A 72089-nucleotide genomic window follows, 5' to 3' on the forward strand; every position below is an offset into this window, starting at 1 on the left:
GATGAAAATTTGTATCATGAATGGGTGTATAAACATGTACTCATCATCCCATCCTTGATATTTGATCCAACAACAGCTGACTTGTTAAGAAGCTACTGTTAGATTAAATATCAAGGCTTGTACATCTATCGTACCACATTTATGTGTTTATACACCCATTCATCATACAATTTCTTTTCGTAAATATATATATATATATATATATATATATATATATTTTTTTTTTCTTCTTTAAATTTGCCGGATTACCCGCTGGTATACCCGTACCCGCCCGGGTGGGCTCCGGGTTCATGAAAGGCTACCCGTACCCGCACGGGTTGTACCCGTACCCGCACGGGTTGTACCCGTTAACAGGGGGAAGAGCCAGGAATTTACACATGGGGGGCCAGACTAATTTACACTTGCCTACGTGGATACCCCTGTCATGTTCCACAATATCAAAGTTCTTCCCTTCATAGTGGTAAGAAAAAGGAATAACTGAAATCAATGGCAGGTAGTTACCTTGTAGAGTAGAAGTTGTTGGTGCCAAAATCTGCTTCGGTCAGATATGCTTTGGTAGCCAGAGGCTTGATTTGTGCTCGGCTGCTCGCCTTGCACTCAAAGAACATGCGTAAGAAGGATGGACTTTACAACTAACCGTGGTGAATTAAAATTTAATCTCTGTTTGGTTGCAGGCATTTGCCTCGTAGAGGAGTCGTGTAAAGAGTCAACAGGGAGGAGATAAGCATGGAACTTACTTCATTGAATAGTTGTAAGTAGTGTTTGGTTGTCATCCTGTAGAGTAGCCGTGGGGAGTGTCATTACAAATATGGGATGGGGGGGGGGGGCATTGTTCACAAGAAATCCAAGCAAAATACCATATTTTTGTGGTTTTCGGCTTGGATTTTAGGAGCTTTTATATGGTGTAAGGCCTTACAACAAAACGGTAGAGGTACCAACCTTGATATTTGATCCAACAACAGCTCAATTTTTGAGTAGTTGCTGTTGGATCAAATATCAAGGTGGAGGTATCCACCGTACAAGGGCCTTATTGTCGTAAGGCCTTACACCATATAAATTCTCTGGATTTTATTACGAGACAAGGGTGACACATTGGTAGACAAGCAATGATTAGCCAGAAGACATCTCTAGACTGGATTGCCCAAAATAAGTGATGCAATCTGCATCTTATTCCAATTATGTCCGATTTTAAATTTGGTATATACAAAAAAACATGAATGAATCAGCTGGGAAAATGCCTGAATATTTGTTTCCCACCCCGTGAGGTAGTATTATGATTTCGGCCCAGTTCTACATTTGGTACCAAAAAAAAAAGAAAAAAAAAAGAATGAAATCGGTGGGAAAATGTCCGAATTTGTTTCCCACCCGACAAGGTAGTATTATGATTTCAGCCCAGTTCGGATGAAATTTTTAGTAGAATTTTTTGTTTAAAATTTGTTTTTTAACTTTTTCAATCCATTTACAAAGTAACTAGCAATTAAAATTGGATGCCTAATCCGATTACTTATTAAGACAATCGAAGAGGCACCCTAGGAAAGGCACGATGGATCAAGAGTTTATAATCATCTAGTGTTCTCCAATGGATCCGATCATGTACTCGAGGTAAACGTATCGCCATTCGCCCCCTTTTCTTTTATGAGTCAGTCCCCTCCGGTGTATTTTTTACTCCCTTTTACGCCACAACCGGATGGCCCAAGTAAAAAATGGGATGAGTGTATCATTTCCTGTTATTTTAAACTTTCGAAAATGCAAAATGAGCTTTCATGAAAAGTGAAAGCACGTGCTCGAACCAGAATATGAGATTTTTTTAAGGTTAGTGAGCGTGAAATCCGGCATTTTTTCAGAAAGTAATGGGCCCACTTCATAGGATGATCTGAACCATTCATTTGTTGGGCACAACGTAAATAAGTTGTACGTATCGATTTTCTTCATAGGATGATTCTAACCCTCCGATATGCCGACGGATTGTGTGTTATAGAAACCTCTATTGATCAAAGGGGATCAGCGGTGATGATCCACAGCTACAACCTATTTACGATACGACCCAACAAAGGAACGGTTTTGATCATCCTATGAAGCGGGCCACACTGTACTTTTGAAAAATTGTGGACTTGCGCACTCATGACTATCATATAAAACCTCACCATACCATATCGAGGGCTGTTTAGGTACGAGGATTTTAGAATCTTGGATTTTCTGAAAATCTTGGATGAATGAAGGAGATCGTCATTCGTTTTCTGATTTCTTGCCTTTCTTTCCGCCGAGCAAGAAAGTAGGAGATCGTCGTGTTTAGAAATCTCAGGATGGGAGAGGGATTTCCAAAACCTGGATTTCTTACTTAAAATCCAGGGTTTTAAAGGGAGGTGAAACTAATAGTTCAGAGTAGTGCCGTGGCTTTCATACTGAAACCTGGATTCTAAATCCAGGTATCCAAATAGCCCTAAGTCTTTGAGAATTGATATTTCAGTATCTTTTTTGTTTTTTTGATAAATTGCAAATTATAATTATATACGGAAATGATATTTCCCCCCAGATAAAAATCCATTACCCCCCCCCACCCCGCAAAGGGTTTCTGTGAAAATGGGTCTCTGCCCCCTTAACATTTTTCTTTGCCTTTAAAACTTAGCTAATAACTTTAAGGGGGGATTTTATCCGAGAGTGGGAAAATGCCATTTCCCTTAGATACTGGGTTTGGTTATTTTATAAATTTTCATTTATATTTGGGATTGGCGGATTGCCTGGCAATTTCATAGTTACAAGAAAATTCAAGTATTTAATGATAGATACAAGGGAGCACTTGCATAAAGAGCGGCAAAAGGGCTTTTCATTGGACCCACGTCATTTTCAGTTACATTTTAAAATTGGTTGGAAACGAAAAATCGGTTACATTTGATGACGTGGATCCAATCATGAGCCCTTTTAAGGCTTTTTATGCAGGGGCTCCCTTGTATCTATCATTCCTCTTAATTAATTATAAACATCACTTATTAGAAAAATATAAATTAGGAAATTTGATGCTCTCGCTATCAAGAAAACGACAAGCATAAAAAATCCTAAACATGGGATTTGCTAGGGACCATCGTATGAAGGCATTTGCGGCTGGCTTTGCAAGTGAGAGCAGCCCACTTTAGATGAATTAAATGAATAAGTCAAAATCTGCTGAAAAGCGAGCCTGTGTGGCTGCTCTCACATGCAACAGTCAGGTGCAAATGCGTTTCTGCCATTGTCTCTAGCAAATTCCTTTTATGAAACATAGATTATAATAAATTAAAAAAAAAGGGAAATGATGTCAGCACAACCATGCTTTAATAGTTACACAAAGGCGGCTCGTCTCTTCATTTTTAATTGGTTTATAAGAACTTTTTGGGGGAATTCTAGTAACCCTCGACAGCTCTTTAAATAATAAAAGACAAGATGGGTCAGCCCAATTATCAAAACACGGTTGTGTTAATATCATTTCCCTTCGTCTTATTAAAAGTTTTACCCAAACGACTAGAATTGTTCAACATGGACGATTCAATTACAGGAGAGCAATTGATGGCGACGCTAACTCTCGTCTCTAAATAAAAAACACATAATTCCAATTAAAAACGGAAGTGAAATATTCGTCCTTTCCCCTGGCCAGCCCATCTAGTGTATTTAATAACTATCCTTTTACATTATGAGTGGTGGCCCAAGGAAGAAAAAGGGGGAGAGTATATGAAAAAAAGGCAAAAGCATCCAACCCGCAAGTATAAAAACCCATTTTTGTTAACCAGGACATAAATTAAAATGAGTAAAAGGATTGTAGGCTCGAGCGTACTACGCTCGAGTGCCCAATCACATGGGTCCTACATTTTTTGTGGTGATCAATGCATCATTTGCAAGGTTCTATCATAGATAGGGTGTGTACTAAAAATCAGCTCTATTGAATCATCCTAACCGAGGAAAAAAATGAGCAGATTTGTGGTCTGTCAATTTTGCCCTCTACAAATGGATGGGTTAGAATGATCCTATGGAGCTGATTTTTGGTACACACTCCATCTATGTAAAGGCATTTCAAATGAATGCTTTGGATCATCCTAACAAAGTGGGGTGGGCCCACATGTGATTGGGCACTCGAGCGTACCATAAGTAGGGGTGTAAACGAGCCGAGCCGAGCTTGGCCAGGCTCGGCTCGGGCTCGGCCAGGCTCGCGAGTCTTACTAAGCTCAGGTTATATTATGTTCACACCCCTCATCTTCTCTGGACACCCTACTAATGTAATTTGACTACTTTTTTTACACTATGGGGGTGGTCCTAGTAACAAAAGGGGTTCCAAAAATGAAGTGAGATACTTTGCCCCCCCCTCCCCCCTTTCACTCCATGGACAACCCTTTTAATGTATATATATATATATATATATATATATATATATATATATATATATATATATATATAGAGGAAAATGTTTCTACTCGGTCCCCTAGATAAGCTTATCTACTCCTCCCTTTAAAAAAATACAGTGGGCCCACGCTGTTTGGATGATCCAAAGCATTCATTTGATAGGTCTTAACATAGATAGGGTGTGCCAAAAAAATCAGCACCAAAGGGTCATCCTAGCCCTTCGTTTTGTTGGGCACACCGTGTCCAAAATGGACGCATATAAACGTGGACGTTTATATGTGTCCATTCTGGGCACCACAAGGCACTACAAAACGAAGGGCTAGGATGACCCTTTGGTGCTGATTTTTTGGGCACACCCTATCTATGTTAAGACCTATCAAATGAATGCTTTGGATCATCCAAACAGCGTGGGCCCACTGTATTTTTTTAAAGGGAGGAGTAGATAAGCTTATCTAGGGGACCGAGTAGAAACACTTTCCTCATATATATATATATATATATATATATATATATTTAAATATATTAAATTCTTAACGAGCCTTAACGAGCCAAGCCGAGCTTAAATCGGGCTCGGCTCGTTAAGGATTCGAGCTCGGCTCAAGCCGAGCTTATTTGGAGCCGAGCTTCCGAGCCCGAGCCAAAATTGACACCCTTAACCATAAGAGCGGAAAATCCTTTTCCTCAATTAAACTTGGTGGAAGAAAAATAAACGAAGCGAGACAGCTTCTTCCCTGTTGCAGTGTATTTTCACATGAGCTGTCTCATCCAACTATTGATAGTCAACAATCCCATCTCTCTCCATTTCAATCTCCCATCTTGGTATACTCCACGCAAAAGCAATGGTGGCGTAATTTCACGCCCTTTTTTGCTCCCCTTTCAAGATTTCTGAAATGGGCGTTCCTCTCCCCATGGAAACCCTAACAGAACGAGCAGCCTTCATGAGGGAATCTCTTCAGAAGAGCCAAACTATCACAGACAACATGGTCACAATTCTCGGATCCTTTGATCATCGCCTCTCCGCTCTCGATTCCGCAATGCGCCCCACCCAGGTAAGATCCGAATTCGATCCGAAATTGAAATTAGGGTTTCTCTACTCTTCTCCTTCTCTCCCTATCCTATCCTATCTGAAATTGAAATTACGGTTTCTGCTAGGGTTTGATTATATACATGGCTCATGGAATTTTTTGATTCTATACATGATGCGTTTGCAGAATTCAGTTTTTGTTCTTCTTTTTTCCTCTCCTTTTTTGGTTGAATTTGTGTTTAATCTTTAGGTGAGGACACATTCGATTCGGAAAGCGCACGAGAGTATCGATAAGACATTGAAGTCTGCGGAGGTTATATTGGCTCAATTCGATCTCTCGCGCCAGGTCGGTATTTTCCTATTTTCAATGATATTTGATCTTGGTCTTTCTACCAATTGGCTGTTTTGATTCACTTAGATGGATTTATGGTGTTCTAGTGATGCATCTTTTTCGGAGTAATCACAATTTGAAAGAACTTATACTCACGATACTCTGGTTTTGTAAAGTTACCAACTTATCGAAGGACATGACGCTATCTAATGATGATGAGATAAATGAAATACAGAGCAAACCCTTTGCTTCGACAGTAGGAAGCCTAATGTATGACATTTTGTGTACAAGACCAGATCTAGACTTCTGTTGTAGGTCTTGGTAAGTAGATATCAAAGTAATCTTGGTATTGCTCATTGAATTGCCGTAAAGAGAATCCTAAGATAGAAGAGAGAAGAATGTGCAACAAAATAAGAACCAGAAAAACAAAAACAAAAATACAAGAAATAACTGAGCCCCCAGAGGGAAGAACATATAAAATCTTCAAAGACACCATACCAACCAACGCCTGCACAGGCTAGCCTATCCGCATGACCACATCACTATTGGCCGATCTCTTAATATACTGGAAACGAACATGCGAGTCCGCTGCACAATCCTAACTCTGGTCAATCATATGGGCAAATTTCCAAGGATGTGGCTCCCATCCATCCACCTGATTATATTTAGTGAATCTCCTTCCGCTATCAACCTGGTTAAGTCTCCCGGCTCAGTTATCTTGATTCCTTGCAAAACTACTCTTGACCAACCTTGTTAAAGCTAGCGGCTGACTTGGAGCAATATAACACGGGCACTTCAATTCTTTTCTTCTTTGAATGCCACTCTGCCACGGGTGCGCCTTTGTGCCCTTCAATTGGTTATTTATTGTTGATCGAAAACATGCTATTTGTGCCAGATAATTGATGAGGTGATGCATCACTACTAAGCTAGTGTCTGATTCCGAGCAATGTAACAAGGGCACTTCTATTCTTTTCTTGTTGGGCTGCAACTGTATGGGCAGTGCACCTTTGTGCCCTTTAATTGATTATTATATTTATTGTTGATCAACAAGAATAGTGTTTGTGCCAGATATTAAGAGGTGATGTATTACTCAAGAATCAAGACATGGGCACTACAAATACAATAATATTACTGCCAATATATAGTTTTGTGCGCACACTGTTGCATTTTTTGTGCACGGGGATCCACCTGTGGGACTTATGTTTTTTTTTATAGATAGAAATGCATCAATGGTGGAGGTTGTATCATTCACGTATTGCTGATGCATATCTTTATACATACCTACGCAGGTGGATCATTTGTTACTGTTTGTAGTTAGGTGGTTCTTATTGCTTTATAAATTCACAGTAATCTGGAGTAGTAAGGTAAAATATATGTAAAGGAACTAAGGATTTCTATGAATAATAATGATGCTTTGATTGAATAAGAAGCTGTTAATGCTGGATGGCAACCATAAAGGACATAGATGAACCATTCAACTAGAAGTAAAAATACACTAACTAGTGAGATTTGTTTCCGATGTTCATGTCCGTACTTGTTGTTAAACTTTCCTGGTTATTGTTATCGGAACAATACTGTACAAAGCTCTTTCAGTAGTGGTGATACAATTTTTGTGATGTTGGTATTGATACCTTTCCAAATATGCAGGCAGAAGCCAAAATACTGAAAGGGCCACATGAAGACCTAGAAAGTTATCTAGAGGCAGTTGATCAGTTGAGAAGCAATGCCCGTTTCTTCAGTTCCAACAAAAGCTTCAAGAGTAGTGATGGAGTACTTAGCCATGTCAATGGTTTGCTCTCTAAGGCCATCTTAAAGCTAGAAGAGGAGTTTAGGCAACTCTTATCTTCTTACAGGTTTGTTATTTTATCAATGGCTGATATTATTTTTGCTAGGATTTAGCCTACACTTTGAACTTTTAGCAGACACACGTATCGGCACCTACATGTTTGTCAACACGTATTAACACTCCTTTCGACACTTGTAAATGTATTGCTAGAACTGTTAGACTCAATGTAGGCGTGTCGAGACGTTATTGGACCGTGCAAGTGATATACTATTTATTATTGAATATTGTGTTTACCTCATCTTTTAGTATTAATTCTTATTTTACTTTTTAATTCTTTAACTAATATTAAATAAACACTCTACCAATATTATATTCATTGTATTTTTTTATCTTTATTTCTTGATGCATATTGGAGACTGAAGATGACTACGTTACATTGATGAATGCATTGTTATTTGGTCATCTCATGTGTCATTGAGACTTATAGTTGCTTAATCCAAAGATGTATTAGTTTGTTAAATGAATACAATATTTATTTTGTTGCAAATTATGATAAGTAATCAGTAATTTTATATATAAGCATGCCTACAAGCATGTCCCCATTTCTAGATTTTTGGGAATTGTTGTGTCGGACCCCTCGAATCCATGTCTGACACTCAACGCAAGAATCCGTGTCCTCATACGGACATGCATATATCATGATATCCACATGCCCGTATTTTGCTAGTGGCACTCCTTGTTTTATTTTACACTTTTCTAATTAAGTATTATAGGTCAGTACAATTCCCAAAAAGCTATCAATGCTGTTTAAAAAAGTGTTTGACGAAGTGAGGAATGCTGTAAAACAAGGAAGTGCAGATATCATTTTCCTGTATATATCAGATTCATGTACAATGCTTGTATCAATCATCTAATTATTTGTTTGTCTATCATCTTTTTTCATATATTCAATGCAGAAGTTCTCCTTCATATTGTATATTACAATTGCATTGATTTGGATTTCGCAACTGGCCTCAATTTTATTTATTTTTCAGATTGGTGACAAACCTTTTTCGCACTGTTATGCTGTGACTGACATTATTTTTTTTAAAAATTTAAACATGACTCGTGCTGGCCTGTTTTCTGATTGCTAAATTGATTTCTGCTGGTACTGATTCTCTGCCAAATGCATGCCAAACATGCACCTATGGGAGTTTGTATGCAATCTTACGATAGGAACATTTGTTATGCAAAGATTCAATTACTGTGCCCCCTCAATTAAGCTTTTGTTTGGTTCAGTAAACCTGTGGAACCTGATCGCCTTTTCGATTGCCTCCCCAACAATCTGCGTCCATCAGCCGGATCACCTGGGCACCAAGGTGATGCTAGTGGTAAAAATCCCTCTTCCACCAATCATTCTGATCATCAAGGCAAAAGTTTAGAAAATGCTGTCTACACGCCTCCAACTCTCATTCCCCCAAGAATAATGCCACTCCTGCATGATTTAGCACAACAAATGGTTCAAGCTGGTCACCAGCAGCAGTTGCTAAAAATTTATAGGTAAGATTTCTTATTCTCACTTAAAAGATGTGCAATTGAGCGTGTTTAGAGAAGAATCATTTTTTTATTAGAATCCTCTATGGTGATTACTTTAGAGAAGAATCGTACCCCAGCTATATATTCCTCTTGAAATAGTAATATGGTCCGGTATCTGTTTAATATTGTTTTATCATGCATTTTTATTGCTGGTAATTCCTTTGTCCTTAAATGCCTGAGAATCCCTATTCATAGATAGCTTTATTTTTGGTACTCAGGGACACTCGTGCTTCAGTTTTAGAACAAAGCCTGCGAAAATTGGGTGTGGAAAAACTGGGTAAAGATGATGTACAGAAGATGCAATGGGAGGTTTTGGAGGCCAAAATTGGAAATTGGATTCACTTCATGCGGATTGCTGTAAGGATTTCTGTGGCAACTCAGAAGCTAAGATCCTAAGATTTATGTTGCTTGTTTTTCATCATCCTATTTTGCTTGAAAACAGGTCAAACTGCTATTTGCAGCGGAGGCAAAAGTTTGTGATCAAATTTTTGAAGGCATGGATTCCCTCAAGGATCATTGTTTTGCAGAAGTAACTGGAAACAGTGTGGCAGTGCTCCTTAGTTTTGGAGAGGCTATTGCCAAAAGCAAGAGGTCACCAGAAAAGCTGTTCGTACTTCTAGACATGTATGAAATAATGCGTGAACTCCAGCCAGAGGTACGAGATGGGATTTCAATCTTTCATAACTTATTAGTTTATAGAGTAGCAGAAATAGAATTACATAAAACCATGTGGGAGTTGAAACTTATAATGTACATTTACCTCGATGCATTTTTGATAAGCTAACAGTTATTAGGGCTGTCAAAGTTACCCTATGAATTGTCAAAAGGGCCCCCATTGCCACCAGGAATTTGCACATAGCAATTCCTATGGCTGTCAACTGGCAAAAAAGTATGCAAGCAGCGAGTATCTTGTTGCCCATTGATCACTAATCAGCACATAGTCAGTGCCAGTTGTAATGGTGAAAGCATACCTCCTATTTTTATTTTTATTTTCATTATTTAGAAAAACTACTAAAACTTCTCTTGAACAAAAATTTTCATCCCAAATTCCCCAAAGTTTTGTTAATTAGTTAATTACTAATCTCTTACCATTAAAAAAATTACTAATATCTTCCTTCATAGCTTTTAACATTCTATTGTATCCTTTGCTAATGATAGAAATGATTTCTTGGAAGCAACATGAAAAATTAAACTTATAAAAGAAATTAGTAAGAATATATACATATATCTCTCACTGTCTTCATTTTTCCAAGAGGGATGTAGCTTGAATTCACCACATGAGATTGTTTTGACTTTTTAGATAGTAACTCAAGAAGAGAAGTCCTATTTATGGAGGCAAGAGGGTGCAACGGTAAGGTTGCTCCATTGTGACCTGGTGGTCACGGGCTCGAGTCACAGAAACGGCCTCTCTGCAAAGCAGAGGCTAAGTACATCTAGCCCTCCCGACCTCGCAATGGCTGGAGCGTGCACTGGGCCACCCTTTTTAGTGGTCTTAACCCCCCTACCAAAATAATAGTCTATCTTTAGCTAAGGATAACATAGGTAGAGAAAATGCTGTAAGGTGTTTAAATCAAACGACTAGTAATTTTAGTAAAACTGAAATATGGGGGAATTTGTGCTGAAAATTTTAATCTAGATTTTTTTGGTAATTTTCTTTTATTTTCTTCACTCTTTGCTTACAAAGCTGGAAGGGATAGAGTATCTACAAAAGAGAGAGTATGAGTACTTACCGTTAATTTAGTTTAGACGCGGACCGAATAACAGCTTGTGTTAAGCATGCTTCTTTGACAGAAAACAAATCCTTTTCCACGACAACAGTCACGGTCTAAACATACGGCACACTCTCTTGCGATTCTAAAGGGAGGTCCGATAAGCTATCTATCAAACGGGGGCTGTTCGCCTTTGTCAACTCGAAGGAAGTAGCATAACAGACAAGGCTGTTCTCCTTCGTCAACTACTTGCTTCTGTCGTTGCCAAAGTCAACTAAGCCTAACCAAACTGTTATGATATAATGAAAAGGTTGCCACTGTCGATGCGTTAAAAACAGGGCTGATGTTTTAAGGTCAAGCGGAATTTAGTAGAGGCTCTAAGAGGGGCTTACTAAAAGAGGGGTTTACTAAGCGAAGGGCTGAAGGCGGCTTTGCTATCCATTTGACTATCCCACCAAAAGGCGGAAATCAAATTGCTAGTAATTTTAGTAATTAATAGAAATATGGGGGAATTTCCCAGTGAAAATTTTTAATCAATGTTTGGTAATTCTCTTTTAGTTACTTCAGTCTTTGCTAACAAGGAAATTATAGATTCCTTATTGAACTTCCTTTAGGTTTGATTTAATCTCTATCATCAATTGACTTTGTTGCTTTGGAGAGAGGGAGAAAGAGAGAAGGGCACTATTGAAAGAGGGAGAAAGAGAGTGCATTAGGATTTTAGAAAGAGAGGCTAATATATATATATACCTAATGGCTAAAAAAGAAGTTACGAAGGCAATAAGGGAAGCTAGAGGCAAGGTCTATGAGGATTTGTACCATAGGTTAGGGACGAAAGAGGGTGAAAAAGATGTTTAGAAGCTTGCTAAGATGAGAGAAAGGAAGTGCAGGGACTTGAATCATATAAAATGCATCAAAGACGAGAATCAAAGATTGTTAGTAAAACAAAATAAGGTTAAAGAGAGGTGGAGAAGTTACTTCGATAAGTTGTTTGATGGAGAACTTATAGCGAATTTGGAAGAACTTGATAATGCCTTTGATGATACAAACCGGAGGTTTGTCCGTAGAATTCGAACATCAGAGGTAAGAGTAGCTATGACAAATATGAAATTATGTAAGGCTATGGGGTTTGACGGTATTCCTATGGAGACTTATAGGAGATGCTTGGGTGATGTGGGTTTGGTTTGGTTAACTAGATTATTTAGCAATATTTTGAAGATAAGAAGATGCCTGACGAGTGGACGAAGAGTACATTAGTACCTATTTATAAGAATAAAGGGGATATACAGAGTTGCACCAATTACCGAGGATTAAGCTAATGAGTCACACCATGAAGCTTTGGGAGAGGGTAATTGAGCATAGACTAAGAAAAGAGACTTAGGTGTCAGAGAATCAGTTTGGCTTCATGCCCAGATGATCGACTATGGAAGCTATCTTCTTGATTAGGCGGTTAATGGAGAGATTTAGAGAAAACAAAAGGACCTTCATATGGTTTTCATTGATTTGGAGAAAGTTTATGATAGGGTTCCCAGGAGTGTTATTTGATGGGTCATTGAAAGGAAAAAAAGTGCATACTAAATATGTTGATATGATTAAGGATATGTACGATGGAGCAGTAACTTGTGTCAGAACTACGGATGGTACGTCTAGTGAGTTTCCAATTACAATAAGACTGCACCAAGGATCAGCTCTAAGCCCTTATTTTTTCTCTAGTTATGGATGAACTTACGAAGGGAACCCAGGACGAGGTGCCATGATGTATGTTATTTGCAGATGACATAATTAATTGACGAAACCAAAGCAGGAGTTAATGCTAAGTTAGATTTATGGAGAAATACTTTGGAATCCAAAGATTTTAGACCGAGTTTGACTAAGACAGAGTATATATAGTGCAACTTTAGTAATGTAAGGAGGTGGGGCGACGATGTAGTAAATATGACTGGACAGGAGGTACCTAAGAGGGATATCTTTCGCTATCTCGGTTCAATCTTACATAAGGAAGGAGAGATTGAAGAGAATGTTAACCACATAATAAGAGCAGGTTACTTGAAGTGGAAGCATTTTCAGGAGATACGTGCGATTGTAAAATACCTACCAAGTTTGTGAAAGGTTAGGATGTCGGAGAGCAAATCAAAACATGGCTGCTTTTGCAACTTTCATTTCAAAACATAATATTATTGACCTTCCATTATCTGGAGCTAGGTTTACTTGGAGCAGAGGTGAAAGTCTTAGTAGGATTGATCGATTTCTTATTTGTCCTGGTTGGCTGAATTTGGCTCCTGAGGTTCTCCAAAAGGCTCTCGTTCACTCGGTATCTGATCATTGTCCTATTCTCTTGGATCCTAGAATGGAGTCTTGGGGACCTCCTCCTTTTAGGTTTGAGATTTCGTGGCTTCAAATTCCCCTCATGGAGGAAAGATTGGGTGTTTGGTGGGTAGCGCATAAGTGTGAGGGTCCAGCGGATGTGGTTATTGGGCAGAAGCTTAGGTATGTAAAGAAAAAGTTAAAGGAATGGGTAGCTGAAAGAGGTCAAGCTGATTCGAGTAGAAAAGTTTGGCTAGAAAAAAGAATTGGTGATTTAAATGTGTTGGAAGAATCTGGATTAGGGTCCGTAATTTCGAGGGAGGAATTGGGTAGAGTTAAAGAAGAGCATAAAGGACTGCTGCTCCATGAGGAGATAACGTGGAGGCAGAAGTCGAGAGTGAGATGGTTAAAGGAGGGGGACAAAAATACGGCTTATTTTCATGCTATGGCCAGTGCCAGAAGACGGAGAAATAGGATCGAGTCTTTGGTTGACAATGGAATCAGAGTATCAGGGAAGGATGGGGTTACTAGAGTGATCTTGGATTTTTATACGTCCCTGTACTCGTCTGAGGGTATCATGAGACCACTTCCAGAAGATCTGGAGTTTAGTGGGCTGAGTATGGCTCAGAGGGTTGCATTAGAGAGACCCTTTGAAGAAGAGGAGGTTGAAAAATGTGTTTTCTCTATTAGCAAGGATAAGGCCCCTGGTCCTGATGGTTTTTGTTTAGCTTTTTTCCAATCCTGTTGGTCGTATGTAAAAGGGGATATCCTGAAATTTTTTTAGGAGTTCTATCATGGGTTGGCTTTGGATAAAGGCACTGGGGCTACTTTCATTACCCTTATCCCTAAGGTTCCTGGTGCCTCTAAAATTTCGGAGTACCGTCCAATAAGCTTAGTGGGATGTTTATACAAAGTTTTGGCAAAGGTTCTAGCGGATCGGTTAAAGATGGTACTTCCATCCATTATCTCAGATTGCCAAAGTGCTTTTGTGGCTAATAGGCAGATTCTTGACTGCTCATTAGTTGCGAATGAGGCCATTGACTTTTATCTTAGAAATGGCATGGGAGGTTTTATGTGCAAATTGGATATGGAGAAGGCTTATGATAGGGTGGAATGGGATTGCTTAGATTACTTGCTTGGAAGAATGGGGTTTGGAAGTAAATGGAGAGAATGGATGAGGGGTTGTGTCTCTTCGGCTTGGTTTTCCATTCTGATTAATGGGTCCCCTAAAGGATTTTTTAAGTCATCTCGAGGACTTAGGCAGGGTGACCCCTTATCCCCTTTTCTTTTTGTCATCGTGGCGGAGACTCTTAGCAGATTGATGTTTAAAGGGAGTGGGTTGGGCTTATTCAATGGTTTTAAGATTGGAAGCCAGCAGGTAGAAGTGTCTCATCTTCAATTTGCTGATGATACGCTCCTGTTTTGTGAACCAAATATGATCCAAGCGATGAATTTAAAATCTTCCCTTAGATGTTATGAGTTGATTACGGGGCAGAGATCCAATTTTCATAAATCTAGATTATATACCCTAAACATCCCGCAGGATGAGGCGCTTGAATTGGCTAAGACTCTGGGTTGTCAGCTTGATCAATTGCCTTCCTCATACCTGGGTCTCCCATTGGGGGTGGGGAGACCAAAAAAATCTTTGTGGGATCCTGTTGTAGAGAGAATTGAAAGGAGGTTGGAATCATGGAAAAGAAATCTTGTTTCTAGAGGGGGAAGGCTTGTGTTGGTTAAGGCGGTGTTGGCCAATATTCCCATATATTTTTTGTCTTTGTTTAAATGCCCGGTCAGTGTTGTATCGCGTATTGAACAAATCCAACGTAGATTTTTATGGGGAGGCAATGAAAGGAAAAAGGGTATTTCTTTGGTCAGTTGGAAGAGTGTGTGCTTACCTGTTAAGAATGGTGGTTTGGGTATTAGGAGAGTGAAAGAATTTAATCATGCCTTGTTAGGAAAATGGTTATGGAGGTTCGGGGAGGAAAATTCTCAGTTGTGGGTTAGGGTAATTGGGAGTAAATATGGGTGCAAGCCGGGAAAGTGGGAATCTAAAAACCATTACAAGAAACAAGGTCTGACTGTTTGGCGTGACATTTTGAAAATGTCATTTGCTTTTCTTTTGAGGATTAGATTTAGAGTGTATTCGGGGGATCGAATAAAATTTTGGAGGGATGTGTGGTGTGCTGATGAGCCTCTTATGAGTTTATTCCCAAATTTATATCGTGTAGCCGCTGAGAAAGAGAGTTTTGTTTCTGAATGCTTTGCTCGAGAAGGGGGTAGTTTAGTTTGGTCCCCTAGGTTTAGAAGGAACTTCTTTGATCGGGAGCTAGAGTCGGTTGCCCAATTTCTTAAGCTTTTAGATGGTTGCTACATTAAGAAAAGCGGTTTGGATAAAAGAGTATGGACTGCGGAATCGTCTGGTTTTTTCTCTGTCAAATCTTTCTATTTCAGCTTATTGCCTTGCAGTGTATCCTCCATTTCAGCCGAGGTATGGAAATTTCATTGCCCGCCTAGAGTTGGTTTCTTCGGATGGGCGGTATGTCGTGATCGGATTCAAACGATTAACTTCCTCCGGAAGCGCGGTATGATGCTTGTTGACCATTGCCCCCTCTGCTTGAAAGATGGTGAATCTGTGGATCATCTCTTCATGCATTGCTCCTTTACGCGTCAGGTATGGAGTTTGATATTTCTGAGATTTGGCATATTTTGGATTTTTCCATTTTCTATTCCAGAGTTGATTCTTCTTTGGACCTTTGTGCCATGGAAGAAGAAGGGCAAAGTATTGTGGAATTTGTGTCTTCTTGCAACATGGTGGGTGATATGGAAAGAGAGAAACTCCCGTGTCTTTGAAGGAGTTGCAAAATCTCCGTATTGGATATATATGAAAATTATTGCGCTCACTATTTCATGGGCGAGAAGTTTACCGGCTTTCCGTTTTGTATCAGCCTTTGACTTATGGGAGGGTTGGAGGATTGTTTGCTTTAGTAGGAAGAGCCGACATCCGATTGTTCAGAGATGGGAGGCTCCGCCTAATGAAATGTTCAAAATTAACTTTGATGGGTCGAGTATTGGGAACCCGGGCCCGGCCGGTGTTGGTGGGTTGTGTCGGGATGCTTGTGGTGAAGTTATATGGGCTTTTGCCGGCCCTCTTGGAGTTTGTGATGCCTCGGAGGCCGAGGTGAGGGCGGTTTATCATGGCATAAAAAGGCTTGAGAGAGATAGCATGGATACCACTATTGTGGAGGGAGATTCTTTGAATGTGATTAAATGGTTGAAGGGGTTGGTGTCGCCTCCTTGGAGATTTTCTTCTATTTTTGATGAAATAGATGATTTAATTGCAGGCTCATCTATTGTTTTCAATCATGTTCGGCGATCTGCTAATGGGGAGGCAGACTCCTTAGCTAGAAGTGGGGTTAGGAGGTTGGAGTTGGAGTGGTTTGACTTCCTCCCTCCTTGAGATTTGTCTTTCTTGTTATTGTTGTTTTATTTTTTTGTAATTTTGGTTGAGGCCCACCTCGGTCCCCTTCCTTTTTAATGAATTCATCTTGCCATTTCAAAAAAAAAAAATACCTACCAAGTTGACGGGAAGTTTTATAAGACAGCTCTGAGACTAGCCATGTTGTACGGCTCGGAATGTTGGGCCACCAAGAAGCAGTATGTGCATAAGATGAGTGTAGCGGAGATGCGAATGCTTAGATGGATGTGCTGCCACACAAGGTTGGATCGAATTAAAAATGAAGACATACGTAAAACGGTGGGGGTGGCACCAATTGAGGAGAAGATGAGAGAGTACCGCTTAAGATGGTTTGGGCATATCCAACGCAGGCCTTTGGATGCTCCAGTGAGAAGAAGTGACACATGCCAAGTTGGAGTAAAAAGAGGTAGGGGCAGACCGAAAACAACTTGGGTAGAAACATTGAGGAAAGACTTGAGGGCTAGGAACATATCAGAGAACATGAACAGATACAATAGAATGGAAGAAAGTGGTCCATATAGTTGAACCGAAGTAGTGTCAGGGTTAGACTTGGTCAATTTGAGCCAGGTAGATCTTTTCACCTTCTTCATGAAAATTTTCTAAAGGATTCATTAGCCGACCCCAACTAGTTTGGGACAAAGGCTTAGTTGAGTTGAGTTGAGTTGTATATGCTTACCTAATAATCTGAAACGACAAAACTGCCCTAAGACTAACCGTACACTCTTAATACTCCTCCTCAAGTTGGAGCATAGATATTGGAGCATAGATATTGATCATGCTCAGCTTGATACACAGACTTAAAAAGGCCTACACCCGCAGACATCACCTAGTTGATCCTCTGATTTCGCATGGGGCATTAAAATCTTCTTGGACATAACCAACTCCCTATTAAATTGACAATAATCAACTTTGATGTATTTTGCCTGGCTACCACACATCATATTCATCAGCATATGAATATAAATACCAATTTCATCCTGTAGAGATTTAACCCACATCATCTCACACACCATAGCTTTGTACTCGAGCCTCAACACGCTATCTGTCCACCACATCATGTTTCTTGCTCCTCCAAGTGCTATGGCTCTGAGAGCTGAACTCAACCTCCCCACAACCTCATTCTCAATGTTGGTCATCCACCTATTTCTGTCTTGCCTGAGTCCATCTCCCACTTCCTGACTAATTATTCTTCTACTTATTTGCACTTCTTCATTCCCCATTTTTTTGGCCTTTACGTTAAAAAAGAGTAGCAAATTTGAGGATAGTAGTATCTTTTGGATTAACAAACAGTTTCCATTTTGATGCTTGGTAAGAGAATCATCTCGCTTATGAAACTCCTATAAAGAAACTTCTACATGAATTTATCATGGAATTTGGGTATTCCTACCTATATTCACGTGTATTAAGTCTGTTCTTGAGCTTCAAAAAATTGATCCTCACTACAATTCCCTTAGTCTCGATCATTACAATCTCGTCCTCGAACTCCACATGCCACAGGCCCATGTCGATTAAAAAAGATCGATGTTGTTGTGTCCTCCATCATTCAACTTCTCATCAACATCTTCATTTCTCAGTTTTCCTCCACATGGTGAATCCACAACCGAGTTGAGCAAATCTATCCTTTGTGACACCGTTGGAGAATTTGCAGAAAATAATCAATTATGTGCTGCCCCTACAATCAACTTGGGCATTGTTCCAATGAATGTCTGCAACCAACTCCAGTTCATGGGGTCAGGGCTGAAGATCATAATGACGAAGAGCTAGATGGAGGGGAGGATCTGGGACTGATGTGTGCGGCTTCATCTTCAATGCTTGCATCTGGTACTTACAATGCCAATTGAGATACTATCTAGCAAGATCCAGGTATGCCCATTTTCTTTGGAAGTAAGTGCCAGGCATTCCATTCTAAGTAATATCAACTCAATCTTCCAAAAGGATTGCATTGAAGGGCAAGCTAAAGACAATGACTTGGGCAGTATGCCTTAGTAAATGAAGATTGCCCGGTTCATGCATGTATCTACAAACAAAAGAAGGGTTCCATCTAAATGAATGAATGCCGATTTTCAAAGGATCTAACTCAACTCAACTAAGCCTTTGTCCCAAACTGGTTGGGATCTAAATATGACCCTAAATTTTGCTAGCTTCCTGGTCTTTTCTCTGGTTGTATGACCATTGTACTCTAATTGCCAAGGGATTTTATGTTTGTAGTTAGTCCATATGAAATCATATTCTTGGACATCTCCTAATAACAACTAGCATCCGAGCTGAATACAAAACTTACCAATAACTTAACTGGCGCCCTAGTGGAATCAACTAGAGAGTAAATGAACATGCTTTTAGGTTTTTGGTTTCAGTATACATTTCGGTCGTGATGAAAATGGAAACATGTCAGTTTCGGATGGCACAAATACATACTAAAAACCATCACATAAGCAACCCCCCCCCCCCTCCCCCCCGGCGCCGCCGCCTCAACCACACACACAAAATAATTGTTTAGCGTGTGTTTGATAATATAATACATACTCCATTTCACATATATTTCATATAAATACATATACAAAATACAATTTATATAAATATAATCATGTAACACAGATTGGAATAACATACCACTAATAAACTTACAATTTTGTTTTCGATATGGAAATGGAAACATTTTTGTCATTTCATGTTAGTTTTGGTTGAAATTTAAAGCCATGAAATTAGCAGAGCTTTGATATGCCTTTGCAAACATTGACAACACCTGTTTAGAGAGACCAACCCATCATGATTATAGATGAATTCAGCCACAATGGTCTTACCAATGTACCTTTTTCTATACCACCAAAATCTAAGTGCTTCCATCTTTTGTTGGGGGCTTTTGTATGCCTAGGGGTCTCCTCTGCATGGAATACTTACATCTACTAATGAGTAAATTTCTGAGTTTGAGCTAATCTCTAATACTGATTATGAAACTCAAACCCAAGAAAAATGGTTTCTGCCACTGATCATGGTTTTAATTTCCACTGAAATTGACACGAAATGGTCGAAATGTTTCTGTTTCCATCCCCACCGAAGCCGAAACGACTGAAATGCATAAACCAAAATTTTAAGTGTAATAGTGGTACACTATATCAATATGTATTACATAAATGTATTTATATGAATCGGAAGTGAAATGTGGTGCATGTATTATGTATAAATATTTATATGAATTGCATATGAGATTTGTATGTACTTAATTGTCAAACATGTGCGGCAATGCATGTCAATAGATGTTCAACATTTTAAAACCATTATTCATGGTTGCCTTGCACATATGATGGTTTCTTAGTGTGTATTTGTGTTTTTTCTACCATTTTCTGAAGTTTCATCTTTCAATTATATCTTTTGCATATGTTTTCATACCTTTCCATGATTTTACAGGATTTCCATCAAAATTTCCAACTGAAACTGAAACATTCCCATTTCTGTAGCGATCGAAACCGAAACCAGAACCAAAATTTAAAACCTTGCCACTGATCCTCTTGCTGCAGTGCCATCAAATCAGTGGGGAAATGGCGACTTGCATTATTCATATGTATCTCCAACCGTGTGCTATCCTTTAAGTTTTTTTACGTTATATGGAAAATTGCATGTGTTTCATCTGGTTTATGGTGTGCACGTTCATAAGAAATCAGATCTATCTTAGCTTTCATGTATGTACTTCCATTTCACTATCAAATGACTCCATTGAGTTGGATAATGTGTCGAGTGATTTGGTCTGTTTATCCTGGCCTTGCTTGTCAATGTTGTTAGATGCATCCCCCTTTATTAAACTGACTTAGTGACTTGACACAATAATTGTTCCTAAGAATCCCTGCCACATGAAATTGATCTCACATGAGAAGGAATGCTCTCTGCAAACGTATGTAATTAAAGTGAAAACGATACAATAAGGCATGTAGATAAAAGTTAAGGGTCCATTTGTGATTGTTCAGGAAAAAAAAGTCAGAGAAAAGCATTCCAATAGTTTAATTTTGCAATATCATTCACAGTCTGCAGTAATTCCAGCCATGGCCATTGTCATGGTTATATTATGTATGTTGGCTCTAATATATGGATCTTGGTAGGCTCATTTCAATCAATTTAATCAAAGAAATGGTATTGTTCATTTGTCGATTGTTCTGAGTCTTATTTGGCTTTTCACAGATTATTTGAGCACATGCAGATTTAGTGTTTCTATATTAACTGAACTTGATTTTCTTGGGCAGATTGAAACTATTTTTGAGGGCAAAGCTTGCACTGAAATGCGAGAATCTTCATTGACTTTGACAAAAAGGCTGGCCCAGACTGCCCAAGAAACCTTTGGTGATTTTGAAGAAGCCGTGGAGAAAGATGCCACAAAAACTGCTGTGCAGGATGGAACTGTCCATCCTCTCACTAGCTATGTAATTAATTACGTGAAATTTCTGTTTGAGTAAGTCCATTTAACCATTGATTTTACTTTTTTCTACCACTTCTCTTTTTTATTAAATGCTGTAATTTTTTGAATATTCCATTCTAGTACTACACTGCAGTGATTGGAGCTATTTAACTAAAAATGGTAGTAGTTCCAACATAATCTTGCTCTTTCCAGAAGCTATTCGTTCAAATATTTTCATTCATTCTACATATGACCTATACATGGTTATTTTTGTTTTTTTTATAGTGTCAGTTTTTGTTTTTGATAGTGTTGAATAACATGTAAGGGTAGATTAGGTATTATATGTAGTGTAGAGGGTATTGTAGTCACACTTGTCCTCTCTGTCTTTTCTCGAGGGGGAGTGTTGTCTTGTTTTCTTGTCTTGTTGTCTTAGTGTTATCTTTGGTTGGTGTTCTTCTTTCTCTTATGTCTTGTTGTCTCCGTGCTCATGTAGTCTTGCCGAGGGGGAGTGTAGTTGTGTTTCCTTTGTTCACCCTTCTATGGTTGTTTTGTCTCCTCTTTGCATTGTCATTTCTTCTCTTTGATATATTTCACCATTCTTGGTTATCAGTTCTTCGCATTGTTCTCTCTGGGCGACGATGTCCCCGTCGACCTTGTCTCACCAGACGATGGTTTCCCTATCATTGGTTGGTTCTTTTCATGTGACGATGTTCATCCCGCCGGCCTTGTCACCAGACGATGGTTTCCTCATCGTTGGTTGGTTCTCTTTAGGCGACAATGTTCATGCTGTTGACCTTGTCACTAGACGATGGTTTCCCCATCGTTTGTTGGTTTATTCTTCCTTCTTACCTTCAGGCGACGATGTTCACGCCGTCGACCTTGTCTCTAGACGTTAGTTTGCCCATCGTTGGTTGGTTCCGATCACATTTCCGATGATTGTTCTTCTTCTATTGGTGTTGTGCTGCTTAGCTGATGTTTCCGCTCTTGCTGCTTTGCTGTTACTCATGTGCGCGCCTTTGGTGTGCCCTTTTTTTGTTCGTTGGATCGCTACTATTTCCCTACTGAGGTTTCTCTGTTTGATCCTTTGCGGCCTACATATTTATTTGCCGGGCTCTCATTAATTTGGGGGGAAGGGGGGGCTGATCTGATCACCCTCGCCATAGTACTGCTTGAGGAGGAGTTGTTCCTTTTCGGTGGCTGCTGATCTCGACGATTGTACTCTCATGGTGGCCGGTATCTTTTATTATGCTTTCATTATGTATTCTCCACACCAGCTTGCAGAGTGTTATACCAAGTTGGATGTGTGCATGAGCTTATTGAATGTTTTGTTGTTTTTTGGTTGTTTGTTGTAGTTTCTTTATAGCAAGCTGGAGTTCCATAATATATACACTACAACTTGAGGAGGAGTGCTGAATAACATGTAAGGGTAGATTAGGTATTATATGTATTGTAGAGGGTATTGTAGTTATTGTACACATGTTGCCCTATTTGGGCCTCTATATACATCATTTACATGAGGAGCTCCCTAGTGGAGACTCTCCCATATCTCTACTCTTCTTATTTCTTTCTTTAACCCTAGCTCCATCTCTAACAGATAAGAGTGTCTTTTTCTTCTCTTGCACATTGCATCCCTCCTTTACTTCCAGAATCATTTTGCCAGCGGCTAGACTGTATTTTAATAAGTGTAAATTAAGATGGGTTTTAGGTCATTCTTCCGTGCAAAATAGCACACACATGCATCGATATTTACATTTAGTAGTTCTCAAAACATGACACACGCACACACGTGCGCGCGCGCGCACACACACACATATATGTATATAAATAAAGTATGTGCAGCTGCACATATAAGCTATCTGTTCATGGGATCCAAAGACATCCCTATTGGTTCATTTTTTGGGGGATCCAAAGCATTCATTTGGAAGGCCCTCCCATGGATAGGGTGTGTACCAAAAATCAGCCCTATAGGATCATCCTAACCCAATCAAAGTTGGAGGGGAAAATGGACAGACACTGTATCCATTTTCCCCTCCAAGTGTCTGTCCATTTTCCCCTCCAACTTTGATTAGGTTAGGATGATCCTATAGGGCTGATTTTTGGTACACACCCTATCCATGGGTGGGCCTTCCAAATGAATGCTTTGGATCCCCCAAAAAAATGTGCCCCCCCCCCATGCTTTGGATCCCATGCAACATATAGCTTATCTGTGCAGCTGCACATACTTTATTTTCTCATATATATATATATATATATATATATATATATATATATATAATTTAGCCGACACTTTGAATTTATTGCCGACACACGTGTCCGACATGACACGCGTGTCCACCCGTGTCGACACTCCTTTGGACACTTTAAATGTACTGCTGTAAGTGTTAGACTTAAGTTGGCCGTGTGGACACGTTTTTGTGCTGTGTCAAGTGTGACATTTTATTTTATTATTGCATATTGTGTTTACCTCATTTATTATAAACTCTTGTTAGCTCTTCTCAAACTAATATTTGTTGTTGTATCATATATATACTTTCTATTTTAGCCGTGTCCCCGTTTCTAAATTTTGGGGGTTCGCCGTGTCCGACACTCCGTGTCTGTGTCGACACGACACCTGTGTCTGTGTCCACAAATCATATATATATATATATATATATATATATATATATATATATATATATAGAGAGAGAGAGAGAGAGAGAGAGAGAGAGAGAGAGAGAGAGAGAAAGAGGGGTTCCTACACACTTTTGTAGAGAAGTTATCTACACACAAGCTTAAAATACATGGGGGCCCACATTGTTTGGGTGATCCAAGCCATTCATTTTAAAGGCCCTCACATAGATAGGCTGTCCACAAAAAATCAAATCCATAGGATCATCCCAACCCTACGATTTGTGGAGGTAAAATGGACGTCTTTAAACCTTCACAAATTAGTCCATTTTTTGCCTCCACAGTTCGAATGGTTAGAATGATCCTATGGATCTGATTTTTTGTGGACACCCTATCTATGTGAGGGCCTTAAATATGAATGGTTTGGATCACCCAAACAGTGTGCCCCCCATTGTATTTGAAGCTAGTGTGTAGATAACTTATCTACACAAGTGTGTAGGAACCGTTTTCTCATATCTATATACTATATAGCAGAAGAGAAAATGAGAGAATTATTTGAATTTCTCCCAAAATTCTATGAGAATTAGACATCACTTTTTTTGACTTTTTTTAACAAAGGCACGCATTCAACCCACATATTTTCAATCCTACCCCCTCCTTTATGCTTTTTGACAAAAGCATCCATTAAAGCCACATAATTTCAATCCTACCCCCCTCCTTTATGCATTTTTAATTATGGAAACCTCTATAGATTGGAGGGCTAGGATCAGCCTATGGAAATGATTTTACAGGCACAACCTATTGATGTTGTGTTCCATCACATGGACGGTTTGGATCAACCTATGATGTGGTTCGTACAGTTCTTTGTCGGCCCGTGCATCGCATGAGGTTTTTTACTAGTGTGTGTGTGTGTATTATGAGGAAAATGTTGGTCTCGAGTGCCCAAAACTCATGTGGGCCCACTTTGTTAGGATGATCCCAAGCATTCATTTGAAAGGCCCTTACCTAGATGGGGTGTTTACCAAAAAGCAGCTCCATAGGATCATCCTAACCCATCCATTTGTGGAGGGCAAAATGGACAGACACTGTTTGTCCACAAATCTGCCTATTTTTGCCCTCTACTTTTGGAGGGGTTAGGATGATTCAATGGACCTGATTTTTGGTACACACCCCATCTATGATAGGGCCTTGCAAATGAATGGTTTGGATCACCACAAAAAATGTGGGACCCATGTAATTGGGCACTCGAGTGCACCGTAAGCTTGGTGCGCTCGAGTGCACCAACAGTTTCCTCATTTATTATATACATACATGCATACATACATTAGCCGACCCCAACTAGTTTGGGACAAAGGCTTAGTTGAGTTGAGTTGAGTTGTGTATATACATGCATACATACATACATGTGTATATTCTGACTAATGCGGTTTTTACTTATGAAGTGAATCGACACACTATGTTGTTTACTGGTCAGTGGAATACTAAATAGTATGATTGTAGTGGTCAATGACATCCTAAAATATGACTGAAATTTTCCTCAATCTTAAAAATGTTCACAAGTATGATTTTTCTATTTATGAGCAACACCAATTGAGAGCCGTGGTGCAAGGTAAGGATGCTCGATTGTGACCTGGTGGTCACGGGTTCAAGTCATGGAAACAGCCTCTCTGCAAAGCAGAGGTAAGGCTGCGTACATCTAGCCCTCCCCAGACCCCACAATGGCGGGAGCCTCGTGCCCCCTCCCCCCCGCCCTTTTTTTTTACCAATGGTGTTTTCAAATAATTATGTCACCTTGAAGTTTGGATCCTCACACTAATGTCTACAATGAGCTTTTAGGTGGCTTCTAAGAATTAGAATCTCACTTTTGGTTCTTGGATTGAGTCCTACACCCTAGAAAAAACTTCATTCATTGGAGAAGTTGTGATTCCTAATTGTGGATGACCTTGATCTTCATCCTACTTAAGGCATGCGTGTCTTTTTTTCTTTTGCTTGTTATCAAAATACTGAATGTCTGTCTTTTAGAACTCTAAAATTTAGTGAATTGATGATTCCGCTTTCAGACTTTTTGTTGATTATTATTCATCTTTTTTTTAGCACTTTCCATTTTGCTTCATTTCATTCTCGTTGCTGGTTGAATTTTTGGATTTCTGATCCTTAATCTTTATTACATAGTTCCAATGGTCAGCCTAATATATGTTAGCCATTATACAACAATGCTGCCAACTGCTTCTTTTTTTTGAATAGTTGCAAAATTCATTCAATAAAGAAGGGAGATCGAGATGGTCCACCAAAAGATACAAGAGAGAAATAAAAATACAATAAAGAAGAAAAAAATAAACAAAATCAAGGCGGAAGGAAATCACACCACTCCAAACCCAATTTCCCCACTCCATCCCTAGCTAACCTATCCGCATCACTATTACCAGATCTTCTAATGTGTCTGAAGACGATGGAGGACCCACTAATAAGGTAAGAAATCTCATTAAAAAAGGGCAAATCTACATGGAGGAACCAACGTCCCATGAAGCCACCTCACCACATTTTTAGAATCACCCTCCTCAATAACCATATCAAGAAGATCCTTGTCTAGACGTTTGATACCCAAATATGCTGCTCTAACCTCCGCCTCGCTATCATCGCAAACCCCAACAGGACTAGAAAAGGCCCAAATAACGGAGCCAGAGGAGTCTTGGCATAGGCCACCAACACCAGCAGGACCCAGGTTCCCCAAACTTGAGCCATCAAAGTTAATATTAATCAAACCACTAGGAGGAGCCTCCCAAACTTGAACGATTTGGGGTCGCCTCTCCAAACTAAAGCAGGCCTCCTCCCATCCCTCCCATCCCTCCCAAAGATCGAAGGTTAAAAACAAAGCGAAATAAAGGAAGGCTTCTCGCCCAGACAATAGTCGGTTCAATCACTTTAATATACAAACAATGTGAAGATTTAGAATGGCCATCAAACACTCTAGAATTTCTCTCTTTCCAGATAACCCACAAGGTCTCAAGAAGACAAATTCTCCAAAGCACCTTACCTTTCCTCTTCCACGGAATCGCCTCCCAGCACATCACCAATTTAAATAATGTGGAAGAGAATAACCATTGTATACCAAACCGTGAAAGTATACTACTCCAAATCTCTCTCGCTACTTTGCAATGAATGAACATGTGATCAATTGACGCTCCAGCTTCAAGGCAAAGCGAACAACGATCCACTAACCACATCCCAAGTTTTTGAAGAAAATTAATCGTTTGGATCCGCCCACTGCATGCGGCCCAACCAAAGAAGCAAACACTGAAGGCTGCCAACTGCTACCTGAATATCTCCTATTTTTTCCATATTAATAAAATTTCAAATTTAAGTTTCATTAGTTCTCCATTTCAAAAAAAATAAAATAAAATAGTTTCACTAATTCTGCATAGTTTTTAAGTTATGTCCTTGAATCCTGCGCGAAATTTGCTTCTCATGCATTTGATCTTTTGGCTTATGGGACATGTATGTCTAAGCATGATTGATCTGACAAAGCCATGTGCTAAGCATGTACAGTTATCAGTCAACCCTGAAGCAGCTTTTTCAGGAGTTTGAAAATGTAGGAGAAACAAATTCACAGTTGGCATCTGTGACAATGCGGATAATGCAAGCTCTTCAGACTAACCTGGATGGGAAATCTAAGCAATATAAGGATCCTGCTTTGACTCAACTATTTCTCATGAATAATATTCACTATATGGTCAGATCTGTACGCAGGTGCGTAAATATTCTTGTATAGGAATTGGATCATGTCATTTTCCTCAGGGATATATATGTACCGCCAACTCTTTCCTGTACTATTACCAGGTCCGAAGCGAAGGATCTATTGGGGGACGATTGGGTGCAAAGACACAGAAGGATTGTGCAGCAACATGCTAATCAATATAAACGGGTTGCTTGGGGAAAGGTTTTCTTCTATAAACTCTTAAGTGAAATGTGTAACAAGCTCACATATACTAGTTTGCTTGTTGTGATGCCTTGGCTCAATTTTTACACTTTGAGCCCTTTCTTAAATCCACTTGCTTAATTCATTACTTATAACTTAAATTAGCTGCTACTAAGTTAGTGGTGAAGACTATCATTTAAGTTAGTTTCTTATGTTATTCTCTTAAGAAAGGGTTTGAAGGGACTATTATATGCTTAACACCCTTCTCTCCTAGAAAATCCCTCCTCCCCTCTATCAGCATTAACTAACACAGTACTAAGGAGGGTTTATGCTGTTAACTCATTCATTATTGAAGATTTTTGAATTCTTGAAGAAGGGTTTTCTCCCTCCAGCAGCTGTATGAACAGCAGCTCCCCTAAATGTGCTTTGTTCTCTATTTTCTCATAGTTCTCTTTGTGGATCTGATATGTCCATATCTTAATCAGCTCTGTCCAGTAAACCAAAATTTTCTTTTGTCAACAGCAAACAACAAGGAAAAGGTTTCCTTGGGTACAGTCTCTATGCGAGCCTTGATTTATCTACTTAATTGTTTCTTGTGCAATCAGTATGCTTGAACATAAATATGCAAACCATATGCCAAAGCCAAGTTTCATAGTATTGTGGTCGCATGTTGTTTTCAGGTTTAATATTTACTCTAAGAACTGCTCAATATTTTTCTGTGAGTAGATTCCTTTTACTGGGAAATCTGAGAGATTTCTTTCCACCATTTACTATTTCACAAGATATGTTCATTCCTCACCATCTACTTTCCACCATTAATCAATTGAAAAGACTGATTACTTAACGGATAAATGGTTGTTGCATCCAGGGCTAAGAAGTGTGTGCAAAACCATTCTGTTTTACTTGAAGACTTTATATTGTGAAACAAAAAATCATTCCCACTGAGGCTCTATTTTCAGATAAAGAATTATCATTAACTGGAAGACATCGGTGAGCGGAGCTAACCACTTGGTGCTCCTGTTGCAGATTCTGCTGTCTCTCTCTGTTCAAAGTATGGGTTCATCAGGCAGTGGTAGTGCAATGGGAGGCGATGGAAGTGGCAGTGGAGTTTCAAAAGCAGTGGTGAAAGAGAGGTTAGAAATGTGTATTAGGTTGTATTTTTCTCTTTTTATTATGACAACCTTTCTGAGTTGTGGTCCATTTTTCAGGTTCAAGACATTCAATATCCAGTTTGAGGAGCTTCATCAAAGACAATCTCAATGGACAGTACCCGACAGTGAGTTGCGAGAATCTTTGAGGCTGGCAGTCGCCGAAGTTCTCTTGCCTGCTTACAGATCGTTTATCAAACGTTTTGGGTATGTTTCCTGTAACTCATGACTTCCATCATTTAACTTGAATGTACTCATTCCGTGTTGGAACGGTCCCAACTTTTCAGGTATGAAAACATGTAAACTCTGATAAGTGTATAACACGGTTCCATAATAAGTTTGCCTACGTAAAATCTATGCCACAATTATCTCCGATATTTTCAAAATATCCCGATTTTATCTCATCATTCTGATAAAACGACAAAATCCCAAACTAATCCCTTGACTTCAAAAAAAAAAAAAAAATCGTTTTCATGAAAATAACGCGATAATAATACACTATTAAATGTGTCTATAGTTCTTCCAAGAACCTCACATATTAGAGTATACCCATGCGTTGCTTGTTTGATACATTCGTAAATGTGTCTGATTCTTCCAAGAACCTCAAATATTCGAGTACATGTATACTTGTCACAAAACCAGATAAGTATACGGGTATGTCGCACAAATACTGCATTACTATGGCTCTTGATTTTTATGGAGTATTAGACATAGATGCCTTATGAATAATTGAATACAGAACTCTTATTAACTATATGTTGTATCATATCAATCTAAAAAACAAACTTTGTGGTATCATAGAGAATAAGCACCTTCTTGCATGTTTTCCAACAGCTGTGTACATTGATGTGCATCTGTACCTTGTGTTTTTTAACTGTGTTTATGAACTACCTATATATTCCAGCATATATGCAGGTTATTTTATGCCGTATATGTGTATTTAATATGGATTGGGCTCACTCAATCATTGTTTCTTAAATAAAATTGTACAGTCAGGGTTTACAATATTTTGATGCCACTCTTTAATTCTTCAGATTCTTCTTTTTTCTAGTGATTCTAAAAGATAGGGTTTGGATCTAATTTTAGGCCTCTGATCGAGAACGGAAAGAACCCTCAGAAATACATTAGATACACTCCGGAGGATCTTGACCGGATGCTGGGTGAATTTTTTGAGGGGAAGACGTGGAATGAGCCAAAGCGATAGGCTGAAATTCCATCTGCTATATGTTGAGTTTGTATGTAATCTATGCTTTTTATGACAGACATATGTTGTCTCTTGAGGTTGTGATTCATTTAGCACATCAAATAATATGTGTTGGTGCAAGTTATGCCCATTTCAGCTTAATGCCGCCGGCCCTTTTCATGAATTGTTTCACTCAATTTGGATGCTTGAGCATCAGATCTATTATAGGGCATTATTATGGAAGATTTTTCAGGCCATGCACCGATTGCGAGTCCAAAACGTTTACATGACTAAATGGGTCGCTGAAATAAATCTGTTTAGATATTTGTTATTTTTAGATATGCTCTCTAGTTTTTTTTAGTATAGGTAGGAAGAGTTTTAGAGATAAGGGTTATCTAGATTAGGGGTTTTCTATAAATAATATGTTGCTGTCCTTTCTTAAATCAATGAAAAATCTTGTTCCAGGAAGTTTATCTTTGTGCACAATGAAGGATTGATCCTTCACTTTAAGTGGATCAAGACGCTGGTCTTCCCCGGAACTGATTCGGGTTCGTGACATGAATATTATATGTTTAGGCCCTGTTTGTTTTGTTTTTGAGAATGGATTGTCCAATAATCTGTTTTGGACTCATTATGTTCTCAAAATCCAAAACCAACAGAACCAGATAATCAGTTTTGGTCTCGTAATTGGTAGAAATTATATGATCAATGGCCACATAAACATGTAGTCATCATCCCATCCAGGGGCGGAGCAACATTTCTCTTACTGAGTAATCATCGCCCTCTGGAGGATAATGCGCGTTCCTTTAACATGAATTGACGTCAAAAAGCGTTAAAGTTAACCGGGGGGGGGGGGGCATTATCCTACAGGGGCGATGCACCAAATGGAATTTCCACCCACTTTCCTATCGTTTCCCACCTCTTGTGTGACTTTCATTTTCAAGGAGGTGTAAATGCCTTGAATTTTAGATAAAAGGAATGTCGTTACTGGATAACAAAGGGTATAACAAAGGGGTAGAGTGGGATTAGGGATTGAGAATCCCAACACTTTTCTAGTTGGCTGACTTGGCTCTTGCATGCTGTGATAGTAATAATAAGCACTCTTTTCGTAATTTACGAGCTGTTTTCATTGGAATTTTTCCCATGGAAAATAATTGTTCCAATGTTTTGTTAACTCAATTTTCATGAATTTTTTTCCATTGTCGATGTTTTAGGCCTCTTATACTTATCTAATCCGCTTACAATTTCCAAGAGTGTTCAGGCCGTTGATCATAGTTAGAATTGAACAGAGGACATCATAGTTGGGCCCCACTATCATCTTTTTAGCCTATAATTAAAAAGAAAAAGTCATTATCAAAACAAGGTACTTCATATAATGAGATTTTATATGCAGTGTGGCTGTTTAAGCCGGTATTTAAAAAAAAAAATTATGGTAAGGGCCGTACGGGCCACAACATAAGATGATCCAAACCATCCATTTGTTGGGCCATTACGTAAATAGGTTGTGCCCCAATAATCATTTCCTAACCCTCTGATCTATAGAAGTTTCAACAATGTGCAGTCCCTCTATAGATCTATAGATCTGAGGATTATGCTCATCTTATGGATATGATTTTTGGGCCACAACGTATTTATGCTGTGGCCCAACAATTGGAGGGTTTGGATCATCTTATGATGTGGACTGTAACGTACTTTTTGAAAAATATAGGTTTATAAAGCCACACATAGATAATGATATGATCCAAACCGTCCATGTGTTGGGCCACAGCATAACTTATATAATTTAGATTAGAGAAATGATATTCCACCCCCTTCACACCATTTTTTTTTTTTTTATCTATTTTCAAAACAATGGTGAAAAACAAATTGCTAGTGAAATTGATTTAAATTTAGAAAAAGGATTGCTAGATTGAAAGGCACCATTGCCAAAAAAAAAAAAAGGTGGCAAAGGGCGCCCCCATTGGTCAAATACCATTTTGGAAGGCACATAAAATTACAATAATAACAGTCTTTAATGGGAGTTTTTATATGGTTCCAACTAGGGCTGCAACAGGGTCGGGTTTTTCAAAACCCTAGCCCAACCCTGGATCCCATTATCTCGGCCTTGACCCGCCTTGACCCTAGTCAAGGCCAAAGAAACCTCAACCCAATGTCCGCCCTGCAGGGCTCAGGGCTACCATGGCCAGCCCGATTGGCCCTGATTGAGGCGGGCAGGCTGCCCTGATTGACCCTAGTGCAAATACCTATTAAGAGTGCCAAAAATAAAACAACCACATATCATATAGAACAAAATGATCAATAAATACAGAAAGGGAACGAAATAAAACATTATGAATTCAATAGCATGACGAGCAACAGAGACAATAATAATAATCTAAAGAAACATCAATCCAAGATAATAGAAAACATTAACAAAAGAGATGGTTCAATTCTTTAATAGAAAACTTAGGGTTGGGCCGGGTCGGGCCGAGTCGGGCTGACCCGAGGTATCAACCCTAAACTAAACCCGACCCGACCCGACCCTTAGTCAGGGCCTAAAAAATGAACGTTGGCCCGCCCCAGGGTTGAAAAATCCAACCCAGACCCTGTTCGGGCTCAGGGCGGGTCAGGGTGGGTTAGGGCTCACAGGGCCAAACTTGCACCCCTAGTGCCAGCCCTTCATGTTTGATCCAACAGCAACTCACTTTTTAAGAGGCTTCTGTGGGATCAAACATCAAGGGTCACACCATCACAGGATTTTACCGTTTGCAACTATATAATCTATCCTTTAATGACGAATAGGAGCGTCCTTTGCCCCCCTCTTTTGGAAAGGCGCATTTGAATATAATTTGCACCCCTCAATTTAGAAAAGAGACACTGGCAAAGCTTGAATGTGCTGTCAATTTTCGGAAAAAAGCAAACAAAACAGATTAAAGAAGGGAATGATATCAGTACAACCATCTTGAAATAATTGCACAAACTCCACTTGTCTTTTCTATTCTAATCCACTTGAGAGATCTCTCAGGAACCGTAATAACCTTAAACAGTTCTTCAAACAGTAAAAGACACGCCAAGTCTTTCCAATCATCAAAATATTTTCGTGCCGATATCACTTCCCTAAAAAAAATGATGAAAAAATAGGCGGTGAACATATCATTTCCACCGAGTAAATAAATAAACGCGCTTTACCAGTCTATATAGAACCCACACGTATTCCTCTCTCTTTAATTCTCTTTCATCCTTTCCTTCGATACCTTCCTTTTCCCCCCTCCCTCTCTGTCAATGGCAGAAGATCCACATAACAAACCGGTAACCGGTTACCCGGCGGCGCAACCAACCTACCCGGCGGCGCAACCAAGCGCCACCGCCTACCCATACCCAGCACAAGCACCCTACTACATAAACTACCAAACCTATCCTCCGCAACAGCGCAACACCTTCTTCCGCCGCCTCCTCATCTCAGCCATTGCTCTCTTCATTATCATCGGAGGCATAACTTTCATCATCTGGTTAGTCCTCCGCCCTCGCCTCCCCGATTTCTCAATCTCCTCCGCCTCCGTCTCCCCTCTCAACACCTCCTCTTCTTCTCAACTCACTGCCAATTGGGATCTCACCTTCTCAGTCCGAAACCCTAACAAAAAAATGAACATCTATTATGATCGCATCGTTGCCTCAGTCGTGTATGGTCAGGATGTCCTTTCCGTCACTACCCTCCAGCCTTTCTATCAGGCTAAGAGAAATCTGACCACGGTTCGAGCTAGGATGGTTGTTGATTCGTTCTATGTTGGAGATAAGGTTATGAGAAATATCGCGGCGGAGAGAAGCCTTGGGGCTGTGAATTTCAATTTTAGGTTGGTTGCTTGGGTTAGGTTTCGGTCTGGGGCGTGGAGGACTAGGAGGCATTTGATGAGGGTTTTCTGTGAGGATGTTAAGATCGCGTATTCGAATGCTACTGCGTTGGGAACCTTGTTCGGGACTGGACCGAGACAGTGCGACGTCGATCTGTGAGTTTTTGTGTCTAATCTTGTTCTGTGAATGTGTTTCTTTTTCTTACAGAGATTAATGGGTGGGGATTGGTAATTTCTCAATTTGGTATGTGGGAAATGTTGGTGGTATGGACTGATTTGTGTTTTTTTTCTTCTTTTTAGCAACTTAACATGCTGTGGTGATGATGACTGATGCTTTTACTTTTATAAATTTGGGGTTATAGATAATTGTTGCTTATGGGTTTTCTGTATAATGGTGTGGTTTTGAATTTTCGGCTGTGTTTTGGTGGGTTGTTGGATCATGATATTTCTGGGTTTTGTTTCTTGGGTTTTGGATAGGTTTAAAGGTGTTTAGAGATCATTTATTTATGAAGGCGAGGGTTTCAATTTTTGATATGTAGATAGATATTGAGAGGAAATAAAGGGAGTAGAACTCTCAAAGATATGGGTGTTACTGAAATGACATTCTCCAAAAACTCATGAATTTTAGAAACCCTAAATTCTACGATTTATGCTTAATCCCCATCATTCTTCTACTTCCCTTTCTCCTGTTTTCTCCTCTAGAAAATTGTCACTTGAGGCTTCAACTTTTGGAAGGAGAAAAAAGAGATTCCTGTGACTTCAGCCCCATCCCCTTCTCTCTACTTCATCCTTACAGAGACCGATGATTCAGTACCAAGCAGAATTTCAAATTTATAATAACATCGAAGGAACAAAATTAGTTGGTTTCTAGGATTTGGGTTTTGTTAAGCTTTTATATTTAACTATTATACTTGTACATTGGATTGATCTTGTCATGGTTTGTGATCTTTGAATGTGAATGGGTGGGTTTTGTTTTGGTATGGGAATGCGGATGCTTACTCGTTGTCAATCTCTCTTTCACTGACTTTTTCCTATTTTATTGTGTTTAGTGTAGTAATTTTTTGTTAAACACAGAGTTTTGATTTACATGATTCGATCATGAAGGTGACACTTGTGACTTCAACCATCTCTCTTTCTCTATTTCATCCTTAGTCCGATGGCTCTCTGCCAAGCACAATTACAATTTTATGAGAAAATGATAGGAACAAAATTAGGTGTTTTCTAGGTTTTGGGATTTTACTTTTTTTTTTTTTTTGAATTGGTGTTAATTTATTAATGTGAAAAGCCCACAACCGAGGAGGTTGAGAAAACAAGGGGAACAACAAGAAATCAATGAAAAAGAGCACAATAAAAGTCAGTGAGGCAAAATATCAAAAATCTCCAACATCGGCCAATCGACTCCGGCTCGAGCAAGCCTGTCCGTCTCAATATTTTTCTATCTTTGTGTATGTTGAAAGCCTAAAATCGAACTGAGAGACCCTCCATGGAATAGCATCTCTAAAAACCTCCAAGGGGGTGTGTGTGTGTCCCATCTTGCCACATGATTATGTTAATGGAACCCCTCCACAATGATATTATCCATAGTTCCTCTACCAACAATCTGATACCTAGAATAGTCGCCCTCATTTCGACTTTGTTTGAATACTTGATACCAATTGGCCCAGAGAAAGCCCACTTGGTATCACCAATATTGTCTCTGATAAGACCTCCAATGCCGATTGGGCTCAGGTTGCCAAGGCTCCCAATGCCGGTTGGGCTCAGGTTGCCAACGCTGGAGCCGTCAAAATTTAACTTCAACCATCCTAGTTCGGGGGACTCCATCTAGGTCTACCGCCACATCTAGATACCTGCTCATACATATCTCCATCCAACATCGCTTGATATCCGTGATCGAGTACAACTTGAAGCAAGGGAGAGCTCTTGCCCAAGCGATTGCTAGCGAAATAATCTGTTCAAATGAGAAAGAGGCGCTTCTGACTCTATTTTTAAAAGTCCGAGCATTATGTTTCTTCAAAAGAACCTAGATTGTTTCCAACAAGTTTCCATAAGATCAAACCTTTCTTAGGCCCAGGTGCAAAAAAACCAAGACGCCAGGACGTCATCAATATGAGCTGGGAACACTCCTGAGATTCCAAACATGTTACGGATTTTTGCCTACACAGATCTAGAATACTTACAGACTCTCTGTTCTAAAAGGCGGCCGCCTAGGCGTTGGGCGCAGAAAAAACGCACCGCCCAGGCCCTGGGCTTTTAAAAAAGCGGTCTTACCGCCTGGGCGTTATTACGCAGCCGCCCAGGCGATGAAGCGGCCGCCCAGGCCTTGGGCGTTTTTGACATTTTGTTATTATTTAATGTTTAGTTCTTATGCATAAAATGGTTTGGATTGTTATGTATTCAAGTATTTGTATTTTATATAAAAAAAATGCAAGATATTATGAAAATATATTAATATCTAAAAAAATAAAAAACGCCTGGGCGCTGGGAGGTCAGTCAGCCGCCCAGCGCTTTTTAGAACATTGCTTACAGTCGAGAAGCAAATGATCCACTGTTTCCCCCGCCTGCACACAAAGGCACAATGATCAATAATGAGCATCCGACGGCGACAAAGATGGTCGATTGTCTGGATTTTATCCTAGAATGTCATCCATCCAGAGGGTACGCTCTGAGCACCACTTATCAAGCCAGGACTAAACTCTATTACTAGAGTAAGCCCTGAAGTAAACCATGAATCTGATACCCTCTTGAAATTTATGCTTCTACCTTAGAATATCCATCCATATTGCTAGAGGTCCAGATCTGTACTTATCATTAGATATCCACCCACCAAAGCAAGCACCATACTTGCATTCAATAGTCTTTGTCTACAGGTGATCCCTTTCTTGTCCAAACCTCCACAACCATTTACCAAGCGAGACTTTGTTGACAATTCTGAGACCGTGGATCCCAATGCCTCCTGATTTTGTTGGTTTGTACCCTTCCTTCTAGGCCACCAAGTGCATCTTTATCTTGCCTTACAAACCTCCTGATTTTTCAGGTTTTATATTTAACTACAATCCATTGGATTGGTCTTGTCATGGTTGTGTACTTGTGTAATCGTTGAATGTGAATGGGTTTTGTTTTGGTAAGTGAATCTGGATGCTTGCTCGTCATTGGTCTCTCTCTTTCGTTGAGTTTTCCCTTTCTTTTTTTGTGTTTAGTGTCTTAATTTTTTTTAATCAAATACAGAGTTTTGATTTAAAAGATTCGATCAAGACATGGCTAGTCTTCTAGTTGACTTGACCCAGCTGCACTTGAATCAAGTTGGTTATCTTTTTTTTTTGTTTGCATCTTGGAGTATGGTTGAGAACATGTGCAGTGACACATGGAAGATTTTTGGCAGTAATCATGTTATAAAGTTTGATTTCGTTGTTGAATTAGAACATAAACCTATCGGTGATATCCTATTGGGTGGTCGTGCAATATCGACAATGACAAAGTCGTCAAATCTAGCATCATATTGAGTTATCTACGTGACATCAAAAGTAATGAGTGTTAGTAGTAATAACTTACGTCGACATTCTCGAGGTATTGGCCTCTAACACTAATAATTGCGTACAATTATGAATTAGCAGTTTTAATTCAGAATGCCATTAAAAAAGGTAATTTTAATCCTACATTATTAACTTAGGGCCGTAATGAATTATCTAAGTGAGGTCACAAGTGATGAGTGTTTTTATTGGTAACCTTTTTGTTACATTTGACGTGGTTAGTAATCTTAGGCCATTGATGTAGTACGATGATGTTGCAATTAGAATTGCATTAAGAAATTTCAAGAGATCTTTTAGGCATACGAAAGTTAAATAGTACATCGAAGGTTTGTACGTTAGTTATGGTTCTTTATTCTTATGAGTTTCCAAATTTGTATAAGAGTATTTAAGAGGTTACTAATTGTAATGGTGCAATTAAGGTATCACAAAATCAGATCTATGATATATACCTAACTATGGGTCTATGGCCCATTCAACATCTAGGGGAGGTCCGATGTTGGCAAATGTATAGTCAGCCCCCACATCTAGGATGCCAAATTGGAAACAATGCCAAAATAGGAAGTGTGCCCAAAATCGACACTACTCTAAAAATGGAAACTTTCGTAAAATAGAAGTGCTCATGGCTGGATCACATCGATGCCCTTCCCCGAATTTGAGCTTCCTAACAGACGACTCTCAATTGGCACCTCTCTTGACTTGTATGTGGGTTTCGGCCCTGCCGTTGTTCATGTCGGAAAGGGATTGAGTGGGGGCGTTAGGAACAATAATAGAAACTGAAACCGAAAACCAAAACGCCTTGTCCTTGTGTTATACAGATGAGGACAAGGACATGACAACGACTTAATAATGGATGGACGGATAGACGGCATTTTCAGCGTGATGGAAATGTCAATTCCACAGCTCACCCTGAACATGGGGGAGATCCCTTGCTGCATCTCCATCATATTCTCAATCATCCCTCAATTGCGATCAACCCCCATTTTACACTCCATAGATTTTGGATAATCGGGAAAGTGAGTTATCAGTATTGACGATGAATGCTAGTAAAAAAAAGGTTAAAGGGGTGAGAACAGTAAAAATAAGGGATCTCCCCATTTTTTTAATCCCCATTTTGAGGTTTGGGAAAGTTAGGGTGTGTGAAATATGAATAGGTTTATTCCTCCATGGGAGGTTGTTCTCTACCCATCTCATTGCTTGGTCTGAAGGGACCTCCTTGACATGATATGGGACACCACGTGTTGACAGAAGTCCTCCAATGGTTACTTTCTGAATGAAACTTTTTTGTTGATAAATCCCACCAAACTCATCTAGAGACATTTTCTAGGGCTATAACATATTGCATCCATTTTTTGGGGAAAGCCTTCTTTTCGAAACAATCTTGTAGTCTCTCTCTCTCTCTCTCTCTCTCTCTCTCTCTTTTGGGGGGGGGGGGGGGGGGGGGGTGTTTACATCCAGGTTGAGGTGCAAGGCCTCAACTAGTTGAGCTACAGGCCGCCTCGATCAGTTATGGTGAGATATTAGTTGAAGCGTCCATCGGTTCTGTTTGTGAAGTAAGTTCCTTTCCACCTTTTTCACTCTCAACATCTTCAAGCCATGTTCAAGGGTTTTTGAATGGAAATTTGCAGATCTTGAAGACCACAATGGTAAAAATCAACCAGAGGAGTTTATCGGCTAAATCAATACCTTGTTGGAGATAATGAAACATGACATGTAGATGTTTCTTAAAAAAAAAGAAATTTTGGCATTCATGGAGCATACCAAAAGAGAGAAAGTGTCACTCCACTAATAGTGAAGGATAGTGCATTTGTAGTAGTAGTATTTTTTTTTTGGAATGGCATTTGTAGTAGTGGTAGTATTAGTAGCAAGGTTTTTAAATTTTGGTTTCAGTTTCAGTCATTAGTGAAACAAAAATATTTTGATTTTAGTACGAAAAAGTTTCATGTTTCACATATTTCGACTGAAACATTAATGAAATCTCGAAATTTTGGGTGAAATTTGATATTTATTCCGAATCCAATTGAATTTCGTTTCGGTAGCAACCGAAATTGAAATGTTTCAGCCGGAAAAAGATGTTTCGGCAGAAATGTAGAATCATGATTTGTATTATGTCTCCTAACTCCTCTAGAGATGCCTTTTAGGGCCCTAAGAAATTTCATCTCTTCTTTTGGGGAAAGGTGTGGAAATCCTTCCTTCCTAACCGTGTGGTTTCTCAAAACAATGATAATTAACATGGAGTTGGATATAGACTATTTGGATCTTCCATCAGTTCGGCTTGTGGAATACGTTCCTCTCCAATCTTTTCAAGTCTCAACATCTTCAAGTGATGCTCAAGGGATTCTAGATGGATAAATATTCCAATGGATAGAATCAACCAAGGGTGGGCTCTACCATTCAATAAAAAAAAGGGTGGGTTTGCTGGCTAAAGCAACACCTTGTTGAAAATCAGTCCATGAAGAAAGTTTGGCGTGTTTAGAGCATATTAGGAATAGTACATTGATAGTGAATGATTATACATTTGTAGTGGTAGTATTGGTAGCACGTAAAACTAAAAGAAGAAGTTGAGGAGTCATGGCTTCGGAAGTAGTGTTCTAAGTGTAGTAAAGCCAAACGGCCTCTGTAGATGGGTTTTATGAATGCTTTCAGAACATCAATGCAGGAAACCCAATAAAAATGAAGGGAAAATTTAAGCCTCTACTGGGAAACCTTTTATTTTTGTAGCGAACCTCCTCCCAGAACTTTTGGAGAAAGAACATAGAACGAGACCATGCCAATGCATAGCTAGATGATTTTATGGATTGGTTTGTAGTACCCTACCCAGAACAATCAAATGCATCAAGTTGATGGAACCAAATCAGGCACTCTAGTTTAAAGGGACCCATATATGGACTGCATCAAAATCAATTGTTTTTGTGTCTCTTCATTGGAGGATAAAATCTTTGCTTTTGTGTCTCTTCATTGGAGGATCAGATCCTTAGCTGTCACGTTCCATTCCAATGGAATTTCCAAAAAAGTCTATGTTCGGAATGGAATCCAGAACAAAAATTTCTATGAAACATTCTGGTCAGTATTTCAGAAAATCTCAGAAATTTCGATTGAAACAAGGTGTTTGATATATTTTGTTCAAAACACCTTGTTCCTCCGAAGCCGACTAGAAATGTAGTGGAAGTTACTGTGAGAATGTTTCTTCTTCCAGGTTTTGTCCATCTTTGTTGGTTTTTTCAAGGGAAAAGCGGATCCTTTAAAGTATTAGGGTTAAAATCTATCAAATACCGCAAATTTTGTTGCATTTAGGGTTTCTTTTGTCCTCCCAAACCTTAAACAGAGGTTGAACTGTTGATGACCCATTTAGTCATTTTTTGTGCTTCTTCTCAAGTGTTCTTCTACATTATTTTATACTATTTGTCTATTCTACGCATAGGAGTATATTTTCCTAAATAGAACAACAAAATGGTCAAGTCACGGAAACATTCCAATCCAGGAGAGAAATGGAAAGACCTTCTGAGCTGAATTGCGAACTAAGTTAGGATCCTTTTTATAAAGCTCCATCTTCATGAACTGGATATTGTGGATATGACATTTGTATATTTTCCCTTAAGAAAGAAAAGGACACCTGAGCAGATTAAGTGTACCCTTTGCTCAATTGGTGCATACAAACTGTATGTTGCTTCCTATATCTTTAGCTGGAACCAAAACTTATATCCAATTATGGAGGACGTAGATATATTATGGACTGATTGCTTGGGGAAGGTGGAATAAAGGAATCATCATAAAATTTTGATGGGGTGGTGGGAACTATTGGCATGCCAGAGAAGATTGTTGTTGAGGTTGTGGTGTCCTCTCAGATATGCTGGTCCTGAAAATCATTTATTTCTCCCAATGATGGCTACAATGAAAACAATATTATCTTCTTTATTTTGGTTTGTGGGGAAGCTGGAACTGCTGGTGCCTTAACAATAGTAGAAGCAGCACTCAAAAAATGACCTGTTAACTGAAGTGGGCCTCTCTTACGTAGTTAGATGGGCATGTCACACAGTTCTCTATTTCCCTTGGGATTTTGGTCATATGTTTGTTATGATAGGTTTGGTGTGCAACTTTACTTTCAGATATCTACATGTACATACTTGTCCATAAACAAGCAAACTCTCCTTTGGATAAACTAGCTAATGACCCTCCCTCTCCTTGCATCTAAATAAACCTGTATGTGCTTCCAAGCAAACTTGTGGGTTCAAATAGTAGTAGTCTCTAGTTATTGGTGGTTTGACATTTTGTTGGACATCATTATTTAAAAATAACTTCAGTGATTCTTTCTGACATGGACAATTTCCTCTCTCTCTCTTTTTTTCTGGAAACCTATTTGTTCTTTCTCCTGGTTTATATGGCGCTTCAAATATGGTCTTTCTGTCTTCACATCTGAATCAATCTAGCATACTTCATTCTGCCTTCTGCTAAATTTATGCTTTTCAAGTAATAAACGACATGTTGTGGGACATCATTTACTTAATCACTTCTTTTGCCATGGGTTCAAATCCCATTTCCGTGATGAAAACCATGTTACATGCATCATTGTGAATTTGCAGTTTGTTTGTGTTACTTCATCATTGGTGAAACTGATTCCAAAAAATCTTAATAGTTAACAGCCAACTCACTGTGTTAGGCTAAAGATTCAGAACCCTATAATTTCAAAAACTGAGAACAACTTGTAATTTTTGAAGGATTAAAACTGAATAGCTTCAAGCTTAATCTATAATAGAGTCAAAACTTGAAACTGAATTTTTCATTTACAGAATTTTGTGTCCTGTATTTGCAGTGAACCTTCCTGTTAAGGACTCTTGGATTATGATAGGAACTCCCTATTCTCTGGAAAATACTGTCCTTTTTTATCATTTCTTAATCTACAATAGACAGTCGAAACTTAAAACTGAATTTTATCTTGAAAATTTAGAAGAATTCACTTCATTTCTTAACACTTTTATGGATTCACTAAAACAGTCATGAATTTCGGAAAAATACCTTGTGGAAGAGTCCAAGTAGTTTGCTGAAAATCACAAGCAACAGAAGATAGAACCAAGCTTATTACAGCTATGGCAATCCTCCTCCAACTCAGAACAAAATTAGAAGAAAACACTCCCACAGCGTCTTCTTCAATATATCCCACCCTGCAAACAGGCAGAACATTCCCCAAAGCCTTGTTTCTTATACACGAAAATTATAGTTGCCCCAAAAGAAGTTTTACATTCATACTAGTTGCAGTCCCGTGTGATGCACGGGTAGATGGTAAATTTAGAAGCAATTGCGAAAAACATTTTATTCCAACAGGCAATTCACATTATCTCCCCAAATGTCACGAAAACCACAATACAACAATGAACAGATATCTAGTTTTATCAAGGCCTGTAAATAATCAAAATAAAAAGCCTTTAGGGGATATCATTTAAAAAAATCTCTGTCTGAGAAACCCATTAAAAAGATCTCACTTTAGATCAACATATACTGATAACATGGCCTCCTTCCTCACTCTGGCTGTTATTGGGTTCAATGCCTTTATGCTGTATTCACTTCTGCCCTGTGATATTCACTCAGACAGCACCACTATTCAGACCTCTATATTTAGGATAAGCTGCTTGAAGAAAAATATGTTCCAGAAATTAAAAAAAATACAACAGAAGATGGAAATTTCAATACCAAAAGAATTTTAGAGGAAACAAATCACACACCTTCACCAAAAACCCATTAAAAATGCAATAATCGGATTCCACCATGTAACAATATGTCATTAAAGCATTCCACCAAAGCATTAAAATCCCTAGTTTGTTGGATTATGAGCTTCTACTTAATGAAGTATGCCTTCAAACAGACCCTAACCTAGATTTCATTTGCACGTTTGATTTTAACATAGTTTTAACTTTTTTGTTGGAAAAAATTACCCTGAATGAAAAGAGCAGAAAGAAGTATTCTTATATAGAAGGATATAAGACAATGTAGGAAGAGATTGATATGTGATGTGGGATATAACAACATAATAAAATAATTTTACAAAGGAATGTGGGGGAGAAGGTAAAATAAAGTGGTTACCTTGATGTTAAATTTAACTAATCCCTTCAGTTTTTTTTACGGAATTCATTGTATTTGCACATAAATACTGAATGTATTTGCACACAAATCATTGTATCCCCTGCACCATAACAGCCGTTAAAATCTAATTAGAGAAGTATAAAACAAATTGTGTATTGTCATCTTGAGTCCTCTTGATAGCCGTGAGAAAGTAATTGAAGTAGTGTAAAACAAAGTCTGTAGTGCACTTATGTTGCTCATGTTTATGGTGGAAATTGAGCATTGCTTTTTTCCCATTGATACAAATAGCTCTCTATTTGCATTGACTGAATGATGTAAATAAGAAAAACATACAGAACTTCAAATCTTTGGCGGTTTCAACTTTCAGATCTCATGCTAAACATTTTTTATAGTTACCCAGATGCGAAAAATGATATGAACTAATCATGTTGAACAAACGTATGTATTCTCTTGATATGAAACATATCATGTCTCTGCTTGTAGCAATTCTAATCCTAAAAAAAGAAAAAAAGGATTTAGCATGAATTGAAGCCAAATATCAGATCTGCATTCGTTATTTCAACCCTAAGGATCCGTTTAGAAGAGAAATTTGAATCTAAAAAAAATTGCTAATGATTCAGAAGCTGACGATACCATAGCATATTAAGCATTAAAACAATGCTAGAAGAACACATACCATAGCAGATGGTAAAAAGAAGAAGAGAGGTTGGGCGGTCTTCATCCTTTTCAACAGCAGTCTCTGAATTGATTGGTTTCTTAAAATCGTTCTAAACTTACTTTTTGGCTTTGTTCACTTGTTTTCCCTGGAAAACAGCCTTTTTTTTTCCCGACAAGACCTTGTCAAGACATAATTTCTGTGTTCACTTCTTTTCCATGGAAAAATATTATCAGATGTGGAATTTCTTATTTAAAAGCTAAAAATGATGTGGAAATTGACTTTTTCCCTGTTACTCGAGATTTGGTTTCCGATTAAATATATCGGAAAGAGGCTTTCTAAGGAAAACGAAACATTTTCCTTGACAGTTTTCCTGGATTCCTTTTCCTTCTGCCATGTCACCTGGAAAGGAGAGGAAAACGAAACCCTTTCCTTTCCTTTCCGGGGAAAAGAAGTGAACAGGGCCTTTGGGATAACATGCAAAAGGTACGTAAGGGAAAGGGTTTCTAGAGATATATAACGGATTTCTATTGTTTCCCTATTCTTAGGTAATCTCCTTTTGAGTTGGCCGTGGAGTAGGAGTTTTTAAGGGAAGTTTATTAGTTAATTATGGAAAGAGGATATTTCTCTCCGATTTTATTTGATCAAATCTCTTGTTTAGAGTTTTTAATTATAATAGGAATTCTTTATTCCATAGAGAGGTGGACGTTCAAATTGAGAAAGTGAGCAAGAACTGCAGAAAGCATTGAATTAAGGGCAATTCGAAATCCCACTTTTGTCTTAGGGAGAGGGAGAGATTATAGGGAGAATTTGATAGAGGAAGAGATTTTAGACGAGTCCGCATGGAAATGTAAGCTGATGTAGCGTGTATAGAGGGGTGTCATTTCGATTGTTTTGGAAATTCCGCATATAGCTATACGCTGAAGTAGCGCGTATAGAGGGGTGACACGTGACAGCACCACGTTGTGAAACATTCAGCTTTACTTATATATATATATATATATATATATATATATATATATATATATATATATATAGAGAGAGAGAGAGAGAGAGAGAGAGATTAGATGTATGCCCTCAATAACATTCAATTTTTTACCATTAAAAAAAATAAAAAAATAAAAATAACATTCAATTTCTAATCCTAATCCATTAAAAAAAATAAAAGACTCAATTTCTCCTAAAACTTGCGACTTTCATCGTCCTAAAACTTCTAAACAAAAGCGACTTGTTCATCTTAACAAATGAAACATGACTTAAGGTGTGTTTGGCGTACCGTTTGAAATAGCGTTTAAAACGCCGTTTTGGTTCAAAACGGCAATTTGCCAAATGGCGTTTTCATGTTTGGTCCGCCAGATCAAAACGACATTTTAAACGGCAAACGGAGGTATTGTGTGTTTGGTTGCAAATGCCCCAAAACGGAGTTTTAGTAGTAAAATTACCAAAAATGGCATTATTTGGTTCGCCTCAATGTAACTCAACTACTCTCTCATTAGGCCCAATATTAAAAGGTCATTAGGATCTCATTCAAACACTATTAAAATTAAACATCATTGCCAAAAAAAAAAAAAATGGCTATACCTTTGGGGTTCTTCTCCTTCTTCTTCTTAACGGCCGGATTTGACGGATGAGTGCAGGCGTTGAGGCAGTGAGACAGATGAGTGGGTTTGCAACTTTGCAAAGAAGATGAAGAAAGTAAGAAACTAGGGTTTCTTTTAATTCTTTTGTCTTTAAAAAATCAAAATTAAGAGATGGTGGCTGCGCACCCAAACACTCCGAAACGGCCGTTTGGCCGCAAAACGGTGTTTCAAACGTCAAACGGTGTTTCAAACGGTACGCCAAACACGCACTTAAAGAAACTAATAACAGGCCATATTAATAACTCAAGCTTATAAGATATAAAAGATAGTGGGACCTATCACTTAACTAAATATTTTGAGTCACCCTTAGACAGCATCAAACTAAATTTCTCGTTGTTCATGTTAAGGATGTAAATGCTCCTCCCATCGTTGATAGCAGGACTCCAGTCAAAATCTCATGATGTCCCAAGTAGTATGTGACGTGCATCCATCGACGCTGTATCAAACCATACACTATCTTTCTACTTATTTCCTATGAAAAAAGAAGGGCGATCCCCCTACGAATTAGTTCCAAGAGAGCAGCGTCCACTTCAAGCTGAGTTGTAGGATGACGTTGCTGTGATGATAAATTCGCACCCCCTGAGGGATAATTTGCACCCCTTGATCTTGAATTGACGTCAAAAAACGTTAAAGTCTACCACATTTCCTTCTCTTTAAACATTTTTTTGATGTCAATTCAAGTTAAAGGGGTGCGAATCATCCTACAGGGGTGCGAATTTATCATCTCCCTAAAAGAAACTATGCATATTTGGGAATTTTTACCTCTAGAAGTGTTCAACCAAGCTCAACTTGTATGTTTGGGGATATGATTTCATCTTCAAATTAAGTTCATTTGCTGCCACTCGAGGTATAACATTGTCACAACTCTCGAGTCGATGAGCTTGGCCCTATGGTCTCTAATGGAAAATACTGTAGAAAAGTTGTGCCTCAACTAGTGTCCCTCTTCCTTCTTGGGTGTATAGAATAGTCTTCCACTCACCAAACAAGGACATGTGAACCCTCATATAATTTTTAACTTTTTCTAATTTTGGGATACTAGACGTCTAGACCTCCCCCAAAGCAAACCTCATATTCTTCTTTTCCCTTTCATGTTAATATTGTAATACCATGGTAGGTGACGTCAATTTAGACAGATCAAAACCTGTTCATTGTTAGTTGCAATTTCAACAGTTTGGATTTGAGGAATTTCAAAAGGTGAGTTTAAGAGGGAGTTCAATAAAAAAATTTCTCTCTCTCTCTCTCTCTCTCTCTCTCTCTCTCTCTCTTCAAATGGGCTGTGCTACTGTAAGGTCATTTCAGCAGTCATTCCAAATTTCATTTTTAAAAAAAGCAAAAATTACATATAGAGGTTTGGCCATTTTCCGCTTTAAACCCTGTGGTTTGGAAGTCATCAAACACACCCCCTCAACTTCCTGACATTTTTAAGTAGACCCCCTCCGTTAACGGTCCATTAGTTAAACCCAACGGATTGATTAAAAGTTACCATGGTTAATGTTTTTATGACAGAAATACCCTCGCCCATCTCTCTCTCTCTCTCTCTCTCTCTCTCTCTCTCTCTCTCTTCCCAACAGAAACCGTTGATGGGCCCCCAAAATTCTCCTCCTTGAGTCCTTGATACCCAAATCCAACCCACTATGACAGTGTACCGCTCAGACCATAGGATGATCTAAGCCGTCCATTTGATAGGCCACATAGTAAATAGGTTGTGTCCCAAAAAAACCATTTCCATAAGATGATCCTAGCCCTCAGATATAAAGAGAAATTTCTTATTATGGAAACCAATATAGATTGGAGGGTGGTGATCATCCTATGCAAATGATTTTGGGGGCACAACCCATTTACGTTATGGCCCATCAAATGGACGGCTCGGATCATCCTATGGTCTGAACCATTTATTTCCCCTTTTGCTCCAAACTCCAAAATCATCCCCCTCTTTGCAACGTTATGATCTCCCTCTTCGGCACTTTACAATGTTAGAAACCCCCTAAAAAAATAAGAGATCTCCTCCTCACAAATCTGAAATTTGCAATGGTGATGATGGATGAAATTAAGGTATTAATGTATAGGGGTAAAGATGGGTTTTGTTAGGGTCTGATGAGGATTGTAATGAGGAAGAAGATAACAGGGGCTGGTTTTAATGAAGATTTGAGATGAAACTAAATATAGTCGAAGGTTGAAGACGCCCAAGGATGAAGACGACAAACGGCTGTTTAAGATGGACCGAGGTTGAAGATGAACCTAGCTTCGAAAACCCATACCGTCGAAAATCGTAAACCCTAGTTTCACAGGAAAACCCTAGCTTTGTTGGAGAGGAATGAGATTAGGAAAAAATAGTCGAAATCAAGTTCTTTTTCGGTTTATAACGCCAGGGTATAATAGTCATTTCCATCTCTCCGTCCCCTCCGTTACGTTAAAAAAACCCACGGAAAGTTGAGGGGGTGTGTTTGACGACTTTCAAACCACATGGTTTAAAGCGGAATCTGGCCAAACCACTGGGGGTCTGTATGTAGTTTCCTCCAAAAAAAAACAGTGAAGCACGGGCATTCCAATTTGATGGCGGTTGCACTTTATGGTTCTTTATGCTTTCTTAGGCTTTGTTTGGATTGGAGGAAATTTCGGGAAAAGCTTAGAAAAAAAAATCTTTTTCAGAATTTCCTAGTTTTACATTATTTTATTACACATAAAATCAAGTAACTTTAACCACTGTACTTTTAATTTGATCAAAAACTGATTATTGGAGAGGGACCTTCAATTTATAATGATACCCACCCTGCTAAATAAGCCATAACTGCATCATTTTTCCATAGATAGTCAAGCAAAAAATAATCATATGAGAATTAGATCGTCAAGCGAAAAATAATCATATGAGAATTTTTCCCACAAGAAATGATTTTCGTGCAATTAAAACAGGATCTTAGGATTAAAAAGAGTTCGAATTTCTGGATTTCTTTAGAAGGGTTGTCCATTCAAAGAGCGGATATTTTTTAGCTTAGTGCAAATTCGGTCTCCCTCTACCCGGTCTATAAGATATTTAATAGCTATAGAGAAATGTACTTGTATCAGATATTTAGTCTTTTCAGTACTATATATCATGTGAAAAACTTGGGTGGCCCTTAAAACCTTATAAATGTACTGCTTCCTTTATTCACCAAATGTCTATATCGTAAACCTTATAAATTTACTGCTTCCTCTATTCACCACATCTCTATATCGTAATGGTAAAACTTTTTATAGCTCATAAAAGTCTTCTACATGCAAATTTCTCTACTATCAAAAGCAAATTTCTTTATTGCTACTAACTCCCCTTCCTTTCTTTTACATAAAAACTCTAGTTTTCCCATAGAAATTTTGCACAAAATTTTCCTCGTGAATAATGCTTGAGCATGCTACTTTGGCATTTTCTACTAGCCATGACGACATCTACTTTGATAAGATATTTAATAATGAAAATAAACTTTACATATGTATAAGTTTTAAATAACATTGGGCCACTAGTTTTTTCATTATACATAATAAAAGCAATGTGTCGGTTTGTCCAATACTAGAATTCGGGGCACATTCTATGCATGAATTTGGGTGGAGATTGTGATGGTGTGATAAGGATGTCTTCTTCAAGGTGTGAAATGTTGGGCCCCAGCCCTTATTAGGGCCCATGCTATGCTTGAATTTCAGTGAAATTTGTGATGGTGTGACAAAGGCGTCGTACTCAACATTACGGCCCCACTTGGTAACCATGAAAATTTATTTCATGGAACATTTGTTGGCCCTGTTGTGAGAATAGGAGCTGGGAAGGAGGGGGGAAGAGTGGTGAGAGCATGAAAAATACCTAGAAGAAGTGAAAAAATATGCTACTTCAAATTGTTTTTCTTTTTTTCTATTTTTAATGGATTTTTACTCTCCCACCATCTCAATTCTCTCCATCTCTGCCCATATCTGGCCCCACTAATATTCCATGGAATATTTTTTCATGGGTGTAAAATGGTTGGCGCCATGGGTTTAGGTGGAGATTGCGATGGCTTGGTAAGGGTGCCATCTCAAGGTGGCAATTGGGCAGTCCCGGCCAGCACGGCACGAATTGCTACAGTGACGTGGGCTGTGCCGGCATGGCACAAAGACGTGGGCAGTTCAAGGCTGTGGGTTTAGGCGCGCGGCACGAAACGGCACAGCACGACAAGCAGCCCAGCCCGGCCCGGCATGGCGAAATCAGTTAAAAAGTGAGCATATGTGGTTGTTGTCCCGGGACGGCACGGCACGTCACGGGCCGCGGACTGTGGGCTGTGCCATGCTTAAGCTCAACCTTATTCATGCCGGCACGGCCTGTGGCCCATTCGGGCCGTGCGGGCTGTCATTTTTCGTGCGGCCCATTTGCCACCTTGGGTGCCATCATCTAAACATAAGCTGTGAATGGTCCTCAAACCGCACCTTATCTTAGGCCGTATCAAGGGTATATTCTATCATTTTACAGGTAAGGGTAAGGGTGGAGAGAGTGCGTGTGTTGTAGTATTTTCGTCATTCCACAGGGTGGGAGCACTTTTGCAATTTCGGAAAGCTATTTTGCACCTCACTTTTGTAGGAGAGAACAGCCACTCAGGCTCACTTTTAGCAGATTGTCTTATTCATTTAATTATATTCATCATAGGTGGTTGTTCTCTCCTGCAAAAGTGAGCCCCAGAATTGCCTTGCAAATCCCCTGTAACATAAGATGTAATAAAATCCGATAAACCCACATGAGTGGAAGTTACAAAATTTATGGGTGGTTTACAGGACGTATAATTATAAGGGCCTTTGTGCGAAAGCCCCTAGCAAATCCCTAATAACAATAGTAATAGCAATAATGCTATGATGGGCCAATGTAACAAGATGATGAACACTCGGAATATGCAGGTGAATGAAAGTATACGCATCTTTCCTTCTTATTTTCTCCACTTAATCAACCTTTTTAAGACTGATAGTGGGAAAATGACAGGCTATTTGAAATATGACTACCCAACACTCCCTACAGCATATAGACTAGCCATCCTTTTTTTATTGATTTTTTAGCTAAGTTTGTTGTTATTGGCTTTGCTTAGGAAAAACTAGGGAGACTAACAATGAGACAAACAGTACATAATAAAAGGGAAACTTATCTCTCCTCTACATAGGGGTACAACATGGTACCGGATGGGTCGAGTTGAGGGCACTGCTAGACCAACTTGAGGTAGTATTCCCTCAACCCTAACTCAAGCCTCGGGCTGAGGAGGGTCAACCAATGCCCCTATATCTCTACACCCTAACTCGATCCATCTGACCCATTTTTTTCCAAATCGGGTTGGGTTGCCCTAGGGGGGGATAAAATACAAAAAGATACCCTTATGATTTTGAATATCGCAATAAAATTCTAGGATTGCATTGGGTTGGCCTCAACCCTATCCCGACCTGGAATTAAATCGGGTTGGGTTTTCTCAATCTAAACCCGACCCGAGAAAATGCCAACCCAACTCGAGCCAAAATTGGGTTGAGCCCGACCCAAGCTGCATCCCTACCTATTCTAATTGCTATTGGTGGATGAAGCTATGGACCCACGACTGTGAATGAGAAGCCAAAAGATTCGAGCCTAGCCATTTTCCTCTCTTTCCTTGAAAGAAGATGAGAAGAATATCCTTCAAAATGCACAAGGAATAAGCTTTCCACACACGATTTTATCATCCATCTTTATATGTAGCCTCTCTACCTCTGTTTTTTCTCTTTTATAGTGGCAACAAAAGAATGGTTTGTAAACCAAAAATTTCTCAACTGACATCTCAAGCTCTGTTCACTCAAGCCTCACAAAAACCATGCGTCCTTTGCCAAGTGATTGTTTGGTTTTGTTGGTATTGAAGTATAGATGATTAAATAAAACCAACTCTAACAGCTTAAGGCCCTGTTCTTTTAAAATTATGGCAACAGATGGTGAGTGCCAAACTGATTAATGGAATCAAATTTAAATGTAATTTTGAGTCTTATAATAGGTTTGGGAACACAATCGGTTGTCATAATTAATCTTAATTGAACATGGCCTGGGCTTTTAGACAGGGGCGGAGCCAGGAATTTACACTGGGGGGAGAGCATGCCCACTAAACTAGCCAATCATTCATGTACAGCCATGCAAATGAAAGGGACTTTGCTAGTCATTGGGGGGCCATGGCCCCCCTCATGCTATATCTGCCTCCGCCCCTGCTTTTAGAGTAATCGGTTGTTACACGGTTGGATTCTCCAGGACCCCTTTTCTTTTTCCTATCTCTTTCCGTCTCTCTTTTTCATTTTTATGTTTGGGGCTTTCTGCCTTCAGAATCTCCCTTACATGAAGTGTTCTTTCTTTATTTTATTCCTGTCACTTTAGGTGTTGTCCCTTTTCACTGAACATGAATACTGAATTACAAGGTATCCTAGTTTAATATTCAAAACCCATTCTGAATACTGGGGTTTCCAAGCTTCTAAAAGGATCTCTGTTAGGGCTTTATGGGTGCAACTAGCTGATAAGAGTCAGATAACTGTTACCTAAAAAGAGACCCTTTTTGGGTGGCAGCTGTAGATCACCTTCCTCAGGGGGATATCCTTAGCTTGTGTGGTTTGCTAACTGCCTAGCAACCTTTCTAGCTTTTCGGCATCTATTGGACTGAAAATATATATATATATATATATATATATATATATATATAATGGGGCTCTTGGCACTAAATAGTGGGTGCTGGTATAAACACCCTTTTAATTAGGCATGATACTCATTTCAATTTGTCCTCTAAGTATATAAAAGTATAGGAGATTGATAAATCTACACCTTTTTTTTAATGTGGACCACCCCTTTCAAGTGATTCTTTAACTAAAGAAAGTGGTGGTACAAAGACTACAAGGTGGTGACCATGGTAAAAAGAAAAAGAAGTATCATCAACACACACACACACACCCCCCCCCCCCCCCCCCCCCCCCCCAAAAAAAAAAAAAAAAAAAAAAAAGGCAAATCAGTTACTGAAAATTGAGACGGTGCAAAATGCATAAAGTTATGGGGGTGAATACCAATTTCCCTTGAATACCTGTTTTTGTAGACACCCTTTGAATTAGGAATGACACCCTTATCAGCTTGTCCTATATGTAGAAAAGTAAAGGAATAGCAAATCAAATGTGACAAATGTTCATGTTCAATTGTGTTTGAATTTATGGATGTCATATTAAGAAAATCTTTTTATAAGCAAAATTCATAGGTTTCCTTTTCCTTTTCTTCCTTTTGTTAGGATTGAATCCGTCAACTTTATGATCTAAATAATTGCTGGTCATTAGGTAGGCTTAAACCTACATGCACATATTTTATCACTATTAGAAGGTCTTCACATCTGTGTAGTCTTTAAAAACCTTTTACAAATTTAAAAATTATAAGTACTAACAGACTACCAGTTACTCATAAATCTTGCATTTTAAGCTTAGAAAATTGAAACCTATGAGGATGATTAGAGAGCGCATGAGAGCAAAAGGAAAGCAATGGACAAAAGTTTGGTAGGGCATCAAATAATAGAGGTTAAAAAGATCCTTTGCTTTCCAAAGTCCTCATAATCAATGGCCTCAAATTTGGCTTAGAAGACAAGGCAAAAGTAAAGGTTGCTGTCACGCCCTACATCACCCACCATGAAACACATTTCTCTTTTCTCAACCATGAAAGTCACACCTTAACCTTCTTTTTTCATTCGAAACAGCTAGGCAGTGAGTCACTTTTACGATCAATGGTAAAAGGCAAAATTTGAGTCATGCAAGGTGGCGTGTATCACCCGCGTGGTCTTGGTAGTTGGTACCATCTCAAACGGATATCTCATCTGTAAGATAAAGCAGTCTTTCCCACACTGATAGATGTCCTTGGATAAGTTGTTCCCTGGGATTGGCTATTTAGCTTGGATAATTTTATCTTAGATACACACCTCTTTACGGTTGGCTACACTCATGGTTTTAAATTTCGACCGAAATCGGAAATTTCGGACCGAAATCCGACCGAAATCGGTATTTGGCGAAATTAGAAATTTCGCCATTTCCGAAATTTCGAGAAAATGCATTTTTTTATTTTTAAAAAAAAGCATTACAAAATTTCGGCCGAAATTTCAAAATTTCTACTGGGAATTTCGAACGTGAGTACCAAATTTCAACCGAAATTTCTATTTTTCGGTAGTCCGAAACCGGTACCGAAATCGAAATTTTAAACCTTGGCTACACTACATTTATAATATTCCTTACATATTGGGTTGTTTTCTATACGAACGGAGGATAGGAAGACTATCCAAGAATAAAAAGCCTGGGTTTATGTTATTCTTGATAGATATGGTCCACTATGTTCATGTGGACCTTTGTTGTTGGATATAATTTTGGAGAAAAACTTATCGATAGCTAATCCCAAGAGTTTCTTCTCCAAATATTTTTTTAGGGTTTTGTTAACGCATCTAGGGCATTGGTTAAGCATCATTTAATGACTATTGGGAACATGATTTTACATGTACTTTGATGAGAAAATCTCAAAACGGGTGTAAAAGTATAAAAGTACGTGCAATATCATGTTCCCAATAGTCATTAAATGATGCTTAACCAGTGCCTCGTTAACAAATATGAGTGCTGAGTGGGACAGAAATTGTTGGTTGACAAAAATGGTCTATATTCAATGTGCGAAGAGCCCTTTCATTGAGCAATTAGAATTGTCAAACGATGTAATCTCAGAATGGGCCCAGATAATGTGTGGGCCAGATTACATCCACATGCACCGTATATGTATTTTCAGTCAGGGACGCGAATTGGAAGAGCTCTTTCTATTTTTCGTGAGATGTGAAGATAATAGTAATAATTAACGAAGCTGATTATAGAAAGGGAAATGGTGTTTCCACCCAAGTTTTCTCTTTTCCTAAAAAAATTAGACATAGAAAAAGGTTTGGAAGAGTGGAAATGCAATCATCCTTCTTAGAAAATGACAAATAAAAGGTGATGGCGAGAGGGCGTGGAAATATCATTTAATGGAATAGAACAAAATATCCCAAAACTCTATGTAGGTTGGTGAAACAGGCGAACAGTACTCTATGTAGATTCTCGAAGCCAAAAGTTTGTTGGACTGGAGCTTCTACTAGCGTATATTTCCAAAATGGTAGGTCCCATGACGTGTTTGACCGGAAAAGATACATAAAATAAAAATTGCGTTTTCTTTTCCTAAGAAAGTGATGCAACCAAATAGATGAAGAAGGCATGGTCCAACTGCCACGTGTAGGGAGATCCAGTCAATGAGTATAGTTGGCCAGTACAAGTCGAGCATATTGCGCTTGATCCTATCCTCATCAAACGATTCTAGACCGTTGATAAATCAAGATTAATTTTGTGTTTCTCTATCTTGGAACTGAGATCTTCGTTTGGCACCAAACTTGGACCCACTAGGAGGCCATGTGATGGCCCATTTGATCAATGGTCCTGATCACCAAATTATGTCTTGTTTACAATAAATCATAGTAGTTTCTATTTATTAAGACTAAAATTGTCTTGCTAGATGATCTATTAGGCCCTGTTTGTTTTGGATTTTGAGAACCCATTGCTTGTCCCAAACTGATTATTGAGTCCAACAATTAGTTGTGGACTCACAAATTGTTACCGAAATCCTAACCAAACAGGAAGGGCTCGTTTGGATACCCCTTGGATTTGGATTTTCAAAATCCATGGATTTGAAATCAAGAATTTTAAAATTCACAAATTTATAAATAATGCGTTTGGATGACCACGTATAGATTTGGATTTCAAATCTAAATTATTATTTTTTGTTTGGATGCTCATTGGATTTGAATTTGAAATCTAACAAAACCAAAAAGCCCTAAAATACTTGATATTGGGGCATTTCAACATTTATTCATGATCCAGGGGTATTCTAGTCATTTTATCCTGTATGGGGGTATTTTGATAATTTTTTATGTAATAAGGGTGTTTTAGTCATTTTCCATGACTCAGGATATTTGGTCATTTTCACCCGGTATAGGTGTATTTCGGTCATTTTGCATGATCCGGGGGTATTCTAGTCATTTTACCTAATATGGCGTATTTTTTATATTTTTATCTCATGAGGGTATTTTTAGTCATTTTTCATGAGCCATATGTCATTTTTACTTGATATAGGGGTATTTCGATAATTTTCCATGATCTTGGGGTATTTTAGTCATTTACCCTATATGAGGTTATTTTGATCATTTTATGTCATCAGGGTATTTTAGTCATTTTGCACGATTTGAGGTATTTTGTCATTTTTACCTGGTATATGAGTATTTCTAGTCATTTTACCTAATATGACGTATTTTTATTATTTTTATCTCATATGGTATTTTTAGGCATTTTAGTCATTTTTTATGAGCCATTGGTCATTTTTACTTGATTTAGGGATACTTTAGTAATTTTTTATGATATTGAGGTATTCTAGTCATTTTACCCTATATGAGGTTATTTTGATCATTTTTATGTCATAAGGGTATTTTAGTCATTTTGCACGACTCGGGGGTATTATGTCATTTTTACCTGGTATAGGGGTATTTCGGTCATTTTGCCTTACTCTGGATTTTCTAGTCATTTTACCTAATACGATGTATTTTGATCAGTTTTTAATGTCATGTGGGTACTTAAGTCATTTAACACTTTTTTGGTACATTTTGGTTATTTTAACCCCTTACGGGTCAGATTTAGATTTATAAATAACCTCTCGCAGAAAGGATTTATAAATCCAAAAAATTATCTTAACATGCGGACTTAGTAAATCTTGTGGATTTCACTCAAATCCAAATCCAAATGTCATAAAGGCTTGCCAAACTCCGAATTTGGATAAATCCAAATTCACCTCCAAATTCAAATCCAAGGGGTATCCAAACGAGCCCTTAATTATATTACGAATTTTTAGATCCATGATTTTTGAAAATAAGAGAAAACAGAGCTGAAGATAAAAGCATTTCTCCTTTATGACTCTTTTCCCAACTAGCTAAATATTCATTCTAAGCACGGATTTAGAGATACTAACTTTAAGAAAGTGAAAAACATGCTGAAAAGAGGATCACAGATGAATAAAAAAAAGGTACGCATGTGGCTGTTCTCTCGCGCAACAGCCGGCCGCGAAATCCCATTCGCGAGGGTACCTAGGAAATTCCACAAAATAGTACAACCATAAGAAAAGGCTAAGAAAGTTTACCTTCGAATGACAGAGTGACAAGAGAAGACCCAATATTCTATATTAGTCACTATCCTAAGCTAAAACTTAAAAATCTGATCCGAGCCAACCTGACCTGAAAAACTATCTCGGGTTTATGAAAATTAGGTTTTCCCCAAAAAAGAAAAACACGACCCGACCCGTATCTAGGGTAGGGAAGGTTCAGCAGAAGAAGTCAACGAGCCCATCCTAAGATAATTTCTAGGATAGGGAGCAGTGTTTAAAACTCCTGGACTTGACAAGGGAGTCTCCCGAGTCGACTCCTTTTTACCTTGGCCACGTTCCGTATTGCACCACATCCGCATTCTGCGTTTTGCCCTACATAGTCAATAAACTCCTTTAACTCTCCAAATTATGACCGCGTCAACCTCGTTTTTGGCCACATCCTCGACGAGTCGACAAGGGTTTTTCTTAGCCGCGTTTCGTGTTACATCCGCATTTTTAAACACCGGTAGGAAGGACTCCGAAAAAATTGACGTGCCCAACCCGAGTTGCAACCCGAGTTACTTCTTAAGTCATGGAATGAAGTGATAATTTGAGATAGATTCTGATCAAGAGCTTCATAGGCTGAGTAGCGATTGGATGGTGGAGATGGTTAATTCAATGAGTTCAATTTCATAAACAATTATTTTTGGTAGGTCACACCGGTCATACAGGTTGACGATAAGCTTCTTTATTTAATGGCATGCGGGCTTCTTTATATAATGGCACGCGGGGCGAAGTAGTGTGGAAAAATCAATGCTTTTATGATAAAATTTTGAGTAAAATAACGACCATATTTTGATAATGGCACTACTCTGTTATACACTTTTAAATTATATTTTTTCACGGCTCTTACAATACTAAAGATGCTATCAACCTCCAATTATGGTCGTGCGGACAGTGGTTAACACTTAACAGATCAAGAATCGAGGATTTGCAGGTGATAATGGGATGGACTCGTTCTCTTAAATTGGATCAATGAATCCGATCAAGTACATGTGGCAAAAGTTGGCCCCACATGGTGACTCTTAAAAAGGACCCACCCTATTACATATACGTTTCCTTCTTAATATAAATCATTATTAGATTAATTAATATATTTCTGCTTCATAAATCCTTTCAATTTTGACTTGTTGACTCCATAAATGGGATTTACTAGGCATGCAGTTTCGTGGAAAGCCATTTCGAGGCTGGCTTTTGCATGTGAGAACAGCCACACACGTTAACTTTTTCAAAGAATTTGTCCTATTCATTTAATTCATCTGTGATTGTCCTCACATGCAAAAGCCAGCCCGCTTAGTAAATCCCTTCATAAATACACTACGAGGGGCTGTCCTGAGTAAACAAAATTGACATTAATTTGAGATAAAGATGTATGAAAGACCATATACCTCATTTCCAAAAATCCCAAGTCACTTCATTACCCCACCGTCCAAACACTCCTCTATTTGAACCCCCTCTCTCTGTCTCCTTCTATCTCAATCCACTCCCCTCTCTCCTCGTTCCCGATTCTTCAACCCCTCGTCGCCGGAAATCGCCATGTCAGCCAAGGACGATCCCTGCACCAAGCACCGGCGCCGGAGAATCTACCGCCGATGTTTCGCCACGTTCCTCACCTTCATAATCCTTGTCCTATTCGTAGTCTTAGTAGTCTGGCTGGTCCTCCGTCCCACAAAACCCCGTTTTGTCCTCCAAGACGCAACCATTTACCAATTGAACCTCTCCTCCCCAGATCTCCTCACCTCCGTTCTCCAAGTCACCATCAATTCTCGAAACCCTAACGATCGAATCGGCATATACTACGACCGACTCGACGTTTACGCGTCTTACCGTAACGAACAAATAACTCTCGCCACCGTTTTACCGCCCAGCTACCAAGGCCATAACGATATAATCATTTGGTCTCCTTATCTTAACGGCGCTAACGTCCCCGTTTCTCCTTACCTTATTAATGCTATAAACCAAGACCATAGCACTGGATATTCGTTAGTCAACGTTAAGATTAACGGACGTCTCCGTTGGAAAGTCGGATCATGGACCTCTAATCATTACCACATCAACGTTAATTGCCCGGCTTATATGAGGCCCGATAGCAAGAACGGAAACAACCTCCGTTTACAGTTCCCCGTCGGCTGTTCCGTTGATGTGTGACGGTGATCGTTGACGGTTTGTTTCTATTTCTTATTCTCTACTTGACGCCGTTAGTGTTGTTTTTGGGTTTTCTTTTGTCTTTTACGGATATAATTTGAGATCTGTACATTTTATTTACAGAATAAGGTTTTGAAGAAAATGGAAAAAAAAAAAAAAATGTACTGTTATCAAAGTGTATTATTTTAGTTACAAGTGGAGTATAATCTATAGAAAATAAGTCGGATTGGAGCTTATGGTTTCCTATTTTTCCATTTTTTATCATTAAAAAAAGGGAAATGTCATCAGCAAACACAGCCTTATTTTGATATTTCCACGAACCCACCTGTCTTTTCTTCTTTAATTGGCTTGTGAGAGCTTTTTTAGGAAATGTAATAACCTTTTGGCAACTTTTCAAATACTAAAAGACAAGATGTTTTGTGAAAATATCAAAATATGGTCGTGGTAATATCGTTTCCCTAAACAAATGGTGTCTTATTTTTCCATTTTTATTAGTAATATTTGGAAATTTTCAGAGCGATCCATTTCTTGAAATGCCCGAAATACCACTGTAATTAAACGGCCGTATTCCCCCTGAAGCCTCAACTGGAGGAAAGATATTTTGGTATTTATGAGGTGAGGATAAAGCCTAGAGGTTTGCATGATTTAGGATAATGATATTGGCACTACTGTGTTTTAGTAATTGCACAAACTCTTCTTGTCTTTTCTTTTTTAATTGGGCATTGAGAGCATTTTGAGACAGCTGTTCAAATATTAAAAGACTAGATGAGTCAGTGTAGTGTCAATATCAGCAACCTTTCCATTTTTATCAGTAATTGTTGAACATTTGGAATTTTTTATCTACAGGTGGAATATAATCTATAGAAAATAAGTCGGAGCGGAGCTTATGGTTTCTTGAAATGACCGAAATACTACTGTAAACGGGCGTGATTTACCCTCATGCCTGAAGTGGAGGGGAGGATATCTTGGTCATTAGGCTTGCTTGATTTATTATTTAATTACAGTTAGATAAAATAATCTTTGAGTAGGAATGGGGAAGTAGGGAATGTTGAGGCCACTTCGGAAAGTGTGGGTTTTGTTTATAGCCTTCTAAGTTACACCAACTTGGGTTGAATTATTGGAGTTTGGGAAAGTGAGTGGAAGAGTCTTGAGTAGGTTCTCTAGTGATGGGATCTTTCACCTGCTCCACCTAACTTGAGTGAAGCAAGAAAAATCTTCTAGAATCAGTCCCTCAATTTAGTTTAATAATAAGGATATCTGCACGAAAATGTTTTGATAATGAGCATGCATTTTTTTGTCGTCTTAACAGTATTTTAGTTTCTGTCGGCCAACATTAGAAAAGGAATCTAAATTCAAATCAAATCAGTTATGGATGACGATTAATTGGTTATAAAACTTTTGTCTTTATAGTTAGGCAATTGGTGGAGGTCTGCATCACGTCTCCACCACACAATTGGTGGAGGTCTACCTGATTGGGACTTATTTGAGGTGGTTCGGGGTTGGGTCCATTCGGTCGAGCTTCAATTAGGCCAAATTTTATTATTGTTTATACCAAGCCTGGGTTTATTTTATCCTTGGATAGGCTTGCTATCCTCCCTTCAGAACAGCCTCAACAAGTCCATTTTCAATGAAAGATGATATTGAGGACGCGCACATGACCTGAAGATTCATATTATGGTAATAATCAGTTTTGGACTCAGCAATCGGTTTTCAAAATCGCAAGCCCTTAGGATTATGGTAGCTAATTAATGAAGTTAATATAAATTAGTAGAAGTTTAAAATGCAAGAGACTAGCTACCGATGAATTTAACTCTGCCTTGCTTAAAGAAAAGGAGCCAATGGCTGCAACTTTTGTACTCTTTGGGTCTCTTCTGAGGCCTAATTATCATTGCAATTCTGATATGAACTGGGATACTGTTTGAATCTGCTCTGTTGGAGTTCCACAGGAAAGCAAGATCCCACTTAGTAAAAGTGAAAGAGAATATGGATGGGCTTATAAGGACCTGGCCACATTCCCTTAACGGCTAGCTTTTAAGGGTGAGCTCTACGTGGGTCCTAACACTCTCTACTTGATTCTTATCCCCCACTTCCTTAATGAGCTGTTCTAATTGAGGAGGTGATAAATCAAGGCCTTAGAGGCTTAGACTGCCTGCTTCGCGGAGAATTCAAGCTTGTATGAGATCCTATAATAAGTTTAGGTAGAGGTACAACCTTCACGAAAATTTTGGAAATTAATTTCCAGGAATTTTGTAGGCATTTCTATTGTACAAAGGTTAAAAAGGTCTATTCACTCTTATTCTCAATTGTTTTTAGGAAAAATAGGCAATAGGGGACTCCAAAATACAAGAATTGTGAACGGGGGACACTTATGAAATTTTTTTAGAGAGGGACGAATTGGGGTTATCAAGTCTCTAAAAGGGGTTATCAAACTCTCAAAAGGGGGTTATCAACCCTCTTTAACAATTTTTCAAAATTGTGTCTCCCGTTTACAATTCTTGTATTTTGGTATCCCCCATTGGCAATTTTTCCTTGTTTTTATGTGCTGCCGACTGACTTAAGGGCATGCTTAGAGATCTAGGGATTTTTATTTCTTAGAAAAAACTTTCTCTGGAATATGAGAAGACGATTTCTGCCACAATTGCAAATGAAAGATTTCTAAATCGCATATGAAAACTGGTTTTGTTATGATGGTTAGAATGTTAGATCATGGTTACCACCAATGAGCTTATCATATTCATCTTCTTCCCTCATTCAATCTCACAAACAGAGTTTCTTCTGGAACACCCATGTGGGTGTAAGCAGCACCTCCACTATCTTCGCCGCACATGGAAGAAAATAGGGGCCTTATGCCGCACATGGAAGAAAATAGGGGCCTTATGCCGCACATGGAAGAAAACAAGGGCCCTTACCAAACAAAAGAAGAAAAAAAAAAACAGGGGCCTTGTGCTGCACATGGAAGAAAATAGGGGCCTTGTTCTTGATTTCGTACAAGAAAACCCAAGTGTCTCCAACCATCTCTGCCGCACAAGAAAGCAGACCTCGAACCATCTCCACCTCACATGGAATAAAACAACACCTCCAACTGATCACCATGTTCGGGAGAGGGGAGGTACCATGCAATTTAAAATTCAAGAAAGTAAATGGATGTGAACCAAACTATAGAAAACAAAATTTCAGAAAAAGGAAACCCATAAAAAAAGTTTATTGGAAAATATAATTTTCCATAATTTTCTATTCCGCAGATCCAAACAACCCCTAAGAGCATGTCTAGCCAGCCAAAAACAAGGAAAAAGTAGATCATAATTTGAGGAGATTTTTTTTTCCCTCGTTTTACATGCTTTTCTTCCCCCTTCCCACACACACTCACACACTCACACACACACACCCCTATTGGAAAGAAAAACGTTAAAGGGAGTGAATTTATCCTCGAGCAGTGAACTATTCTCAGAGAAACCATTGGGGGAAATGATTGCTAAAAGGGTTAGAAATGGCTAAAAATTAGAAAAAGACAAATCATATTTTGAGTAAATTTATTTTTTTCTTGATTTTTAACCGCTTCTCATCACTTGAGAAACTCGTTTCCTGATTTTAGTTTTCTGATTTTTAGCCACTTCACCACATGGAGACACTAATTTATCATGAAAAAAAAATACATGATAGCCAAAGGTGCACTTGGAGAAGCTAATTTATCATGAAAATAAATTCATGGTAGCCAAGCGTGCCCTAATCAAAAGATAGAGGTGGCGTTGGAAGGATAGAATGGAAATTGAATAGAACCATGTGCAGAATGGGTCTTCGATTTTCAATGAAAATTGGTATGAGGACAAGCACTCGTTTGGAAGGCTAATAGATTTTGGCCACATGAAGCAGTCGCTTTAGAGAGGAATTAGGTGGAGGGACTCACTCATTAAAGAAGCAGAGACGTCAAGGACGGTGTTCACACTGAGACACATGACAGAAAATGATTGGGCATCAAGGGTATTATTGTACATCTTCCCACATCATTATCTTTTATTTTTAAGAAAATGTTATGCAAAAACGAGTAGCTACCGTTTTTTTTATTATATAATTATAATATTTAAGCTACTGATATTCCCACTACTACTTTGTTTTGATACTGAGACAAACTCACCTTTTCTTTTATTATTTAACCCTGATACCATCTGTGGAAAACTCAAAAGGTATTGCAATTTCCAAAAAGATCTCACCGACCGCTTAAAAAGGAAAACACATTTGTCTCATTATATAAAATAGGGATTTGCTAGGAACCATGCATGTGAGAGTAGCCACGCAGCAGGCTCAGATTTTGTCTTTTTCATTTAATTCAACTTTGCGAAATGTGTGTGAAACAACCAATATTGCGGATGGGCTGAAGCTTAAGTTGTTAGAGTTGGTGTTAGCAATGTTCTTGGCGTAGCCGAAAGCACAAAGAACAAGTCGGGAGTTGATCGTCATCGACCTCCGATAGAATAAACATTCGAATCCACAAAGGTAGCTCTTCGAACCAATGAAAATTGAGATGAAATCACTAATCTCTAACATCCAAAGGAAGAAAGGGATAAAGAAAAATAAATTGATTTGTTATTCTCAGAGAAAAAATAGTCGGTCGAGCAAACACAAATTGCACTAGGTTTTATAAAATAACAACACCCTTTCTAACTAAAACTCTAGTTCCTAAATCTACTTGAACCCAGATTTCTAAACTGAACTAGACTCAACAACCCAACCCTCTAACTTTAATAACATCAAATTCTATATGATATGCTAGGACTCTTTTTACAGATGAAAAACGAAAAACGTGTAGCAGCTAGGGACGTTTGGCCAAGCATGTAGAAACGGGTGTTGGAGTTTGGATTTTTTTTCAAATCCTTATCACTTAGATTCAAAGAAACGCGTACTGCGTCAGTTCTTCTCCTCATATCATAAAAAATGAGAAAAATACCCCTATTTCTCAAACTTATTGTAGATAGACAAACTGTGTAAGGGTATGTCTGTCGTTTTATGAAGTAGGTGTATTTTGGTCAATGTTCGGTGAGATAAGGGTCTTCTGGTCATTTTCTATGAGATAGAGGTATTTTAGTTATTTTCTAAAAGATCAGGAATTTTGGTTATTTTGTATGACATAAATAGGGCTGGCAATTTCACCTGTGAAAGCGGGGATCCGCCCCGCCCCGCCCCGCCCAGCTTAGGCGGGGGATTCTCCGAATTTGGCAAGGATGGGGACGAGGGTTCAAAAAATTCCCTGGTGCGGGGACGGGAGGGGACAAGGATGTAGTTGGCCCCGCCCCAGCCCCATTAATCAATACCATTTATTTTAGTATTTTTAATGTTTTTTTTTTTTTATGAGAACTTTCTTGGGAATATAATATTAAACATTTCATTTTCGCATTTGCATTCCTTTCTTTTAGGCAAGTGATTTTGGAACCACCATATTTTGATAATTGTATTGGAAACTCTCCTTTTGTATCATTGATGTTCATGCATCTCATGGTTATGTTTTCATTTGTTAGATTTGGGAGATAAACATCCATAGATTAGGGACACCCAGCAGCAGTGTCTAAGGGAAGTGATATATCAGCCCCTTTTGATTAGGGACACCTAGCAGTAGTGTATCAATGACCAAAGAGGGGCTGATGTTGGGGCGGCGAAGGGGAGGGGATGAGGATTAGATACTCCCCGCGGGGAGGGGGATTCCCCATCATCCCCGCAGTGGGGAGGGATAAAATTCCCTGCAGCGGGGAAGGGGTCGGGGACCCTAACATCCGGCCCCGACCAGCCCCGTTGCCAGCCCTAGACATTAGTCAATTTTAATGATATGGGGGTATTTTGGTCATTTTGATGCAATTTCGTGTTATTGTCATTTCTTATGAAAACGGATGTTCTGGGACTTTCTTTTTACCTTTTTATAATTTTTATTTTTATTTTTTTATTTTTATCCCGATTAAGTGAAATAACATCTCTCATCTACAGTGTCAATTGCCCTCATTTTCTAAGTTAAAGTCATAAGTTAAGATTGTTTCTCTCCATGACAGTTGTTCAACAAATGATTGATAAGCACTAGTTTTGGAATAAGTTTTACCTCAAAAAATTAGGGCCCGTTTGGATGCTCGGAAGATTTTGATTTGGATTTCTCACATTTGCAGCCCTTTTTGCATTGTAATTTGGATCGGATCAAATTCTTGGATTTCTAATTCAGCAGCGGACAATGAAAAAAATCAGATTTCTAAATTTGCTGTGGAAATAAGAAATTGGAAATTCACAGATCTGGCAAGTTTGCTTCACCCTCTTTGCTCCTCAACCTCTCCCCTCCACTAGGAAGTACCCCCTTCCCTCTCTATCTCCCTCTACATGATCGCCGGATCTATTCAATTTGTATTCAAAACTCAATTCCAAATACAAAATGGAAGGTATCCAAACGGGCCCTTAGGGAAATGATAAATGCGCACCTTTACATCACTTGGGACACCGAGCTCTAGTGTATGCGGCAATCAAATCCGTTGATTCCTTCCCATGTGAAGTACAACAGCCCTTTGCAGTCACATATACATCGTAGCTGGGTGTCCCAAGTGATGAAGAGTGGCGCATTTATCATTTCCCAAGAATTATCGTATCATCAGATAGGTCCTCTGGGAGAAAACGAGTGCCATAGGTGGATCATTAGAGATTCAGACGGACCTCCTTCTGCCTTCTCCAAGCTTGTGTTGAAGAATAAAATCTATTTCCTCAAACTCTAAGTTAGGAGGAGCAACTTGGGTCAATTTTTGGGAATTTCGGTTCAGCACTTACCATAGAATCGGGTCTGGTTTGGGTTGATATGGCAACCATTCTTAAAAAGGCTTCTACAACCATCTTAAGGTGCAATGAATGAGAAGCCAAAAAAATAAAAATAAATATTGTTTGCCAACCTTGTTAAAGTGTAAACGATCAAAGAACTCCATCTCCAAGTAATGGGTTGTTTCACATGGTATCAAAGCAATTGGCCAAGGTTTGTTTGAAACTTCTTAATATTAAAAATCCACGTGCAATAGGCCAACCTTGAAAAAGAGGGGTCACACTTGAGGGGGAGTTAAGTAGAAAAGATCAAATAACGCCATCTCCAACAGCTTTAGCTTTTGGAATAATTGGTTGTTTCACACATGGTTTTAAATTTTGGCCGAAATTTGAGATTTCGGATTTCGGTTGAGACCAAAACCGAAACGTACTGAAACCGAAGTCGAAATTTCGGAAATTCCTGCTAAAACTTTGATAACATAGTATTTTTTATTGTTTTACAAACTTTGGGCCCAAAAAAGCAACATTTAAAGACTTTTTACCCAATTTCGGCCGAATTTCAGTTTCGGCAAGTCCGAAATTTTGTCTGAAACCAAAATTTAAAACCATCGTTTCACAAACCCTGACCACCCACAATTCCACAAAGCTTGTTTCCCATTTTTCACTTATTGTGCGCCTAAAAATGATCTTCAGTTGACTGGGAGTCACTTCCAAAGATTCTCATTAGTTTGTCTATGTCCATTTGGTCGGGAGAGAATGAGAAGCCTTGCTGAACATGCCCTACTATGACAGTCCAGGTCCTATAGGGAGTTATGTAGGGAGGCTTCCTCGTAGAACTAAGATGTATATGGGGATCACCGTTCAGTCCTTCACTAACAATTTCATGACAAAAGTAGCCCTGTAACAAGATATTTTCTCCATAGTACAATCACTTATCTCCTTTCTCCATCAGGAAAGGGAAATCACCAATGGTATGAAGACACAAGGTTGTACCTAACAACCCTCATAAAAGTGCCATGTCAACAAATATAGGGATATGTTAGTCATTTTATAAAATGCCCTATTAAAAGAATGCCCTTAATAACCATTGTTTTTGCTCTTCCTTTCATATTCAGATGTGTAACCTTCCTTTATTGCCAAAAGTCAATAGAGACTGAAAATCGCTGAGGGCTTCAATACAAAGCATCCTCTATACAGAGAATTATCATCTTATTGCAATAGGTGGGCCCCACCTTCGATTAATCTAGACCATTCATTCGTTAACCGACTACCTTTGACGGATGGGAAATGATATATTTCCCCCCTTTTCTACTAAGACAGCCCCCTCTACTGTATAGAGTAATCATAGATATACAAGAAAAGCCTGCCCCAAGTAAACTTGTATAGCTCGCAGTCCAACTAAACCAAATTCATCTATATTTAAACGAAAAAAGAGTCGTTTTTCACAGAGTATTATCATCGTACTGCAATGGGTGGGCCCCACCTTCGATTAATCTAGACCATACATTCGTTAGGCCCTACCTTGAAAAACCTGCCCCAAGTAAAAAAGGGAAGAACGTCATTTCCCTATGCCATTTCGATTCAACCGACCTTCTATAGGTCACACTCCATATAAACCAAATCCATCTATATTTAAACGGAAAAAAGAGTCGGTTTTCACCCAAACCCAACGAAATTAGTCACATATAGAAGATTAAATACTGTTTCCCCACTCCTACCTCACCGTGTTTCTTTTACTCTTTCAACACATCTCTCTCCATTTCTCCAACGCGTTTGATCCCAAATTGAAATCCGCGGCCTACAAATCCCACTTCCAAGAAACATCCTCCACATCTCTAACCACTATAAAACACACCCCTCTAAACATCCAAATACCCATCTCTCTTTTTCTCTCTCTCTCTCTCTCTCTCTCTCTCTCTCTCTCTCACACAACCATGGCTGAAGCAAAACAAGTCCAATTGAATGGAGCTTACTATGGGCCTCCTGTCCCTCCCTCACGATCCTACCATAGGCCCGGCCGAGGGCGCGGATGTTGTTTCCCATGTTGCCTTCTAAATTGCTTGTTCAAGCTCATCTTCACCATAGTGATCGTTCTAGGCATCATCGTCCTTGCGGTCTGGCTCGCCCTACGCCCTTCCAAGTTGAAAGTTCACGTCACAAACGCTTCCCTAACTCAATTCAATCTCACAAATAGTAACAACCTCCAGTACAATCTTGCTCTTAACCTTACTATAAGGAACCCCAATCGGAGGATTGGTATTTACTATGATAAGCTTGAAGCTACAGCTTTCTTTGATGGGGAGAGATTTAGTTATATGGCTTTGCCTACTTTCTACCAGGGCCACAAGAACACCACCACTCTCTATACAGTTCTCGATGGTGAGTCAGTTATTACACTTGGGGATTCTTCTGTTAGTGATTTTAATAGGGAGACCAGTGAGGGGTATTTCAATATTGATGTTATGATCTATTCTAGAATTAGACTTAAGATTGGACCATTCAAGTTTAATCGCATTAAGCCCAAATTCGATTGCGGATTGAGGGTTCCTCTGGCAACTAATGGCAATATCAACGGCAGTTTTTCGGAGACCAAGTGCGATGTGGATTTCTGATCTTTGGATTATATCTTCTTGTTGGGTTCTCTTTCATTTATTTATTTATTTTGTCTACTTAATTATCCTCTCGTTGGATGATTATAGTATTTTGTTTACTTTCATGGATTGAGACTTTTTTTTTATACAGTTGTTGTATGACTTTGTTTATTGTAATAGCATATACTTTTGTTTAATAAAATACTATGGCCTTTCGTTTTTATCTCTGTGGCCGGCCTTTCGTTTGACGTCAGTTCATTGAACATTGGCCATGATCATGTCTATTTTGTATTTTTTTCTTTTTGATGCCTGAATCTGGTCACTTAATTTTTTCAGTAGTAGCTAACTAGCTATAAACCTTTGATGCAAATGTTAATGACTTTCTTAAGAAGGATTAGAAATAGAAAACAACGGGTCTTCAAAGGCACCCTGCAAAAGACTATATCCGGGGAAAGTGATGGTTTAAGTACTATTAACGCACACATTAAGACGTATAATATCAAAGACCTAAACCTACCATATGGAACCTTCTATTATCCTTCCTTCCATAAAATCACTTGACTAAAGTTCATTAACAAGAAAACCCCCAAAATTTTGAAGGAAAATTAATGATTAAAAGAAAGTCCTTTTTTTAAAAGATTTGCTAGCGTCCATGGCAGAAGGCATTTTGCCGATGGCTCGTTGCATTTGATAGCTGCCACCACGTGAATGAAGACATAATTTGCTGAAAAGTGAGCCTGTGTGGCTGCTCTCACATCCAACAGGGCCACGAAATGCCCTTTGTGAGCAAACAAATCCCTTTTTTTAAATGGTGAAATTGTATTAGAATTGATTAAGCGAAATGATATCAGCACAGCCATATGTTGATATTTTCACTAACCCATCTTGTGTTTTAGTATTTAAATGCTGTCAAAAGGTTATTATATTTCCCAAAAAGACAGTTGGCTTTAAGCAAATATCAAAATATGTTTGTGGTTAATTAGTATATTTTGCAATAAATAAGAAAGTCACTTTTACCCTGCTTACGAAAATATTTTTACTGGGCCCCACTTCTGTCTCATTTCTTGTAACTGCATTAATAAGTTTGACCAAATGCTTATTTCCTGGATGGGATGATCTAGACCCTAGATCCATTATGCCCATTTAAGGTAATCAAAAGGGGCGGATTTATCACTTCACCTTACTTTTAGTCCCTTGTCTTACACATGGTTGTTTGTTCATGATGGGACCAAGACCATGCGGGTCTCCTCATATTCATCTTAGATCAACTCAACTTACATGGCCCATTGGCTCTCCTCTAGGACCCAAAAACTGCATTGTGGCTTTGATATGAAAATTCCATGGAGAAAGTCGTGATTGTAGGCTCCTGCAAAAACACTTACTGGGCTCTAGTTTTGCACATATATAATTTGGGATTTGCTAGGGTCCATCGCAGAAGGCATTTCGCGGAATGTCTGTTGCTTGAGAGAGCAGCCACCTCACGAATAATGACAAAATCTGTTGGAAAGTGAGCCTATGTGGCTGCTCTCTCGTGAAACAGACGTTCCGTGAAATGGTCTTTTGGGATGGACTCTAGCAAGTCGATCGAATTAAAGAAAAGCAAGATAAGCAGCCGAGATGGTCTCACGACAGAATATAAATCAGAAACAAAGAAAGAACAGATAAGAGAGGGAAGACAAAAATACAACTCCCAAGGGAAGAAATTGAAGATGGGGAGACTATCCCTTTCAACACCTCCTTCCCCCGAGGAAATTTGCAATCTCCTAACGATGATCCAACGTTGGATCATCGTAGTGATAGATTAGGAAGTTAATTTTAGTTATCTATTTTTAAATTCTAACACAAGGATGTATTTTAGGTAGTTATGCACTTTTTTTTCATGAGAAACTTGTAAAATTCTTCATAATAATGGAAAAGGCACCCCAGATGTGTCGGGTTTTCTCCATCATTTCACACCGTTTTACTGCTGATATACTACCGACGCGGAGACGCACCCTCCACTCCATCAAAGATCTCATTATACATATCTTATGTACAAACCTCATCCTGCTTACCTAATAACATTGAGGGAATCCCCATATACTATCAATCTATTCACGACAAAGCTTTATACGATCTTTATGCCCTGCAATAATGCTTTAACCTCAGCTTGATTTGAGTTAGTTAATCCGATTGGGTCCGAGAAAGCCTAAACCTGGGTTAGCCATACAAGATCCATCAAAATTTAATGGCCTATATTAAGTATCATCGGTGGTTTTTCGGAGACCAAGTGTGACGTAGATTTTTTTTATCATTGGATCATCTCTTTTGGTTAGGTTCTCTTTCATTTTTTTTTTAATTTTGTGTATTATTATCCCCTGGTTGGATGATTTTTAGTATTCCTTTTACTTCATAGATTGAGTTTTTTTTTCTTTTTTCAATACAGTTCTTGTATTGACTTTTTTTATTGTAATATCATATACTTTTGTTTAATAAGTTTCGTTTTTATCTCTGTGGCCTTAGAGAGAGGGATTAGACGTAGCAACACTTTCATTTGACGTCAATTCTTTGAACATTGGCTATGATCACGTATTCTTTTTTTCTTTTCTGTGGGCTGGATCTGGTCACTTAATTCTTTTTAGGAGTACCTATAAACTCTTTGATGTAAATGTTAATGACTTTCTTAATTAAGAAGGATTTAAAAATAGAAAACAACGGCTCTTCAAAGGCACCCCGCAAAGTCAGACTAAATCCGGGGAAAGTGGTGGTTAGGTACTATTAAATCACATTAAAATGCACAATATCAAAGACCTAGACCTACAATGGAACCTTCTATTATCCTTCCTTTCATAAAATCACTTGACTAAAGTTCGTTAACAAGAAAACCCGAAAATTTTTTAAGGAAAGCTGATGATAAAAAGAAAGTCTTTTTTTAAGGAGGGCTGCTCTCACATGAACGCTAGCAAATCCCTTTTTTTAAATGGTGAAATTGTATTAGATTTGATTAAGGGAATTGATATCAGCACAGCCATATTTTGATATTTTCGCTAACCATCTTGTATTTTAGTATTTAAAAGCTGTCAAAAGGTTATTATATTTCCAAAAAGGCTCCCATGAACCAATTAAGACAGTTGGCTTTGTGAAAATATCGAAATATGGTGGTGAATTTAGGGCTGCAAATGAACCAAGCCGGATCACGAACATGTTTGGGTTCGGCTCATTAAAAGCTTGGCCTAGGCTCGTCAAATAAATGAGCCGAACTCGAGCTTTGTATAGTTCGCTTGGACAAGCTCATGAACTTTTTAGGCTTGGTTCATAAAGCCGAGCCGAGCTTTATAGCTCGGATTATGTTCGTTATATTACTATCTATATTATATATAGGGGGCGAAGTTTCTGAGGGATACCTCAGATAAGCTTATCTGAGCAAGCTGCTATAAATAGCACATCATCCATGCCGACTCATCTAAACCATTCATTCCATAAAACCTAACATAAATAAGGTGCTTCTAAGAAATCATCTCCATAGGATCGTCCTAACCATTCGATCTAAAGAGGCACAAAATGCACCCATTTTATAGTTGTCCATTTTAAACCTCCACAAATCAAGCGTCAGCATGATCTTATAGAGATGATTCCTACAAATACCCTATCTATGTTAACTCCTATAGAATCAATATCTAACATAACCCAAACAACATATATTAGCTACCTACCCTATTTACATTAGCTTGCTCAAATAAGCTATCTGAGGTATCGCTCAGCAACACTTTACTATATATATATATATATATATATATATATGAGAAAACGGTTCCTACACATATGTGTAGATAAGTTCTCTACACACTAGCTTAAAACACAGTGGGGGCCACATTATTTGGGTGATC

At 38.7% G+C, this 72089-nt stretch overlaps 2 protein-coding genes and 2 pseudogenes across 2 annotated transcripts; all 4 read left to right on the forward strand.

Annotated features, from left to right (window-relative positions):
- Window positions 1-5036: 5036 nt before the first annotated feature.
- Window positions 5037-29966, forward strand: LOC143877474 (exocyst complex component EXO70A1-like). Its single transcript, XM_077379522.1, has 12 exons — window positions 5037-5414; window positions 5640-5735; window positions 7368-7573; window positions 8785-9045; window positions 9300-9438; window positions 9524-9736; window positions 20799-21004; window positions 27104-27304; window positions 27395-27494; window positions 28500-28606; window positions 28682-28828; window positions 29708-29966. Exons 1-12 carry the CDS (start codon window positions 5256-5258, stop codon window positions 29823-29825), a joined length of 1953 nt encoding a protein of 650 aa, XP_077235637.1. The 5' UTR covers window positions 5037-5255; the 3' UTR covers window positions 29826-29966.
- A 3024-nt stretch (window positions 29967-32990) lies between these two features.
- LOC143876620 (NDR1/HIN1-like protein 10) lies at window positions 32991-33997 on the forward strand. The gene has a single exon (XM_077378313.1). The coding sequence runs from the start codon at window positions 33066-33068 to the stop codon at window positions 33789-33791; it is 726 nt and encodes a 241-aa protein (XP_077234428.1). The 5' UTR covers window positions 32991-33065; the 3' UTR covers window positions 33792-33997.
- A 24134-nt stretch (window positions 33998-58131) lies between these two features.
- LOC143877475 (NDR1/HIN1-like protein 1 pseudogene) lies at window positions 58132-59095 on the forward strand (annotated as a pseudogene).
- An 8212-nt stretch (window positions 59096-67307) lies between these two features.
- LOC143876621 (NDR1/HIN1-like protein 10 pseudogene) lies at window positions 67308-68446 on the forward strand (annotated as a pseudogene).
- The last annotated feature ends 3643 nt before the right edge of the window (window positions 68447-72089 follow it).

The sequence above is a fragment of the Tasmannia lanceolata genome, unplaced genomic scaffold (assembly GCF_043159265.1).
Source record: "Tasmannia lanceolata isolate RefF3 unplaced genomic scaffold, GAP_Taslan_0.1 ptg000005l, whole genome shotgun sequence".
In the NCBI taxonomy this organism is placed as follows: domain Eukaryota; kingdom Viridiplantae; phylum Streptophyta; class Magnoliopsida; order Canellales; family Winteraceae; genus Tasmannia; species Tasmannia lanceolata.

Bases quoted from the DNA above. Each gene is read 5' to 3' on its own strand.
- LOC143876620 (XM_077378313.1), top strand. From the start codon at position 33,066: ATGGCAGAAGATCCACATAACAAACCGGTAACCGGTTACCCGGCGGCG.
- LOC143877474 (XM_077379522.1), top strand. From the start codon at position 5,256: ATGGGCGTTCCTCTCCCCATGGAAACCCTAACAGAACGAGCAGCCTTC. The intron at 5,415-5,639 runs GTAAGATCCGAA...TTTAATCTTTAG, and splicing joins CCGCAATGCGCCCCACCCAG to GTGAGGACACATTCGATTCG. The intron at 5,736-7,367 runs GTCGGTATTTTC...CCAAATATGCAG, and splicing joins AATTCGATCTCTCGCGCCAG to GCAGAAGCCAAAATACTGAA.